This window comes from Phocoena sinus, chromosome 9 (assembly GCF_008692025.1).
Source record: "Phocoena sinus isolate mPhoSin1 chromosome 9, mPhoSin1.pri, whole genome shotgun sequence".
Lineage (NCBI taxonomy): Eukaryota > Metazoa > Chordata > Mammalia > Artiodactyla > Phocoenidae > Phocoena > Phocoena sinus.
Window position 1 is genome coordinate 4,698,044 of NC_045771.1, and position 72,089 is coordinate 4,770,132.

General features: G+C 40.7%; 1 protein-coding gene across 2 annotated transcripts; it reads left to right on the plus strand.

Annotated features, from left to right (window-relative positions):
* The first annotated feature begins 24,829 nt into the window (after nucleotides 1-24,829).
* XRCC2 (X-ray repair cross complementing 2) lies at nucleotides 24,830-48,179 on the plus strand. Of its 2 annotated transcripts, none has more exons than XM_032642169.1 (3): nucleotides 24,830-24,958; nucleotides 36,872-36,953; nucleotides 45,211-48,179. In XM_032642169.1, the coding sequence occupies exons 1-3, from the start codon at nucleotides 24,920-24,922 to the stop codon at nucleotides 45,930-45,932; spliced, it is 843 nt and encodes a 280-aa protein (XP_032498060.1). In that variant the 5' UTR covers nucleotides 24,830-24,919; the 3' UTR covers nucleotides 45,933-48,179. The 2 variants fall into 2 exon arrangements, with proteins under 2 accessions (XP_032498060.1, XP_032498059.1); XM_032642168.1 differs by having other exon boundaries at nucleotides 24,867-24,973; nucleotides 45,211-48,151.
* Nucleotides 48,180-72,089: the final 23,910 nt, after the last annotated feature.

A 72,089-nucleotide genomic window follows, 5' to 3' on the forward strand; every position in this document is an offset into this window, starting at 1 on the left:
AGATCTTCTGTGTAAGGCACTTAGTACGGTGGCTGGCATATAGTAAATGCTCACTAAATGCTGGTTATGATGTTATGATGCAGATAATGGTATTGTGAGGAAATTGCAGCTCAAATAGATAAAAAACTAACAAGAGGTAAATCTGGGATACAAACCAAAGTCTTCTAACTCAGATCCAGTGTTTTTCTTCCTTGCACACACATTTTAAGAATTTGGGAAAGTCCTAAAATATTTCCTGCAATCTTGTGTTTTGATCTTTATGTCGAAGCACAAATTCTTTCAAGCACAAATTCTCTCATAAACAGAGACCCTGTCGAAGCTCCATTTTCAAAACTCTGAGGAAGACAGCCAAATTAATTCCTACAGTTAAATGATTTCCAGTTCATAGAGATTTTATATAGCTGAGGATTTAAATTGTCTTTCAGTTGAATCCATTGATTTGCATTTCAATAAGAAAATTTGATGGTATCTATAAACATGCTATAGAACAAAATGTATTTAAATTTTTTCTGCTCTAAGAGATACACTGTACACTTTGTTTTTAAGTTATCTTGATTTTGAAAGTTTACTATTTCAGCTGCAAAAAAATCACATGAGTATTTGACTTATTTATGCAAGTGAAACTCAGGTAATTGAGATAGAGTCTTCAGAAGGTAACCATCTATAACCTAGTGCTATGATAGCATAATATATGCTATGTAATGGCATAATAAAGTTATAATGGCAAAAACAAACCTTTCACAAAAGAAATTAACTCATTTTATTTAATTCCAAGCAACCTTACTACTATGAATATTTTTCTTTGGCAAGAAATATGTACAATTATTTTAGTTCTACAATGCCACATGAGGAATAGAGACACTCAAAATATTTTGGCCAGAAATGAATCATGTGATAAAGGGGTGGGTGATGGGAGAGAGAGAGGTGTACCCAAATCTAGGTTCTGCCGCTGGCCACTCAACAGCCAATAAATTGAGGGGCAAGCTTCAGTAGAGAAGAAAGTTGCTTTATTCAGAAAAGCCGGCGATCTGGGGAGAAGGCAGACTTATGTCCAGAGACCAACTCCAAAGATTCTGCTCAGCCATGACAATTTTTTTTTTTTTTTTTGCGGTACGCGGGCCTCTCACTGTTGTGGCCTCTCCCATTGCGGAGCACAGGCTCCGGACGCGCAGGCTCAGCGGCCATGGCTCACGGGCCCAGTCGCTCCGCGGCAGGTGGGATCTTCCCGGACCGGGGCACGAACCCGCGTCCCCTGCATCGGCAGGCGGACTCTCAACCACTGCGCCACCAGGCAAGCCCAACCATGACAATTTTTAAAGGGAAAAAAATCTCAGTTAATTGTTAAGGCAGGAGGTCAGATTCTGCGTCACTTTTCCATTGCGTGCAGGACTGCTGACTTCTCCCAGTCTTCCTTGCCATGCTGTCTTGCTCACGTGGCCTGCCTGCAACTGGTTGTTCTCTTGCCCACGTAATCCGCCTGCGTCCTCAGGCTTCACCTGCAAATTTACTTAGGGGAAGCTAGGGTAGGAGAGTTAGTCATTCTTTAACTACTTAATTCTTTATTTTATTTATTTTTTTTTTGAGGCATTCGCTGCTTTAATAGATGGCTTGTTCCTCTCTTTAATTACAAAAAGAATGAGACCCAAATAAAAAGACTCCTACATTTTTAATAAATGAAAATGTACAAAACTCAATACTTATTCATATTTACTAGAGCTACAAAGTATAATCACTGTCAGAAAATTCTAAAATTAAAATTTGTATTCTCCTCTCCCCTTACTAATCTAATATTTATCAATATTCTAACTAAGCAGAGCATGTAGTCCCACATTTGTCTCAGGAGTTACTCCAAGCACTACATATGACTGGATTTTCAGATAATGAAATGTTTACACTTCATGAGGAACAAAGAAGTTCACCATGAGGCCTATCTGCCCTTCTCCTTCTAAGGACTTTCATTTCTCATGGTTGCCTCCATATTGGGTAACGGTGGCACCATGGGAGACACGACAATCCATGTATTCTTGTAATACATACAGAGTTTTATTAAGAATCCCTGGAAAGGGGGACATTATGTTATATATTGTCAGAATACTTTAAAAAAATACCCACGTCCCCTGGATCAGCAGACGGACTCTCAACTGCTGCGCCACCAGGGAAGCCCTTGCATGTGTTTTAATACAGAGTAAAATGAAATGAAAAGGAACCCCCTAACAGTTTTCCTGACATTGATGATACTTAAGCAGAGTCTTGTCAATGAGTTGATGCTTTAAAAGGAATTCCTGGGCTTCCCTGGTGGCGCAGTGCTTGAGAGTCCGCCTGCCGATGCAAGGGACACGGGTTCGTGCCCTGGTCCAGGAAGATCCCACGTGCTGCAGAGTGGCTGGGCCCGTGAGCCATGGCCGCTGAGCCTGTGCGTCCGGAGCCTGTGCCCGCAACGGGAGAGGCCACAACAGTGAGAGGCCCGCATACCGCAAAAAAAAAAAAAATTGGAAATCCTGCTTTGGGTAAGGCCCAGTTCATGACAGGGTCAATACGTGGCCTTTTCATTCAGAGATGCTACGGATGAGGTAATTGAGGCAGGGAGCCCGGGAAAGTGGGGAGCCCTTGATCTACCCCGTTTCCTTCCAGGCTCCAGGAGAGAAGGGGTGTTAGCCTCTCAGTTGCACAACCCAGACTCAGCAGTGGTTATCTGAGGCAGACAGAAGCCTGCAACCCTGTCTTGATTTTTTTTTCCTTATGCTTTTCTGCTTGAACATTTAATCCCTCTTTTAGTTTCAAATCAGCACAGTGGCAGATATTATCAACAACCATTATCCCTGTCCTGAGGTAGTTGTCAACCCGGGGAGAGAAATAGGATCAGCTCTGGGGAAATACCGCCTGGGCTTTGCTTCTGGAGGCTGTAATTGCCTCTGTCAGGAGAGGGATAAAATTCCACTTCCCTCTCTGCCCACAGAAACCAGTGTGAAATTCTCTTCCCCTGCATTCCTCTGGGCTGGTCCTATTGAGAACGAGGCTGGCTCCGGACAAGAAGGAAATTAAAGCAGACTGCCCCAGTTACAAGGTCTCACCAGATCCTTGCAGCTGCTGTGGCCTTCTCCAGGTCTGCTGACCTCCCCGCAGGCACCATGGCCTGCTGACTGCCAAGGCCATCTCACATCCTTAGCTCGTGTCCACTCTGATGGACTTGCCCTTGCCCAGGTTGACTGATGGATTTAGCACTGATCCCTGACTTGGCCATAATCTTTCTGATGAGGTCACCTTCCTGGCTTTGCACCTTCAGCCTGGTGCTACCTCCGCCTCCTGTGAGTCAAATGGTGTGCACACCCACTTGTCATCGAGGAAGCGAAAAACAAGTTCTGTCCCTCTTGATGAAATACCTGATTACTTTATGCTTTGCATAAAGAGAAATTTGCTTCAGGGAGGACATAATATATAAATGCTGGACTTCCCTGGTGGCGCAGTGGTTACGAATCTGCCTGCCAATGCAGGGCACACGGGTTGAGCCCTGGTCTGGGAAGATCCCACATGCTGTGGAGCAACTAAGCCCGTGTGCCACAACTACTGAGCCCTCACACCACAACTACTGAAGCCCACGTGCCTAGAGCCTGTGCTCTGCAACCAGAGAAGCCACCGCAATGAAGGGTAGCCCCCCACTCACCACAACTAGACAGACCTACGTGCAGCAACGAAGACCCAATGCAGCCAAAATTTAATTAATTAATTAATTAAAAAATATATATATATAGGGCTTCCCTGGTGGCGCAGTGGTTGAGAGTCCGCCTGCCGATGCAGGGGACACGGGTTCGTGCCCCGGTCTGGGAAGATCCCACATGCCGCGGAGCGGCTGGGCCCGTGAGCCATGGCCACTGAGCCTGCGCGTCCAGAGCCTGTGCTCCACAATGGGAGAGGCCACAACAGTGATAGGCCCGCGTCCAGCAAAAAAAAAAAAAAAAATATATATATATATATATATATATATATATATATATATATATATATATATAACAATGCTGAAAATGGGATCGCCTTTTAAAAGGGAGAATGTCTATTCAGCCTAATTCGGGGACTGTTCCTTTTATCCCCATTGTTCAGACTAACTCTACAGTTTGTGAATTAACCAGATATTTTCCCTTATCTTGTTTGGCCATCTGCCTTGCTTCTCAGTTATTTAGAAATTGGTTTAATAGCATCTTTACCAATAAGTAAAGAAACAGAAAATGACATTTTTTTGACAGAAGCTTTTTTTGTCTGTTTGTTCATTTGTTTTTTCCTATTAGATTATGTGGGAAGAGTAGAATTTTACTAAGGATTGAATTGGATATCTTCTGAAAACGGCAGGCTAAATCATGGGGAACAACTCTTTCACTGAGAAGATTTAGGAAAGCTGCACAAAATTTAAGAATACTTTGCTTACAGGCATCAGGGGAACTAACTGCACAGTATGGACTTACGGGGCTGAGATCTATACAACAATTGAACTGAAGGAGGAACATCCAGCTGTAGGCCTTCTGTTGTCCCAGGGCATCTGCTAATGCCTGAGAAAGTGACTGAAAGATTCAGAAGCTGAGCAGTTACTATGAAAGCCTTGTGCGGGGACCTCCCGTCTTCATACCTCTCCCTGTGCCTTCAGTGAAATCCTACATATGGCAGGCTCAGTGCAGACTTAGTGATGGGTGAGTACAGGTCACTGATATGAGCTAGTCTAGTCTCCTTTCCTCCAGCATAACTAGAAAGTAAGACTTTGCTTTAGGAATACATGGTAGGTCCTGGCTAAGCTCAAACTAGAACTCAGAGTATGGAGGATCGGCATCTGGGAATTCCTCCAGGTGCCCTATTGGCATGAATCGGTATGAACAGAGACCTTGGTCTGGGGGCTGGTGGGGGATGAAGGGTGGGATGCGTGGATGCCTGAGGAGAATGGGCAGAATGAGGATAAAGAGTGAGGATGGGTAAGCACGTGTCACCATCACTATTTTTTAAAAATTTTTATTGGAGTAGAGTTGATTTATAACGTCATTAGTTTCAGGTGTACAGCAAAGTGAGTGGGTTATACATATACGTATACACACTCTTTTTCAGATTCTTTTCCCATACAGGTCATTATAGAGTAATGAGTAGAGTTCCCTGTGCTGTACAGTAGGTCCTTACTGGTTATCTATTTTGTATATAGTAGTGTGTGTATGTCAGTCCCAGTTTATTTCGTCCCCCACCCCGGTCACTATTGACTGAGGGGGTAGGGCCCCACAGGGGAAGAGATGTGCTCTCCAAAGGCTCTGTCGCAGAGCTGGGAGCCTCTAAGGACCAGGTGACAGACTGAATCACAAAGCTGGTGGGAGGTCCATCCTCTACGGTCTGCACATTTGGTCCTCCATGGACCATTGCAGCCACCTGCAGAGGACAGCAGGATCCAGTCGAGCTGGGTACCCAAGAAGGGTGCAAGCAGCAAAGGCCAGGGCGAGATACCTCAGAAGAAAGCCGGGCAGAAGGACATAACCCAGCCCTGATGGATCCCAGAAATTCCCTGGGGAGTGAGTGGGGCTGGGGAGAATAAAAGGTGCTGAGTTGTCTCATGAGCATGTGGGAACTGAGGCTCTTCATGTTCACAGTGTTAATTCAGTTCCACCCTGAGTGGGGCCCGGGACCTTTCGCTCCGGATGAGAAATAATAATTTTGGGTGGTGGGGAAGGATAGACTGGGAGTTTGGGATTGTTCTATACACGCTGCTATATTTAAAATAGATAACCAACAAGGACCTACTGTGTAACACAGGGAACTCTGCTCAATATTCTGTAATAACCTAAATAGGAAAAGAATTTGAAAAAGAATAAATACATGTATATGTATAACTGAATCACCTTGCTGTATACTTGAAACTAACACAACATTGTTAATCAATGATACTCCAATATAAAATAAAAATTAAAAATAAATAATTTTATGAAGGAAAATTTTTCAGACAGAGATCACTCTTTCATAAATGTACAGAAATTCAAGTTTTAAAAATTATCCTTTTTTGGGGCTTCCCTGGTGGCACAGTGGTTAAGAATCCACCAGCCAGTGCAGGGGACACGGGTTTGAGCCCTGGTCTGGGAAGATCCCACATGCCACAGAGCAGTGAAGCCCGTGCACCACAACTACTGAGCCTGTGCTCTAGAGCCCACGAGCCACAACTACTGAGACCACGTGCCACAACTGCTGAAGCCCACACACCTAGAGCCCGTGCTCCTCAACAAGAGAAACCACTGCAATGAGAAGCCCGTGCACCGCAACAAAGAGTCACCCCCACTCGCCGCAACCAGAGGAGGCCCGAGTGCAGCAACGAAGACCCAACACAACCAAGATAAATAAATAAATTTTTTTAAAAATTTAAATTATTAGGTTTTTTTTGCTATTGAGTTATAGGAGTTCCTTACATATTTTGGAAATTTATCCCTTATCTGACATATGGTTTGCAAATATTTTCTCCCATTCTGTAGGTTGACACAGCATTTTATTGTTTCCTTTGCTATGAAGAAGCTTTTCAGTTTGACGCAATCCCACTTGTCTATTTTTGCTTTGTTGCCTGTGCTTTTGGTGTCACACCCAAGAGGTCATTGCCAAGACCAATGTTGTGAAGCTTTAAAAAGAATGAGCTAAAGAGTTGAGTAGACATTTTTCCAAAGAAGACATACAAATGGCCAATAAGTATACGAAAAGATGCTCAATATTGCTAATCATCAGGAAAATACAAATCAAAGCCAGAATGAGGCATTACCTCATACCTGTTAGGATGGCCATTAAAAAAAAAGTAAGTGTTGGTGAGGATGTAGAGAAAGGGAACTCTTGTACACTGCCAGTGGGAACGCAGAATAGTGCAGTCATTATGGAAGAACGGTGTGGAGGGGTTATAAAAAAATTTAAATAGAACTACCATCTGATCCAACAATTCTACTTCTGGGTATTTAGCCAAAAGAAAATCCGGATCTTGAAGAGATATCAGCACGTCAGTAACTGATTAGCACAGGAATTCTGGGAATTCAGAATTGCAGCATTGCAGCATTAGTCACAATAGCCAAGATGTGGAAACAACCTAAATGTCCAGGATGGATGAATGGATAAAGTAAATGATATAATGGAATATTATCCAACCTTTAAAAAGAAGGAAATTCGGAATGTGTGACAACATGGATGAAGCTTGAAGATATTCTGCTAAGTGAAATATGCCAGTGACAGGACAAATGCTGCATGGTTGCACTTACACCATCCAAAACAGTCAAACTCATAGCATCAGAGAGTAGAATGGTGGTTGTCAGAGGCTGCAGGAAGGGGAAAAGGGTGTATTGTGAATCAATGGGCATAAAATGTCAGTTTGCAAGATGAATAAATTCTAGAGATCTGCCTTGCAACATTGTCCCTATAATTAACAATACTGCATTGTAGGGACTTCCCTGGTGGCGCAGTAGTTAAGAATGCGCCTGCCAATGCAGGGGACAGGGGTTCGAGAAGATCCCACATACAGCAGAGCAACTAAGCCCGGGCACCACAACTACTGAGCCTGTGCTGTAGAGCCCGTGAGCCACAACTCTTGCGCCCCCGTGCTACAGAGCCCGTGCTCCACAACAAGAGAAGCCAACTGCAATGAGAAGACCGCACACCTCAACGAAGAGCAGGCCCCGCTCGCCACAACTAGAAAAAGCCCGCACGCGGCAACAAAGACCCAACGCAGCCAAAAATAAATAAATAAATTTATTTTTAAAATACTGTATTGTACACTTAAAATTTTATTGTTATTAGATCTCATTGTTAAGTGTTATCATAATAAAATTTCAAATCACACTTTTTTCTTCAGTTCATTTTCAAGTTTCTGCTCTCAACCAGATTTTGTTGAAATTGCAAAGGAAGATTCTATCCTCAAAGAGGCTATGGTCTTACCAGAGAGACATTCAAGGAATTTTTTTGAAAATAGCAAGGTACACTGACTGTTTAACTGGCAGTGAAACTGACAACTGCTATTCCTCTTGTTGCATTTCAAGTTTCATAATTCTAATACACAGTGTCACTTCACTTCCCAATTCCAACTGACATCTTTTTGATGTACATTTTGGGTTGATGCCTAAGGACATTTAGAAACAGTTTAGTGCTGAACATAAGCTGAATATATTCCCAGAATTCCCGTGCTAATCAATTATTTATCCCTTACATATGCTAAGACCAAAAATGAAAAAAAGTTCTATATTTCAGGTTGACAGGAGGTTTTGGGAGACTAGCAAGAACAAAATACTTTTGAGTTTTAAGTCTTAAAAAATGAGCTTCCCAGTTCACTTATACTTAATCTAAACAAGGCAAAGATTATTCCTTTGCCACCATAGTTAAAAATAAACATAAATTATGAGGAACTTATACTTTATATGGAGTGTTTTCGTCTTTTAACATGAGAGTTATTGGGATTTTCTCATACAACTAGTACGCATACTGTGATTCTTTGGTTTTAATTCAAAAGGTAATAAAAATGCTAAATTGCCACTTCAAGAGCGTCTTTTTATCCATGACCTTCTCATTTTTGTATACATATATTTTTTTTTGGCTGGACTGCATGGCCTGTGGGATCTTAGTTCCCTCGACCAGGGATCGAACCCAGGCCCTCAGCAATGAGAGCACAGAGTCCTAACCACTGGACCACCAGGGAATTCCCCATACATTTTTCAATAGACTTTATATTTTTAAGTAACTTTAAATTTACAGGAAAATTGAGAAGATAATATTAATGCAAAGAGTTCCCGTGTACCTGGCACCCACTTTCACCAATTATTAACATCTTAAATTGGTATGGTATACTTGTTACATTTAATAAATCAATATTAATACATTATCATTAACTAAAATATATACTTTATTTGGATTTCCTTAGTTTTTTCCCTAATGTCCTTTTTCTGTTCCAGGATCCACCCAGGAAATCGTACTGAATTTATTTTATTTTATTTTTTAAAGGAGAATGATTTATTTATTTATTTACTTTAAAATTTATTTGTTTATTGATTTGGCTGTGTCGGGTCTTAGTTGCAGCACGTGGGATGTTCATTGCGGCATGTGGGATCTTTCGTGATGGCGCATGGGCTCTCTAGTTGTGGCGTGCAGGCTCCAGAGTGCACAGGCTCAATAGTTGCAGTGCACGGGCTTAGTTGCCTCCTGGCGTGTGGGATCCTAGTTCCCCAGCCAGGGATGGAACCCACGTCCCCTGCATTGGAGGGCGGATTCTTTTTTTTTTGTGGTATGCGGGCCTCTCACTGTTGTGGCCTCTCCCGCCGCGGAGCACAGGCTCTGGACGCGCAGGCCCAGTGGCCATCGCTCACGGGCCCAGCCGCTCTGCAGCATGTGGGATTCTCCCGGACCAGGGCACGAACCCGTGTCCCCTGCACCGGCAGGCAGACTCTCAACCACTGCGCCACCAGGGAAGCCCATGGAGGGCGGATTCTTAACCACGGGACCACCAGGAAAGCCCCCTCGTGCTGAATTTAGTTGTCATCTCTCCTTAGGCTCCTCTTGGCTGTAACAGTTTACAGACTTTCTTTTCCTGGGTGACCGTAACAGTTTTGAAGAGGACTGTCTGGTATGTTGAAGGACGCCCCTCTATTGAAATGTCCTTGACGTTTTTCTCGTGGTTGGACTGAGTTTGTGGGTTTTGGGAGGAAGACCACAGAGGTAAAGTGCCCTTCTCATCACATCATATCAAGGATACATACTGTCAACATGGCTCACCACTGTTGGTGTTGACCTTGATCATCTGGCTGAGGTGGTGTTTGTCAGGTTTCTCCACTGGAAATTATTATTTTAAGATTTTAAATTTTATTTGTTTATTTTATTTTATTTATTTATTTGAAAGCCTGCGCGCAGCAACAAAGACCCAACGCAGCCCAATAATAATAATAAAAATATATAAATAAATAAAATTAAAACACAGCTGTAAAAAAAGTTTGTTCCAGTTTTGGCCATTGGGAGCTCTTTCAGTTGGCTCTTGTGCACCTTTGATACCCCTCCACCAACGTAAGAATTTTTTTTTTTTTGGCTGCACCATGCAGCATGTGGGATCTTAGTTCCCCAACCAGGGTTTGAACCAATGATGCCTGCATTGGGAGCACAGAGTCCTAACCGCTGGACCGCCAGTGAAGTCCCGTTGCAGGCTCATTTTGTATATTTCCTGCTAGAATCACAGAATCAGCCATTTCTCCAAGGAGCCCTGGTTCCTTTTATAGGAGATGTTATTCACAAACCAAGATATGTGTGATCAGTGCTACTGTATTGTCATTTCTTTCTTTCTTTCTTTCTTTTTTTTTTTTTTTGCCGTGCGGCATGTGAGCTCTTAGCTCCCCAACCAGGGATGGAACCCATGCCCCCTGCAGTGGAAGCAAGGAGTCACAACCACTGGACCGCCAGAGATTTCCCTTGTCATTTCTTTTAGACCCTCGTATTTGAGTATACTAATCTCTCTGTCTCTCTGCCTCTCTCTGTCTCTCTATATTTCATATTTCTCTATGTTACTATCTGTATCTATATTAAGCTAAACATGAGTTCTTACTAATGTCTCCAATTCTAATGCATTACCGCATCAATCATTCCAACAATAAGAAAACTAGCTACCATCATCTACCATCCATTTATTAATGCTTAATTTTTCAATTCCTGTATATACACAATACCCCAGGCCCCCAGTGGAAACAACTTTATCAACTAGACTGCAATACTTAAGTGCAGTTCCCTTTGGCTTTAGCGTTAAAGACATTTCCAAAGTTACTAAGTGCAGCACATTTCCCCTCATCCCCTTCAGTGAGGACGTCTTCTACATTTGTAATTCAGTTAGATTCTTTTGTCATAATCTGTATTCATTCCTGGGATCTTCCAACCTTGTGGGTTTTTTCTTCCCTTTTAGTATGCCTTGTACTTTTTCACTGAAAGTGAGACATGATGTATTGGGTAATAGGAATGGAGCTAATTAGGCCTTTAGTTTGAGGTTTTTACGTTAATCTGGCTAAGAATGGGCTTCGTTCAATGCTTGCTATAGTTGTACATGGCTGAGTCTTCCGTTTCCTCTAGTGTCTTTGATTTTGGGTTTCCCTGGAGACTCCTTTTTTAAAAATATTTTTAAAACATATATATGTTTAAAATACATATTTTAATATGTTTAGTTATATATATGTGTGTTTATATATATTTATATTTATATATATATATATATTTTTTTTTTTTTTTTTTTTGGCCATGCAGCATGTGGGATCTTCTCCCACCAGGGATCAAACTCCTGGCAGTGGAAGCCTGGAGACCTAACCACCAGACCTCCAGGGAACTCCCAAATATTAGTCCTTTAGTGAACCTATATTCACAAATCTTTTTTTAGCTTCCCCCCCTTCTTAGTGAGACAACTGGGAGGAACTGGGAAATACCCTTTCCCAAGGCTGGATGAGGCTCTGGTAAAGACTTTTACACTGAAGAGTAAGCCTTTGTAATGGAGAATATGTTATTTTACAAGTTTACCCCCCTGTGACCCCCAAACAAGAAGGGATCTTTCTTGGTTCTGCGCTATGAGAACCTAGTGGAATTGCTGGAGGTAAGACCCACAAAACTGTGGGAGTCCTCTAAGACTGCAGCCTCCTGGAGTTTCTAATTTTCATACTAGTCCACACTCAGCCTCCAGCAAATCATCAAAATTACCAGAGTTTATGGCTCTAGCAGCTTCTGTTCCAGTAAGCAGATCTCACTTGTGCCTCTGGTTTCACCTGTTTCTCCAGGTTTCAGAGTGATTTCCCCCTGATATTTTAGTTCTTTCATGAGTCTAGAAGTTATTGATTTTCAATTTATTCAGCTTTTTTCTTGCTGTGGGGATAGCGTGGTGACGTCCAAGAACTTTAGAAGTCGGAGAGGAAACAGGAAGTTGCACGTGCATTTTTAAAGCTGGATTACCATACATTTTCACAGAGGCTTTTTAAGCAATAAATGAAAAGCAGTGTATCATGAGTGACAAGGACAGGAGGGCGCAGACTGTCAGTTGTGCACTGGCTATGGCTTTCAAAGAAATCACTGTTCCCAAGGCCTACCATTACGTAGCTGAGCATGAAAATAAAAGACCTGAAGCCCCTGAGGACTCATGTCTGTTCTCTTCCTTCCAACCAGGTCATACTGAAACATTTCAGCCACATAAGAAAGGCGTGGTCTTGGGAGTGACATGTACACACTGCTATATATATTTTTTAATGCATCTTTATTGGAGTATAATTGCTTCACAATGCTGTGTTAGTTTCTGTTGTACAACAAAGTGAGTCAGCCATAAGCATACATATATCCCCATATCCCCTTCCTCTTGAGCCTCCCTCCCAGCCTCCCTATCCCACCCCTCTAGGTGGTCAAAAACCACCGAACTGATCTCCCTGTGCTACGTGGCTGCTTCCCACTAGCTATCTATTTTACATTTGGTAGTGTATTATGTCGCAATGCTACTCTCACTTCACCCCAATTTCCCCCTCTCACCCCACGTCCTCAAGTCCATTCTCTATGTCTATGTCTTTATTCCTGCTCTGCCACTAGGTTCATCAGTGCGGTTTTTTTTAATTCCATATACATGTGTTAGCATAAGGTATTTGTTTTTCTCTTTCTGACTTACTTCACTCTATATGACAGTCTCTGGGTCCATCCACCTCACTACAAATAACTCAACTTCGTTTCTTTTTATGGCTGAGTAATATTCCATTGTATATATGTGCCACATCTTCTTTATCCATTCATCTGTCCATGGACACTTAGCCTTCTTCCATGTCCTGGCTATTGTAAATAGAGCTGCAATGAACATTGTGGTACATGACTCTTTTTGAAGTATGGTTTTCTCAGTGTATATGCCCAGTAGTGGGACTGCTGGGTCATATGGTAGCTCTATTTTTAGCTTTTTAAGGAACCTCCATACTGTTCTCCATAGTGGTTGTATCAATTTACATTCCCACCAACAGTGCAGGACGGTTCCCTTTTCACCACACCCTTTCCAGCATTTATTGTTTCTAGATACACTGCTATATTTAAAATGGATAACCAACAAGGACCTACTGTACAGCACAGGGAACTCTACTCAATATTATGTAACAACCTAAATGGGAAAAGAATTTTAAAAAGAATAGATACATGTATCTGTGTAACTGAATCACCTTGCTGTACACCTGACACTATCACAACATTGCTAATCAACTATACTCCAATATAAAATAAAGTTAAAAATAACAGCAACAAAAAAAAGCCGTGGGCGATGCAGTGTGTGTGCGTGCATGTATGTGTGTGTGTTAAGTTTTTTTGAGGGGGATGCTTACAAGTAAAGAAAAGCAAAACTTAATTGGCTTGGTTTATGTAACAGGAGGTTGAGGTCTAGATTCAGGCGAGCTAATTGCAGTGATTCAGATGATGTCACCCAGGATCCACCTTCTTCCCATCTCTCTCTGCCTTTAGAGGGTCTGGGCTCTGCCCCAGACTCCACCTCCAGCTGCCCTCCCTGTTGCCCCTCCTAGGCCCCCCTTCGTGGTTTCAGCTGCTGTCATGTCAGAGTTCAGACCCTCTGAGCATGCCATGCTCTGCCTCTTGCTGTCCTACTGAACAATACTGTGTTCGTATCTTTTTCATATCTGTATATAGGGCTACCTTCCACTATGAGTGAATCACCATAATTTATTAAATTAACAACCTATTTACAGACATTTGTATTATTTTACTTTATTACAAGCAAAGCTCTAGTATTTATCCTTGCAAATATACCTTAGCTGGTATTTTCGTGGACAGATTCTTACAGGGGTATTAATAGGTCTAGGGGTACTGATCGTACTCCTTTCAGCCTCCCAGAGATAAAGATTTGACAAAAGCTGTTTTATCAGTCAGATTTTATTTCTCTACTTTATTCACAAACTAGTAAATGCTTGGTCTAATCAAAATGTGTTACATCGGGGCTTCCCTGGTGGCGCAGTGGTTGAGAGTCCGCCTGCCGATGCAGGGGACACGGGTTCGTGCCCCGGTCCGGGAGGATCCCACGTGCCGCGGAGCGGCTGGGCCCGTGAGCCATGGCTGCTGAGCCTGCGCGTCCGGAGCCTGTGCTCCGCAACGGGAGAGGCCACAGCAGTGAGAGTCCCGCGTACCGCAAAAAAAAAAAAAAAAGTGTTATGTCTATGACAATTCCACGACCTAAGGGACTTATTTTTGAAGACATCTTCCTTTGGTCTTATTCTCTTTTAAATTAAAATTCTCTTTTTAAACCACAGGGTTATAGCTTTTTTCCCCTCCTCTAAAATTCTACTATTCTTACGTTCAGGGCATATCTGACTGGACCCAGCGTTTCCTCTAAGACAGTGTGGTCATTTTCCACTCCATCCCTCCCACGTGGTCAGGACTAAGCTTTGTGTAGCAGTTACTCTGATCGAACGTTTAAATTTGAGCAGTTTGGGACTTTGCTGCTGGTTCAGTGGTTAGGACTTGGCGCTTTCACTGCTGGAGTCTGGGTTGGATCCCTGGTCAGAGCACGAAGCTCCTGCAGGCTGTTCAGCCTGAGCAAATTAAACAAACAAACATCAAATAAATAAATAATTTTAACAGTTTAATTTCCAACCAAGAAAGTTGAGGACATATCTGATGCTCCACTTTCAACAGAATGAGACTTTTCGTCAATGAACAGACAATGCAATCCTCTGTGTTTCTTGTGCTGGTTTTGCATCTCATTTGGGGAACACATGACTCATTTTCTCCATGTGGTCTGGTGGTCTCCCTACAACACACCTCCTGCACCCGCTTCCTCATTTCTGCTTTCCCAAATGCTTTCCACCATTTCCCTACTAGAATGTGTATTTCCCCAACAGGTGTATACGTTTTGGATAGAAAGTACCAGGTCATCTCTCTTTTAATATGTTTTTTTTTTTAGAACAAAGTGTACTCCCTTATTTTCTTATTCATATGATGAATATGATATAGCTCATTCTCAGGGACTTTATAAGACCATTTTCCATATTCATGTATTCAAAGTTCACTTTGCTTAGTACCCAGGGTCTGGAAGTGGCATATCGCGTGTTACGTTTAAACCCTGTTGTCTTGTCCCAAGAATTACCGGAACAAGGGTTTCTGCTGTTTTCTCCTTTATTACTAACATCTGAAGTAGCCTGGACTGAAATCTTCTTCTTTCCTGCTGTATTTTCAATCTGTCACACAAGGACTGAAAACCATTGGTTCTAGCCTCTGGGCTTCTACTAGAAAGCATATCCAAAGTTGAGTAGAAATGCAGTGTGCTCTACATGTGGAGTAGTTGACTGCAAACCATCAGGTCATTCCGCAGGATTTTCTTTTTCTGCTAGCCATTCCTCCTCCATGATCAAAATGGTTTCCATATTTTCACAGAGCGAAAGGAAATGTTTAGTTTTGAGGCAGAAGCTTCATTACTTAATCTTTGTACATATACCCGGGCATCTGTGCACATATTTTGAGATGTAATTATTAAACGATGATCCTATTAAAATGAAATGTGAAACCTAGTGAAGGGAGCTGCTATCAGGAATTTAGTGAGCACTAAACCCCCGGTTCCCACAGTATGAGCCCCAGGGAACCCCAAGACCTTTCAGGGGTTCACGAGATCCAAACTATTTCATAAAAGAACTAAGATGCCGTTTTCCTTTTCTGTGGTGCCGACATTTGCACTGTGCTCACATCACAAAGATTGAATTCAGAAGCAAGTATGAGATTCTGTCACAGAGAGTTTGAAAAGATGTGGACCGATGCTACTCCTCTCACTAATTTTTTATTTCAGAAAATAGTTTTTTTTTAATGAAATACATTGAGGGACTTCCCTGGTGGTCCAGTGGTGAAGAGTCTGCCTTCCAATGCAGGGGATGTGGGTTCTATCCCTGGTCGGGGAACTAAGATCCCACGTGCTGCGGGACAATTAAGCTCGAGTGCCGTAACTACTGAGCCTGCACTCTAGAGCCCACGTGCCACGACTAGAGAGAAGCCTGCAATGAAGAGCCCGTGTGCCACAACTGGGACCTGTCGCAGCCAAATAAATAAAAATAAAAACTTTACAATATAAAATAAAAAATAAAATAAAAGACATTGACATGTAATGGGTTGAATAAGTATATATTCAAAACTTTTTTCAATTTAATTTGTAATACAGTAAATATCAATAGATATAATTCACCTAAACAAGAGCTCTTCGGGGTCCTTAATTTTTAAGAGTGTAAAGGGCTCCTCAGCCCAAGATCTCTGAAAGCTGCTGCACTAAAATGATTATTCAAATTCAGTCTGGATCTTACATCTTCTTTTGAATTTTTTTTACCTCACAAAGGTGGGGAAATTCTATCTACTATTTCCATCCTCACCTATATCATAGGCTTTTATTATAACAACTCTTATTCATATATGTCTATAAATATAAATAAAAAGGAAAAAGGAAAAGGGAATTGGAAGCCCCATCCCATAGAACCCAGAAAATACATACCCGTGAGTAAAAAATCTGTCCCTGAGTAATACAAATTTCTTCTGGTATGAGCTGAAGTGTATATAATTGTGTGTCAAAGTAATTAAAATGTTACTTTAAAAAAAAAAAAAGAGGATAATGTCATCCTAGTCTATTCCCAACTCCCATTTCTGTAAAGTCACAATCTCATAGCCTTTTTTTAAACAGCCTTCCTGAAATATAATCCATATATCATATAGTGTATAATTAGATGGCTTTTAGCATATTTAAGAATTGTGCATCCATCACACAATCAATTTCTGAACATTTCCATTACCCCAGAAGGAAATCCTGTACCCATTAGCCATCGCCCCTCAACTCTCCCACACCCTCCAGCCCTTGGCAACCGCTAACCTACTTCCTGTCTCTACATTCACCTATTCTGGACACTTCTTATAAACGGAATCATGCAGTATGTCATCCTTTGTGACCGGCTTCTTTCACTTAACATCATGTTTTCAAGGTTCATACAGATGTAACATGAACCAGTATTTTATTTCGTTTTATTGCCAACTAATATTCTATTGTATGACTATACCACATGTTAGGTATTCATTCATCAGCTGGTGGGTATTTGGGTGGTTTCCACTTTATGGCTCTTATGAAAAATGCTGCTATGAACAGGAGTGGACAAGTGTTTGTGTGAGTATGGGTTTTCATTTCTCTTGGGTATAAACCTAGGAGTGGAAGTGCTGGGCCAGATGGTAACTCTATGTTTGAAATTTTGACAAACAGCCAGACTTTTCCACAGGGGCTGAGCCATTTTACATTCTAACTAACAACACACAAAGGTTCCAACTTCTCCAGACCCTCACCAACGCTTGTTATTTTCCTTTTTAAAAATTCTAGCCATTCTGGTGGGTGTGAAGAGGCATCTCATTGTGGCTTTGGTTTGTCGTGGTCTTTTCATTAGGAAATGAAGATTGGCAATTGGCAAATTCTAGCATCTCAGGTTTTAGATGCCCAAATTCCTAAAACTCTTATTCTAATGGGGATGCTAACCTCAACGGTTTCACCTCCTAAGTAATTAAATTGTTTAGTGCAATTTTATTTCTGTCGGTCATTTTGATAACCCTATTATCTGTCAGCATGATCCAGAGAATTCAGAAGCCCCACACGTAGTCACAAGCTCGCTGACATGGTTCTCTGTTCTCCCGGACGTAGAATCTATTAGGCAGCGCTGTGTGAAGTCAAGAGCACTGGCTTTGGGTCAGACCCAAGGTCAAAATAATCTCTTAACTCTTCCCAGCCATGTGAACTTCATTGTGTAATTTATTTCCTCTCTCCAGTCTCAGTTTCTTCATCTATAAAATGGGACATCACCACCTATCTAAGATCAGTATGCTGTAACAGTCAGAGTCATGAGCTCTGGAACCGATCTGCCTGGATTTGTAATCCAGCTCTGCAACTTCTCAGCTCTGTGACCTTGGGCAAGTTGCTTAACCTCTCTGATCCTTTGTTCATTCATCTGACACCTACTCACAGAAGTGAGATAAAGACCAAATGATGAAACTCTGTAAAGTGGATGGCATATAGTAAAGCACTCAACAAATGCTAGTTGTGCTGTTATCTAATAGTAGTAGTATTATGAAATTAAATAAGGCAAAAATGGGAAAGTTGGATGATGCCAAGTGTTGGGGATACGAGGAAAGAGTAACTTTTGTTGACCAACCTGGTAGAACTTAGTCAAGTTAAACATGTGTTTACTTTATGACCCAGCCATCCCATTCCAGTGTATATATTGCAGAATAATTCTCAGAAAAGATCCACGAAGGAACATATGTATGAGAATGTTCATTAAAGTGCCATGTGTGGGGGAAAGAGTTGGAGACACTTGTTACGGAGGACACAAATAAAATGTGGTGGATACACGGTAGTTCACTATTCAGCAATTAGAGAGCTACATATGCAACTAAGAACAGAGACAGACCTTAAAATATGGTGTTGCACAAAAAAAGGGGAAAACCAAATGTATTAGCTGGGGATTTAACCAGGAAAGCAGAAAACATTTTAAGCATTTTAAAACAGAGAGGGAATTTAATATGGGGAACTGGTTACACAGGTGATGAAATATTTGAGAAACCACCAAGGGACAGGTGAGGCAGCCTAGGTGTTCACAACAGCAGGAAGTCATCACCACCATCCAAGGTTGGAGGGACAAGGGGATGAAATGATGTGACCTGAGTCCAGGGGCTGAGGTCATTGGGCAGAAGCTGGACCCGTGGCAGGGGGAGCTGGAGCTATGGGGAAACACAGCTGCTGCAGGAGATCCTAAAAAAGAGAGACAGAGGAGCGTGCACCCTATTCTCCCTTCGCTCATCCTCCGAGCTCCTGCCGTGCCCCCCACCAGCTAACCTCGGCCAGAGGCTGAGCAGGGAACCTGGCAATGCTGCTTGCAGACGTCAGTCCACCCCTACCTCCCCACGTCACACCACCCTGCACTGCCCTGTGATACCAAGCAGAGCACGGAAAGAACAAGAAATGGATTTGAGAGTCAAAGACACCAGCCAGGCACATGCCGCGGAGCGGCTGGGCCTGTGAGCCATGGCCGCTGAGCCTGCGTGTCCGGAGCCTGTGCTCCTCAATGGGAGAGGCCACAGCAGTGAGAGGCCCACATACGGAAAAAAAAAAAAAAAAGACACCAGCCAGCAGGTAGTTATTTATGTAAATTACAAATACATACACATTCAAAAAAAACTTCTTATTTCACAAAGAACCTACAAAATGAGGGACACATAGAAAACACACAAGAATAATTGTCCATGCAGGGATGAACCAGGGAGTACGAAATGGGGCTAAAAGGGAATAAACAAATATATGAAACAAGAGCAGGGCTTTGCAGGAGCAGATACCTGCTCACAAACTGAAAAGTACCATTAACTAACACCAAGGAACATAAAAAAGAGGTTGAGCTGAAAATGACTATAGGGTAAGGGAATGTGATACCAGCTGTTGTTTAATTCCAATAGAAAAAGAGAATGAACATTTAGGTTATGAATTATTAGCACCTTAGCAGATATGTCAATTCTCACCTTCTTGCTTCTTAACAAAGAATCACAGAATCTAGAGTTGTAAAAGGACTTAGATCCTTTGCATCTTCTGGAAGGAACTTAATGTGTTAGGAAGACCACAGGGTTTACAGTCAGGGAGACTTGGGTTCTTACTGGCTGGAGGACTGTGTGCTTGCTAAACCTCTTGGCACCTCAAAATCCTCACCTGTAAAATCAGGGTGTAATAAATACCTTGCAGAGAAGGGTTGGAAATGATACACATACAACAGTAAGCAGAGTGTCTGGGACACAGTTGACTTTCAATAAATGGGAGCTATCATCTAGTCCAAATCCTTCACTTCACAGAGAAGGAATGGACACTACCATCTCATGGAAGTTGGAGGCGTATCCAGGATCCTATAGGAAGAGCAGAGTTGATTACGGATTTTATTTTATTTATTTATTTTTGGCTGTGCCACTCAGCTTGTGGGACCTTAGTTCCCCCATCAGGGATGGAGCCCAGGCCACGGCAGTGAGAACATGGATTCCTAACCACTGGACTGCCGGGGAATTCCCTAAATAGATTTTAAATATTGATACTTAAAATCCATCATCGGGAATTCCCCGGCGGTCCAGTGGTTAGGACTTGGTGCTGTCACTGCCATGGTACGGGTTCAATCCCTGGTCAGGGAACTAGATCCCACAAGCTGAGTGGCACGGCCAAAAAAAAAATCTTTTAAAATGGATTTCATGGGTATATACCTAGGACTGGAATTGAAGGTATGACTTTAGGATAAATTCCTAGAAGTAAGATTGCTGTGTCAAAAAGTTAATAAATGTATAGTTTTGTTAGATATTGCCAAATTCCACCCCCCAAAAGACTGCACATGTTTGCATTTCTACCAGAAATTTATGAGAGTGCCTTGAACACTTTTTTTTCATTTATTTTATTATTTTTGGCTGTGTTGGATCTTTGTTGCTACACGTGGGCTTTCTCTAGTTGCAGCGAGCAGGGGCTACTCTTCGATGCGGTGCACAGGCTTCTCACTGCGGTGGCTTCTATTGTTGCAGAGCACAGGCTCTAGGTGTGTGGGCTCAGTAGTTGCGGCACGCGGGCTCAGTAGTTGTGGCTCATGGGCTCTAGAGCGCAGGCTCAGTAGCTGTGGTGCACAGGCTTAGTTGCTCCGCGGCATGTGGGATCTTCCTGGCCCAGGGCTCGAACCCGTGTCCCCTGCATTGGCAGGCAGATTCTTAGCCACTGCGCCACCAGGGAGGCCCCAAACACTTTTTTCAAAGAGAAAACATCCTGATTTATACAGTGAGCAACTTCAGTATTACCTATAAGAAATATTTCATACATACATGATATTCCCTAGGTTTTTCAAAGAATAGATGGGTGAAAAAAATCTATCTTTTTTTAATTGAAGTATAGTTGATTTACAATGTTGTGTTGCTTTCTGCTGTACAGCAAAGTGACTCAGTTATACATATATACATACTTTTTTATATTCTTTTCCATTATGGTTTATCACAGGACATTGAATTTAGTTTCCTGTGCTATACAGTAGGCTCTTGTCCACCCAGAAAAATATATATCTTTGCATGAAGCTTTTTCATTCCACAAAACAGTTTGTCATCTTGATATTAACAGCCAATGATACTAGTTCCATATTCTTGCCTCTTAGAACTTGAAGTGGGGATTCATATTGCCAGGTCTAAATTTGTATTTCTCAAATCCTAGAAGTTAGATTCAAAACTTTATCGAGAAAGTTTAACAAGGCATGAAACATCTTTAGGTCAGAATGAAAGACATATACATCGATATTGGCTGCACTTTCCCACCATTTTGAAATAGTCTTCCTGCCATTCTCAATGACAATTATATTCCCGCTTCTTGGAGCTGCTGCTTTGCTCACTCAAAACCGTTAATTTATCCTGTTACAGATTGTTTAGTGTGGGTTGTCAAGACCTATAAAGAGCTTGGGAGTTTACTCTTCCTGCAAGCTAACAAGTCAGCCTACCACAGTTTCATGGATGCTGACAGACCACACAAAAGTCCAAGTCCGAGACGGAAGGTTTTATGACTCACAGTAACAGCAGCAGGCAGAATACCAGCATTTTCTTGCACTGCTTCCCAGAGCCCTAGTAGCCACAGGGCAATGGGAGAAGGGTGAGGTCACACCCGCACATGGAATGGGCTGCATTACAGGAGAGGAAACTTCAGCTTAGGGAGCCCAAATCTTTTAGAATGGGCGTAAACTTGACTTTGCTCTGGTCACTCTACAAATGACTTTGACATCCTGTAGAATTAAAAAAATAAACAGACTTCACTTGTCTAAGATAGGAAATCCAGGACCCCAGTACAAAAGGGGTAATAGCTCAAGTCATCACCATCATCAATACCATCCGAACTGGATTAAGATTTATGGACTTGGTTGGGGGAGCAAATAATATAATTTGGCATATTAAAAATATTTGTCTAGGGAAGTCCCTGGCGGTCCAGTGGTTAGGGGTCGGCACTTCCACGGCAGGGGTCAATCCTTGGTCAGGGAACTAAGATCTCTCAAGCCACGTGGTACGACCAAAAAAAAAGACTGTATTCAAAACAAATTTCGGTCTTTTTTAGAGATTCATAATCCTGCGTGTATGGGTGGGAGTGGATGGGGAGAAGGCAGATTTTGGTTGTCAGGGAACAAAGATCCCACAAGCCTCGTGGCATGGCCAAAAAACAAGAGTTTTTCCATATCATATTTCTGCGGCAATTTAGTGCCTAGAGAAGTTTTTGCACTCTTTATCATGTGCCACTCTGAACTACTGCCATACAGGTTCATCTCTTAATCTGGCCCTAATCACTACCATCACGGTGAACAGGAGCTGTCTACTGAGTATTTATTATATCTTTGGTGCTCTGTTAAGCGCTGATCTAAGAAAGGTAGGGAGGTAGGAAGGGAATCGATATTTTGTGTCAGGTGCTGTGCTAGTACACAGTCTCCCTTAGTCATCACAGCTCTAACTAACTAAGGCCCAGAGGGGCAAGTAACTTAAATGATGGTAATAAGTGACAGAACCGGGTTCAAAATTTTGACATCAAAATCCATGGTGAGTTCAGAAAATTCACCTTGGAATTCAAGAACATTGTAACTCAGGGAAGAGCTCTGTGCAATGAAAGAATAGTACTAATATATGTTGAATATTAAATGTGATTATAGACAATTACAGGACAATTTCCCTAGTTAGAACAATTACTGCCATAGTCTAGGGTAGTAGTTAGGTCTATCACCCACTGCTCCGTGTACTCAAGTGGACCAAGAATGGTTTTCTGAGGAAGGTTTAGCAGAGTGCGTAGGTGGGTAACATTTGTTTAGGGATTTGACTTGGGTGCTCACTTTAATTTTCACCAGAGGAATTTAAACTCAAATCTTACATTTCTACTACCTTGCTTTTTACTTCAGAGAAAAAGCATAAGTCCTCAGACTAGAACTTCCTCAACCTCTTTGAGCTCCCCATCCCAAACTATCTGGCATCTGCACCCCTTTTTTAAAAATTGAAGTATCGTTGATTTACAATGTTGTGTTAATTTCTGCCATATAGCAAAGCGATCAGTTATACACATATAGACATTCTTTTTTGTATTCTTTTCCCTTATGGTTTATCACAGGATATTGAATATGGCTCCCTGTGATATACAGTAGGACCTTGTTGTCCATCCATTCTATATATAACAGTTTGCATCTACTAACCCCAAACTCCCAATCCATCCCTCCCCCACCGCCCTCCCTCCTGGCAACCACAAGTCTGTTCTCTATATCTGTGAGTCTGTTTCTGTTTCATAAATAGGTTCATTTGTGTCATGTTTTAGATTCCACATATAAGTGATATCATGCGATATTTGTCTTTCTCTGTCTGACTTACTTCTCTTAGTGTGATAATCTCTAGGTCCATCCATGTTGCTGCAAATGGCGTTATTTCATTCTTTTTTATGGCTGAGTAATATTCCATTGTGTGTGTGTGTACCACATCTTCTTGATCCACTCACCTGTTGATGGACATTTAGGTTGCTTTCGTGTCTTGGCTACTGTGAATAGTCTGCACCCATTCTTGACTGCTTGCCCCTGCTCATGTTGAAGAGATGCCCTCCCCCATCAAGAGCTGATATCTACACCCAGCACTCTCTTTCCTCTTCCAGTCCAGCTCCATCAAGTATCCTTTCTCAGATGGTGTCTTTAACCTTTAAGTCTCTACCAGCTCTTTCCTATCAGCATTTAAACTTGAACCAGACTTTGCCTCCTTAAATGACTCTTCCTTTATCCCATATATATTTTTCTGTGTAATATGTTATTTCCTTCCTTCACAGCCAAGCTTCTGTGAAGAACTGTCTGTATTCATGGTCTTTGCTTCCTATTTCCCATTAAAATGTCGACCCACCACAATCACTACAACAAAGTAAAATGAGCCAAAATTGGTGCCTCAGTTTTCTCATCTCTAAAATAAGGATAATAACAATACCCACCTCAGGACTGTGGAGATTAAATGGATTATTATATATAAAGACCTTAGGACAGTGCCTGGCACATAATACGCTCTGGAAGTGTTACCTATCATTACTAATATTATAATCGTTTCTTAATTACACAGCTGCAAGCGTAAGGATAAGAAAAAGAGAACCCTACGCTGCCAACCTCACTGTTTTGCCCAACTAAACAACAGCTACAGCTATTGGAAAGCGAATTTTTTAAGGACACATTCCAGTAAATGGCTTAATAGGCTGTAAACCCCATTCATGCATGTCTCTTATTCTTTGTTCTGTTCCCAGAGCTCGGCACAAGGTCTGGCATAGAGCAAATACTCAACATCCATCTTTCTATCATCTGTCCATCTAATATTTATCTATCTTAATGGATAGGCACTGGATAACAAACAGTAATAGAATTATTCTACCTCCAAAAAGAACTGGATATATCTGCCGGCTCGCTTTATTCTAAAAATTCGTTTAAATTTAGTATACTTTTTTCGTTTATTCAGAATCAACCATAAACTACACCCACAGCCAGCCAGAGGCTTTTAACCCAAGAATGAACAAAAAGGCCCGTTTGCTCAGTAAGTGTTCTGTTAATACTTTAAAAAAAAAAATACATGCTGTTAGTTCTACCCAATAAAAACAAATGGAAATTTATGAGAGGGAAGAAAAGAAAATCCCCAGTTACCTCCCGGTCTCCTAGGAGACGTGGTCTGACGTCAGTGAGCGGGGCGGGGGGAGGTCGCACGCCCTGCTGCGCATGCCCGCCGGCTCCCCGGCCGAGGGCGGGCGCAGTGCGCATGCTCGCGCCCGGGTCAGCGGGTTAGCGTCTCTGACTGGCTGCGGGGCCGAGGCCGCGCAGTAAATGGCGACGCTGGCGGGAAAGTTGAGTGGCTGTTGCGCCGAGCCTCCGGGGCGATGTGTAGTGACTTCCATAGGTCTGAGTCTGGGACGGAGGTGAGAGCTGCCGAGGTGGGAGCGAGGGAGACGAGAACAGGGCCGTGGGCGGGCGAGGGAGCCCCGAGGGCGCGGGAGGCCGGGGCGCGCCGGGGAGGGGGAGGCGCGCGGGGCCCGGACGCCGGCGAGCCTAGAGCCCCACCCCCCAAACCTGTGTCCCCGGAGCCGGCCCCCGAGACCGCTACATTACGGGCCAAACCTGTCATGCGTGAACTAGTCAGACATGGTACGGTGTGCAAGAGAGGCTAGGAAAAGCAGGGGATCGCCAGGCGGAGCGCTCATAGATTTTTCTAGAACAGTGGTGTCCGAGTAGGTGGCTCCACCTGTTGCCTCTGTTCTGTACATCTTTTGCTTAGGGCCTTCAGCCTCGCTATCACAGCTTACATTTCCAGCCTAAGCATCCAGGGCCACACAAGCCATGTGGTGTCTGCAAAGATTTATTCAGGAATTCAGCCAGCAAGTATCAAGCACTTATTACGTGTTAACCGCTGATTAAGAAACGCAAGAAACAGCTTCTGCTTTTGCAGGACAAGTAAGGGAGGCTGCCCACAAATTACAGGACGGTTGGTAAATCGTGCCGTCCAGTCGAGGGGCGGGCAGCCTGGAAGACTAACTGGGAGGAGGAGGGGACAGCTGAGGTTTTTAGGGACCTTTGGATGGTCGGTGGCTTGGCAAGGAGGGGGTGGCATTCGGGGCAGGGAGTTGCAAGTATGTGGGTTCTGCCTTGAGCGAGGGCATCACTGATTTAGGGGAACTGCAAGTGGTTCTCTGTAGACGGACAAAGGTAGTGGGGAAACAGTGTTGGGAAGTAAGCCCCGAGAAATAGGCAGAGGCAGGTTATGGAGGATCTTTTATACAGAGGAGGGAGGGGAAGCGATACCTTCTTAAACGATCAACAGGCTCTTTCTGTGAAGGACTAGAGTAGATAGTCTATATTTAGGCTTTGTGGGCCATTCGGTCTGGGTCACAGCTATTCAGCTCTGCTGTTCTAATGTGGAGGCAGCCAGAGGTGTGTAAACAAACGAGCATGGCTGTGTGCCAGTAAACCTTTTATTTTTTAAACTTCAGGATTTGGCCCACCGGCCATAGTTTGCCAACCCTTGGGCCTTCAGAGTAGAGGCGCTGCTCCCCGTAAGAACTGCTACAGTTACAACCTTACTGATTGAAATGATAATTTGAAACGCAGGTTAAACTCAGATGACTTTTGCAATCAGAACAAGCCTAACATCCAAAAAATGAGAGCCCAGTGCAGTCGACGCACGGAACAAAGGATTTAGCATCATATCGTTTGCCTGCCACGGCTGTCTGGAGATCCTGAGCAAGATTACCTCACTCATGTTACTTTGGAGTACAGTGGGGTGGAGGGGAGAAGATTAGTGAGCTGGGCAGTTGGTGCTGCTTTATTCTTTTTCCTTTTTGTCATCAAAACCAACGAAGCAACCCTCTTTTCCCTTAAGTGCTGGGCTCTGTATGGCCATTGCTTAATTTCTTTGGATTCTATTGTCTTTCTTTGTACATCAGTCTACTAGATGGATCCTACCTGGAGGCATTGTGTTGAGGAAGATATCTGAGGTCACAAATTATCCCAAGAAGCTGAAATAAACTTAATTTTTTTTATTTTTAAAAAATATTTATTTATTTATTATTTTATATACTTATTTTGGCTGCGCCAGCTCTTAGTTGCGGCATGCGGGAGCTTTAGTTGTGGCGTATGGACTCAGTTGTGGCATGCATGCAGGATCTAGTTCCCTGACCAGGAATCGAACCCAGGCCCCCTGCATTGGGAGTGTGGAGTCTTACCCACTGGACCACCAGGGAAGTCCTGAAATAAACTACTTTAAATTTTTAATTCACAAGAATAACCACCTTATAAAATAGCTAACCTTTCGCACATCTTGTGAGTAGTAGGGAAGAGACATTTCATACAGGGTCTTCCAAGGAAATAGTCGCAAAGAATTATTTTCCTTTAACAGATTCTAGGGATGCAATTTAGGGTAGACCAGATAGCTGAGTAGAAAACTTATATAAGGAGCCCTTGCTTTAAAGAAGACACACATTGGGATGCAATTTACAGTAGAATAATCTGTTCTTTACCTTACTTTTGCACAGTAACAAGGGCATTCTTTACTTTTACATTCCTCTGACAGTATCAGAAAAGATTTTGGCAGTATTTTGGTATCATCCGCCAAATGGCTTCATTTGCGCATCCTTGTTAAGTAGTGGTGTCCTAAAGCGGTCCGCAGCCTTTTGGGCACCAAGGACCGGTTTCGTGGAAGACAGTTTGTCCGTGGATGGGGGTAGGGGTGTTGGTTCAGGTGGTAATGCAAGCGTTGGGAAGCAGCAGATGAAGCTCCGCTCCCCCGCCGCTCACCTGCTGCTAACAGGCCTCGGGCCCAAACCCCTCCGAGGCCCGCGGGTTGGGGACCCCTGGTGTACTTTACATTTTCTCAAAAAGGCTGAAAATGCCTTGCGTTTAAAAGTAGTCAACGGATAGATTCAAAGCGTCCGGTTTTGGTTGTCACGTACAACATACCCTCCTCTCTTTAACCTTATTATAATCATTTATATTAAAGTAGTACATGCTTACGACAGAAAATTCCAGTAGTACTGAAATGAAAAGTCGGAAACTTCTCCATCCCAATTATCATTTCTCAAGGTGGATTTTTACACATTTTCCCAGAGGTTTTCTAATGGCATCATTTTGGGGGCTGAGACAGAGAACCCTGGACCATGGCTGTAATCTTGGCTCAGCCGGGAGCAAGCTGGATGATTTTGGATAAGTTATTAAACCTTGGCTTCTACCTTTGTAAAAGGAGGGCGGTAGATGATGATTTCTCAGTTGTCTTTCAGCTGTACTCCTAGGAGGTGGGTCCCTATATTTCTATGTGTCCTTTCACCTAAGCACAGTATTCCCTGCACGGTAAACACTTGATAACTATTTATTAATAATAATGACTGGTTTTCTTTTTTTAATTTATTCTTTGGCCACACCCAGCGGCTTCTGGGATCTTAGTTCCCCGACCAGGGATTGACTCCATGCCCACGGCAGTGAAAGTGCAGAGTCCTGACCACTGGACCACCAGAGAATTACCTGGTTTTCTTTTCTTAGAAAAGGTTCAGCGTGGCCTTTTTGCCAGAGGCAAATATTAAATAAGAAAATATTTAGCATTTAATAATATTCTGGTCTCGCATGGTAGACTTAGAACAACATCTGTCCCCGTCTCTCTTTGCTTCCCTTTTTACCCAGAATAGAATCAGTGCTCCATCATTACCCGTTCCTCCATTATGAGTACTTTCAACTTCCCTGTCCCTTTCAATCCTAACCTACTTTCCTAACCGCGGTTAAACCCAGCTGTCTACTTTCACTGTCTACCCACTCAGCTGAATATTGCTGAAGAAAATCACAACCAGGCCGACTGATTTCATTTTAAATTTGTAACCATCAACTTCAAGTGGACTCCCAGTCCACTTGTGTTTTTCTAGAAAGTAATTCACTTTCTCCCTACAAAACACCTGTCATCAAATCCAACCTTACACCTGAATTCCAGACACACGTGTTCTAGTATCTTCTTGACATACCCACATGGATGTCTCATAGGCATCCCAGACTTAACACGCTCATCATGATTGACTCCTGGATGCAGAGAAAACATGAGAAAAATTTTAATATGCCCTACACTGCAGTCTTGGTTTACCACCACACGTGTACACCCAGCCCCAACCTGCTTCCTCCCAGGCCTTCCCTGTCTTGTCAAACGGTGAATTTGTTCTACCTGTCGCTCAAGCCAAAAACTAAGTCATTCTTGAATCCTCTTTTCCTCTCATATCAGCCCACATCCATTCGCACATCCTGTTTTCTCTACCTTCAATACATGTCATGGATTTGACCACGTTTCACTGCTTTTTACTGCAGCCATTCCTATCCCTAGGAACTGTCACCTGCTTGATCACAGTAACCTTCTAACTCGGCTCTGCTCCACCCTGTTCACACTTATTCTAACATATTTTCCACATAGTATCCAGGGTGATCCATCCAAAATGTAAGCAGACTCTACTGTTCAAAGTTTTCCAGAGGCTCCTGTATCATTTATAGTAATATCCAGAATCCTGTTTCCTCCACTGATGCATGATTTGCCCTTCATTCCCACCTCGGATCTCTTCTCCTGCCTTTCTGATCTCATCTTCCACTCTCCCTCTTCTTCAGACACACTGTTGTCTTTGCTATTCCTTGAATGTGCCAAGTGTGCTTCAGCCTCAGGGCCTTTGCAGTTCCTTCAGAAATTGACACGGTTTGCCTCTTCACTTGCTTCATGTTTCTTAGAGGAGAAGCTTTTCCATCCAGTATAAGGAGGTCCTTCCTACTGTTAATCTTTATTCCTTTACTCTGTTTCTTTTTCTTCTTTACACTTACCACATCTGACATCTTATATTGTTTATATGTTGTCTTCCTCCCCACCTCCCACTCCTGCCATTGAAGAGTGGTGATTGTTCTCTGTTGGGATTACTCCTTTAAGTCTCAGTGTTTAGAACAATATTTAGCCCACAGTAGGTGCTCAATAATTGTTTAATGATAAATTGCATGCCTTCCCTTCTCTTCCTTCTCCTTTCTGCCTTGCCTCATGTGTCATTGAGAAAACAAACCAAAAAAATCACAGGAACTCCCTTATTTTTTTCTGTTGTCTGTTACTGATTTCTAGTTTGTTTCCATTATAGTCAAACATACTCTGTATGACTTCAGTTCTTTTATGATTGTTGAGGTTTGTTTTATGGCCCAGGGTGTGATCTAGCTTGATGAATGTTCCATGGGCACTTGAAAAAAAATGTACACTCAGCTATTTTTGGGTCAAATGTTCTGTGTATATGAATTAGATCCTGTTGGTTGTGTTGTTCAGATCTTCTAGTAAGTCTTTTGGTTTCTGAGAAGTGGGTGTTGAAGTCCCAACTAGTGAGTTTGTCTGTTTCTCCTTTCAGCTGTATGAGTTTTGCTTCGTGTATTTTGAGATGTGTCTGATACATACACATTTAGGATCACATGTCTTCCTAGTGGATTGATCCTTTTATCGTTATGTAGTGTCCCTCTTTGTCTCTAGTAATTTTCTTTGCTCTGAAGTCTACTTTATTGGGTAGTAATATAGCAATTCCTGGTTTTTCATCAAGTCTGTATTGATAAAAAGTACATGTACTGATTTTCTCTGAATTCCTTCCTGTAAAGTAGAATATTTTTACTTCTAAGAAAGGGCAGGTTCTCCACTTGTGATATGAATTCCATCCACCCCCTCAAGGACATCACTCCTGCAGGCATCCCCACTTTTTCTGTCTTCTGCATCTGCAGTCTTCTTTCTACCAATCACTTCTGTCAGTATCCTAACATAAAGCAGTACACACAAAACAAACCAGAAGACTCCCTACACACCAGCCGCTACCAGCCCCATTCCCTTCCTCCTCTGTAGAGCGCTTCTCCCTTGTGCTCTGGCCTGAGCCTACTTTTCTCTTCACTCTTCAGCCCACTGTAATCTGGCTTCTGTCTCCATATTCCACCAAAAGTGCTCTTGTCAGGGTTACCATCGAACTTCATGTTGCCAAATGCTCATTTCTAAGCACCCCTCCTCCTACACTAGAAACAGCAGAGAATATGCACTTCCTGCAGGCAAGCTGTCAGGACCCAGGATGGGGCCAATCAATGTGTGTCTAGTTCCTGCTCTCAAATTAACCCATCAGAAAAACCTCTTCTTCCCTGGGGAAGAGAGAACAGGAGGATGGGAGCATACACCAGAGGTATTCTCCAGTAGAGGTCCTCACATACAAGGGAGGTGGGGCAGGGGTAAGTGTCCTTCCAATGTTAAGCTTCTGCAGTTTTGATTCTGTGCTTTATTATCTCTTTCTGGGATCTTGCATATAGTTGATTATTCTGTCTAAATGACATTTTGAAGCATAGTCTGATATAACTTCCTAGTGAAATCTTAACTATACATTTAATGAAATTACTAACTGGTAGGATGTCATAAATTTAAAATTTAGTCCTTATAAATTCTGCTAGAAGTGAATGCTTCTTAGGTACATATAGTAATTTTTGCTTGACTTTTTGTATATCTATTTTTCCTTCTTATAGGGTGATTGCTTTTTAAAAAATATTAGTTATAAAGGCAGCAGCTCTTTGGGGCCTATACTTAGAAACAGTGGAATTTTTATGATTTAGTATTCGAGCAACAGTTGTCTTTTCCATATAGTTTAGACAAAAGCTTTACAAGAGCCAGGCGTAGTACTCTGCCCTGAAGGGCGATTGAATTTTCTAAGTGGCGGAGGAGCCTAATTTCACGAGTGAAAAAGAATTAGTCCGTGAATTTAAGGGACTACCATGGTAAGGGCCCGATTTTGCATTGATGACATACATGTTAACATAGCTGCTGCTTTCCCTTGCCATCCTACACATTCCAACTCCTCTCTTTTACTTTCTGTATGTTATACTTAACACAGATTTGCCTGGAGTGAATTTCCTCTGTATATATGTAAAAAAACTACTAAGAATTGTATTCAGTTTGTAGTGGAAATCCAGGCCTGTTATAGGGCGGGGGTGGGAATATTTGGTTTAGAGTGTTTGCTTCTTTAGGTAGACTTTTATACTTAACTGGTTTGAAACCTTGCTGCTGGGGTCCATCTGTAAACAGATTTAATCACAAAAGGTCAGGGGAAATGAGCCTTTATCCAAATGACGATTACATACACATGTTTGCCTTAATGTCATTCATTTCTGGTTAATTTGATCTTTAAGCTCTCCTTCCTGCTCTAGTGTAAGCTTTTCCATAACCAAATGATGTTTTAAAACATCTGTATGATACGTGTTCTACTTAACAGGCATTGAAGCTATATGATTGTCTATAAAACAGACTTTCGTTAATGAGTGTTAAGAACTTTGATGATAGCTGTAAGAATACTCAAGGACTTTAGTAGAAGTTTGCATAGATTGTCCAAACATGTGAAAATCTATGTAGTTTGAGGTTCTTTTTACTCTCCATCCTCCCCCAATTCTACCTACCTGTGACCTGTTTACCTTCAACTTAATAGGTAGCTACTAAGTTTCTGCCAAATGTAAAGCATTTTGGAATTGGTGGTGAGCCAGTTCCTTTCAAGCTCTTAGATCCAGATGAGGGAGCTGGTAGGTAATGTGTTCCTAAGTATGGGAATAGCTTCATGGAAGGAGCTGGCCCTGAGGAATGTGTAGAATTTTCATTCATTCAATAGTCTAGGCCTTAGAGCATTTAATTGAGAGAATAGGGAAAGGACATTGCTCTATCAATGAATATTTTGTACGTGCCTGAAAGAACTACATGCTAAATCTCTCTTTCAGAGTTAAAGTTGCCTCTCACACAGATTACAATCGACTGTCCCTTTTTTATGCCTTCACAGAGCCCCATGTTATTTCTATTGATATTATAGCACCTACCATACTTTATCATACTTTTTAAACCTTTGACTCTCCCTCATTAAATTCTTTGAGGATAGGAACTGTGTCTGTTGTATCTATGTAAGTAAGGTGTTGTATCTATGCACCTTACTCAGTTCCTGGAATACACTTGACTTGCTTGAAATTTTTACCAAATAATATCTGTATAATTGAGTATTACCCCTTTTGCAGACCATCTACTAGCTCCAGTATTGATGTTGCTGTTGAAAACATTTGGGGCTCCTTGTGGTGTTAGAGGGAGTGCTGAGAGAGATGGTTGAGAGAGACCAGATAATTGCCTAGACAGGACCTCAGATTGATTTGATCTTCAGCTGAGTAGGTCCAAAAACTGTCATCCCTGTACTCAGATTTTTTCAGACTCAGTGATACTGATTCTGAGGCTCTGTAGCACAGGGGAAGAATTCCAGGCTTGGGGAGCCAGAGATCTCACTTAAATCCCAACTCTGGCGTCTACTAGTTTTCTCATCTGAAAAATAGAATGATAACAAATAGAGTTAATGTGATAATTAAAAGAGATAATGTATATAAGTTATGTACCACAGCAAGTACAAATAGTAGCTATTATTAGTTAGCTATTGTTATGATAATAAAACCTGGCAGATACTGATTTACAAACCAAATGCCAAATCTATTAATTTACAATATTAGTGAACTGCCAAATAGAGTAAAATTGTTGTGTCCACTGTGTATTCTTTCCCAGTTAGGAAATTTGGGCTCAGAAAGGTTGCTTAGAGAATCAAGAGAAATAGTTGAATTATCTTAATAGCTACCATCACCCTGCTTTGTTTGCCTGACGTGTTAATCTTCCCTAAAAGGATTAAACTATCACGTCAAACAGAACTTACTTTGGTTCCCTTTACCTTGGCTTAATTTACTCTTTGCCCTTCTGAAACTCTAGATTGATTCTACCTTGCTCCTTTCAGCTTATTCCTCAAATCTGGACAACATCGTTCATTTTAGTTTACATAATGGTCAGGTTAATGCCAAATTTTTAGGGTATTTTCTGCTTAGGTTTGTAAGATATCTCATCCCATCAAGTGACTTCTATAAATTGTTAATATTATCTATTTTTGTCAGAGTTAATCTATTTCCAAGTTCTGGGAGGTACTTTCACTTCCTCTGTATTCGGCATACTCTGCCTTCGGCATTGTAAAACACTGTTTTGAAATTTCTCATTGGTAGGTAGTTTTCATCCTTTGAAAATGAATTTGACTTTTTAGTAATAGTGGAAAGTCAGATGCAAATCGGCACAGTCAGCCAGTTTGATAAGAGGAGTAATACCATTTTTATCGAAGAGTCCTGTCAATAGAATTCTGATCCTTTTCTGAATTCTGTCTTACCAGGAATTCTCCAGAGGAGGATTCTAAAATACCTTGAGCGGTGACAGTAAGGGTGAACGGTTGGAGTAACTTCTCACTTTAATCATTCTGATGAGGATGTTGGTCATTTGTATACATGCTTTTAAAAACATTTTATAGTCATTTCATGTGTTCCATCTTGTCCACGAAAGTTTCTCTGTCTTCTTCTTTTGGACCCTCAACCTTCTAACCCAGTGGTTCTCATACTTTTTGGCCTGAGGACTGAGTTACAGCATAATAAATGGTTCAGTATTCGTATGTCGTACAAAATGGTCACCACACCAGTTCCGGCTAACGTCCATAACCAAAGGGTTGTTGTTTATGTGGGTTATATCTGTCAGTGAAATGGAGAAATTTAAAATACTTAGTGATTTCACCAATGCTTTAAGTATTGGGATGCTGTCAAGCTCACGGTAGTGGATAAAGGTTTTCCAAAATTCAAATTTTATCATTGGCAACAAATACTGTCAGTTTCCTTAAAGTGACCAGCTGACTTTCTTTGTTTTCAGTAAAATGTCTGCCAAATAACAAAGTCTGTGTAATCCTAATTTGTCTATCAGTCATTCTTTCAAATAAAAGGGTGTTTTATGAAAAAGTATGCAGCTCAGGTAATCACACAAGTGTTTTTCTTAGAGAAAAACCATTGTATTTCAGTTCGGAGCAAAAGTGCTTTCCTTGTCTGTGTGTGAACTTGGGGGAAGTCCCCAAGATTGCCTTCACTTCAGACACCAACTGCAGAGTTCCAGGTTCTCGTGACCTCACTCATTCTGACATTAATTGCATGTTTGGGGGTCCCCAAGACCACCTTCAGGTTTAGTGATTTGCTGGAAGGACTTACAGAATACACTGAAAACTTAGTCATGGTTATAGTTTACTACAGCAGAAGGATACAGATTAAAATCAGCCCAGGGAAGAGACATAATGGGACAAAATCCAGAATTCCAAATATGGAGCTTCCAATTGTCCTGTCCTAGTGGAGTATGGACAGTGCTAACTGTCCCCAGCAACAGTGGGGGACAGTATGCCAACCAGGGAGGCTCCCCTGAACTTTGGTGTCCAGAGTGTTTATGCGGCTTTGTCCTGTAGACACGGTCAGCCCCCCAACCAGCTGGCCTCTTTGTCCAGCCACTGTGCAGAGGTTGAGCTGACCCAAAGCCCTCACCTTTAGGTGAGGATAGTTGTGAGACTATCTGGTGTGGCTCAGGGCCCCCAGGTAAACAAAGACACTTTTATCAGCAGGATTTTCCAAGAGGCTTAGAGATTATCTCCCAGGAGCCAAGGGCAAAGGCCAGACCTCTCTTTGGTCAAGGTTAAATTCTTTCCTACTAATATGTTTCCCACGTCATCACAGGGAATATTTTCAACAGTACTCAAAGGTTATGATTTAATATGGAGTCAATACTTATTTACTGCCACATCAAAAACATTCTTATGCAAAAATAGTTTCGCTTGCTTTGTTCTTCTGTGAGTGGTGAAGAGTACCGTGTGCACTAATATGGTTGGTGCCACTGCCTTGATTGTGCTGGGTGCCAGCAGTGTTACCCACCTTTGCTGCTGCACCATCAGTGCAAGTGTCAGCATAGTGAGAAAGACAAATAATGTCTTAATATTTATGAAAATAATTGACCACAGGTTTGCCCTCAGAAGCTCTGTTCTAACTTGAGTGTAGTTAGCAGTCTTTAGCTTGTTCTGTGATAAAATCTCATCTCCTAGAGGACCTAACTGCAGGTTCTTTGAGGGTAGCTTAATTATCTTCATTTCTGTAGTCTCCATTTTACCTGCCATAGTGCTCTGTACATAGTAGACATTCAGTAAATATTTGCCAAATTAATATATTTCATTTTCATCTCACCATTTCACCTTTTCATCACTGCAGGAACTCTTTCAAAAACTTTTGCTTCTGTTTAAAAGAGAAAAAAAAAACCCACAAAGGATGACTGCTTTTCTTCGTTTGTGATATGCGTTTTTGTTGTTTAGAAGGGTTGTCAAATCCGTACTGTTTCCTTAGAACCTTGAGAATCAACTTTGATTATATTTCCCACGTTGACATTTCAGTCTGTCTTGGAATTTTGCTTCCTGTAGTTCTAGCTCCTTCTGTCTTGGTACAGGCACTTCTCCAGGTCAGTGTGATGGACTTGAGCCTTTTCTCCACATCTGGCTTTGCTCTCAAATCCATCCCCTCGGTAGCCACCAAGATGATCTGTTTGAAATGCAGATAATAATAGCTTACGCTTACTCTGTGCCAGGCACTCTCGGAACACGCTGAATCCTCAACAGTCTTGTGAGGGAAATACTGTTCGTTTTGCTCACTTTACTGATGAGAAACCTCAGGCCCAAAGACCTAGCTGTCTACTCTTAACTGTTCTAGATTGCTTCTTAAACCCCCTTGCTCTTATCTACAAGCCAAAGAGCAAACTCCTAAAGGTGACATCCAAGACCCTTTGTGATCTGACTTCTGTTCTTTTAGGACTTCATTATCTCCTGCCAGTTTCGTGCCACAAGCTCTAGCAATTCAAATCTGCTTATAGTTTACCCACACACTGTGCTACTATAACCTTGGCACCTTGGCTGATGTCCTGTCTGCCAGGTATGCCTGCTTGTGCCCTGTTCACGAATTCACAAATTCACTGGGAGCTTCTCAGGGAAGTTCTTCTCCACCTTTCTCTCTGTCTCCTCCCCGCTCCCCTCCCCTAGATAAGGAGCTGGCGATATAATGGGCAGACAGATTAAAAGCTGATACCTGATAACAAGTGTGGTGAGCAGAGTGAGAAAGATAATTATAATGAGTAAGGAAGGTAAATACTTAGCAATTAGCAGTTTGGTGCTGTGTCCCAAAGACCCTATCAGCTTCTTTGAGGGCAGGGACTCATTTTATACCAATTGTATATGGTAACATTAACAAAAAATAATTTTCTGAATAAATGAACACAACTTTTCTCCTAAACTGTATTTTCTATTTCATAATTTCCTTCAGATCCTCAAAATGATGAAAAGTCTCTTACAGACTTTTGGAAAATTGAATAAATGTCGATTTCTAGGATTTTATATTTTTAAACAATGAGTTTTCCTTCTCTTTTTTTTCCCTTTTGCAAGCTCCTTGCCCGACTGGAAGGTAGAAGTTCCTTGAAAGAAATAGAACCACATCTGTTTGCTGATGAAGACTCACCTGTGCATGGTAAAAACACAATCTCAAGCCAAAATATAGTGTCGTAAATTAAGTTTTATGAAACAAGTTTTTCCCCCACGTATGTTCATATACATACACACACTTCTAGCAACAGCCTATATAGGTTACACTGTGAGATTAAAAACTGAGAAAGATGATGATGAGACACTTTTTTTTTTTTATGAGATACTTTTAAGCCTTCATTATCTGTGTCAGATGAGATGGGGTTTGCTTTATTTGCAGTTAAGTCTTCAGTATGAAAACCTCTTTTATCCCAGCACAGTATTTAATGGGAGTTTTGTTATTTATTTTTATTCTTTACAAGTTTGAGAATCACGGGAAAGTCCTTCGGTACTTGGTAGCTCTGTTAATATTTTTGCGATAGGGAGAATAATACCCACTTGTTTCACTGGCCCCTCTACACTAGGGAGAACTAGAAAGAAGGTAGTGTGCTTAGGTGGTTTTCTTCTTTTTTAATATAACAGCCTTAAAGAGATACAGTTCACCCAGTTAAGAGTACAATTTGCACACTTAGGCATCTGTCGGCACAATCAATTCTAGAACATTTTCTTCACCCCAAAAAGAAACCGTTGCCTATTACTAGTCACTACCCATTTCCTTTCACATCCCTTAGCTCTAGGCAACCACTAATCTACTTTCTGCCTCTATAGATTTGCCTTTTCTGGACATTTCATGTAATTGGAATCATACAGTATGTGGTGTTTTGTCACTTACTTTTTCCACTTTGCTTAATATTTTCAAGATTTATCATATTGTAGCATGCATCAGTAGTTCATTCCTTTTTATTGAATAATAATATTCTGTTGTACCCATTCATCAGTTGGTGTGTACATTTGGGTTGTTTCTACTTTTTGGTTGTTATGACTAATGCTGCTATGATCATTTTGTGTACGAGTTTTTCTGTGGAGAAATGTTTTCAGTTTCCTTGGATAATACCTCTGAGAGGGACTGCTAGGTTGTATGGTAACTCTGTGTTTAACCTTTGGCAAAATTGCCAGACTGTTTTCCAAAGTAGCTGCTTGGGAATTGCCACATTTTACTTGCCACTATCAGTGAAGTGTATAATGGTTCCAATTTCCCCACTTCCTGCAAACATGTTGCTGTCTGTCTTTTTGATTGTAGCCTTCCTAGTGAGTATGAAGTGATACCTCATTGTGGTTTTGATTTACATTTTGCTGATGGCTAATGGTATTAAGCATCTTTTACCACAATAAAAAAACAAAATGTCCTTCTTTGACTCTAATAACAATTTTTGTCTTAAAGTATACTTTGTCTGATAATAGGCTAGCCACTTCAGCTCTCTTTTGGTTACTGTTTGGTTACTATCAGCCTTGTAACATGAGATGTAAAGTGTGCCCATTGTAAACAACCTATAGTTGGATCATGTTTTTTTGTTCCATTTTGTCAATCTGCCTTTTGTCTGGACAGTTTAATCCATTTATTACTATTATTAGTTAAGATAGGGTTTATGACTGCCATTTTGCTATCTGTTTTATATGTGTCTTACATCTTTCGTTTCTCTATTCATCCTTTACTGTCTTCTTTTGTGTTAAATAGATATTTTCTAGTGTAGCATTTTAATTCCTTGTCATTATTTTTACTTTTTTTTTTCTTTGAGTTATTTACCTCGTGATTGCCCTGAGGATTACAATTACCATCTTAATTTATAACAATCTGGTTTGGATTAAATACCATCTTAATTTCAATATCTTATAAAAAACTTTGCTACCGTATAGCTCCATTCCTGTCCCCTTCCTTTGTGCTGTTTTAAATTACATATTTATATACGGTATGCCCTTAAACACACTTAAAATTTTGCTTAGTTAAAATCATTAAAATTACTTAATGCAGTTGTTTCTTAAATCAGATGAAAAAATAATTAAAAAATAATTAAAAATATAAAAATAATTTAATAATTATTTAATCTTAAATCAGATGAAAAAATAATTAAAAATATAAAACACTTATACTGTCTTTTATATTTACCTATGTAGTCCTATGTTCTTTATTAACTCATTTGGATTTGTTACTGTCTACTGCTGTCCTTTCATGCAGCCTGAAGGACTCCTTTTAGTATTTCCTATAGAGCATATCTGTTAGTTAAAAAAAAATTCTAAACTATCAATAATAAATGACAAATTTTGATCAAACATGTTAGACAAAAGATTGAACTGTTTTTATTCTATCAGAAAGGATATTATTAAGTTGAACCTTACAAAACTGACATTAAAACATAGGTTCGAGGACTTCCTTGGTGGCGCAGTGGTTAAGAATCCTCCTGCCAATGCAGGGGACACGGGTTCAAACCCTGGTCCGGGAAGATCCCACATGCCATGGAGCAACTAAGCCCGTGTGCCACAACTACTGAGCCTGTGCTCTAGAGCCCGAGAGCCACAACTACTGAGCCCACGTGCCACAGCTACTGAAGCCTGTGCGCCTAGAGCCTGTGCTCCCCAACAAAGAGAAGCCACCGCAATGAGAAGCCTGCGCACCGCAATGAAGACCCAGTGCAGCCAAAAATAAATAAAATGAAAACAAAAAAAAAATAGGTTTGAAGCACAGCTTATACATTTGAATATTACATTTATAGAAACTTTAAAAACACCATTATGTTCAGTCACTAACAAAAAAGTTTACTTAAAACTATGATAGCTCTTAGAGCTATGAAACTGGTTAGATGGAAAAAAAGAAATGGTTAGATGAATATTCATTGGAGCAACAGCATACATAAGACTGGGATTATAAGAGTTATTTATCAACAACAGCAGTTTATCAGAAACTGTTATAGGGAAGCTCAAGTTGAAGCTGTAAGCGATTTAGCTGTTACAGGGGTCTCTAATGCTGTTGTAAAGCATATTTTTAATACTTTTTTTGGATAGTACTTAATTCAGTACCATATACAGACTCATTACCTCTTCAGTACTATAATGGTTGTACTCTGCAAATTCAGCGTGTTTGTTATACAATTAGTGGGTTGGTACCTAGATGGTGTATTTTTTTGGCTTTTCTTTCTTTTACTTATTTTGAAGGCTCTTTAAATTCGTAAACTTACTCTGACAATCTGTTACCCAAACCCCTTACGCATTCTATTTGTGAGAGTAACTGTCAAGGCCAAACCATCCAGATTTTCTGATTTAGTTTAATTTGTCTAATGTCAAACTGTAGAGGTGATTTTTTGGGCGGATCGTTTCCTTTAACTACCAGTTGTAATATGCAGTAGTTTGCCTGGACTAGGGTGAGATTTTTTTAACAGCTCACAGAAACTTACGAGATAGTGATTCAGATGCAGTTAAAAGGACCGTGTCTCCTCTACAGAACATAATGTTTGAATATTATTATTATTATTACTTTTTTGGCTGCATTGGGTCTTCATTGCTGTTGAGCGGGCTTTCTCTAGTTGCGGCGAGTGGGATCTACTCTTCGTTGCAGTGCACGGGCTTCTTATTGCGGTGGCTTCTCTTGTTGCGGAGCACAGGCTCTAAGTGCATGGGCTTCAGTAGTTGCAGCGCAAGGGCTCAGTAGTTGCGGCTCGAGGGCTCTAGAGCACAGGCTCAGTAGTTGTAGCTCACAGGCTTAGTTGCTCTGCGGCATGTGGGGTCTTCTGGGGCCAGGGATCAAACCCGTGTCCCCTGCATTGGCAGGCAGATTCTTAACCACTGCGCCACCAGGGAGGTCCCTGAATATTATTTTTGATCTTATGATTAGATAGTAAATGTTTATAAAAATCAGAGAAATTGATTTCAGTTCATCACTAAACATATTTGCAGGGAATCTAGTTCAAGAAGTTAATGATAGTATTCATGTGTAATTTCCAAGTTTGCAGATTTTACTTACCCAGTTGTCATAAATGACCTTTTCCCCCACTTTGCTATTAATCTGTAAAAGGATAGGAGGGTTTCTATCTACCTAATAATCTCTTAGCCAGCCTTAAACTTTGCCTCAGTTTAACTTGTGCTGAACCAAGGCTCTAAGGAGTCCATATTTACACCACACCAGCTAGTCCTTCGTTAACACATGGATTTAGAAAGCCTTGTTAAACCATGTAGGAAAGCCTTTCTCTTTTGTGTTATGATGAAAAGTGTTCACGAGCACCACCCCTCTCTCCAAGAAAATACTTGGCAAACTTTTCATTTTTTCCCCTGTTCTGAGAATCCAGAAAATACCCAGAGATATCTCACAGTTACCATCTGACCAATATCAAGTATTTCTAGCTCTCTGTGGAGTCCCTCCTCTTTTACTTCAGAATATGTTACATTTCTCTTAGCTTAATTTATCTTCATTTGACTCTCCAGCCACATGGAACTGCTACTGAATTTTTTACTTTTTAAATGAGCCTAAACCATTGTGTTCTTTTCTAGTCCCTGATGTGTCCCTACCTTCCCCCACTCTGATTTCTCTCCTTGCTCTTACTCTAGAGGCAGTGACTGCTCCCTGTGCTGCCTTTCAGCTTATTGACTTCTTTTTTTTTAATAATAGACTTTAAAAAAATATTTATTCGTTTTTGGCTGCGTTGGGTCTTAGTTTCAGGACGTGGGAGCTTTCATTGCAGTGTGCAGGCTCTTTGTTTTGGCGTGCAGGCTTCTCTCTAGTGGCACACGGGCTCTAGAGGACGTGGGCTTAGTTGCCCCGTGGCATGTGGGGTCTTAGTTCCCCAACCAGGGATCGAACCCGTGTCCCCTTCATTGGAAGGTGGATTCTTAACCACTGGACCGCCAGGGAAGTCCCTCAGCCTATCTTCTGAGTATCTCAGTTTTTAAAGTTTGGTTCATAAAATGTTTACATTAAATGTGCTTTTGCAGGCTACACATTTACTGCTATAAGGTTACTATCCAGGACCAGTTTAGTGATCTGTTTCCTACCCTCTCCTGCCATTTTTTTATTTTTAGAACTTTTCTGCTGCATTTAGTATTATTTAGTACTATTTCTATTAAATTTCTGTTTTATCTGTGTTTATGCTGACTTCTCTAACTGTGGATCTATCCAAAGAATTGAGTTTTGGCCCCCTATCTTAGTTTTAGGTTCACTCCCACCCCCCAAAGAGTTTTCTGTTCTCTATTTCTGTGTAACTTATTCCTAGATCGCTATATTCAGCCTCTTATTACTGTTGTGAATCTTAAATCATAGTGGCTGTAGGATATATTTATTTGTGACACCTAGAGATACATCTTAACTTACCATTTTGAAAGCTAAATTTTTTTTTTGAAAGCTAAGTTCTTGTTAGGATATTTACATGATTATGTGAATTAAAAATCTCTGCTGGGCTTCCCTGGTGGCGCAGTGGTTGAGAGTCCGCCTGCTGATGCAGGGGACACGGGTTCGTGCCCCGGTCCGGGAAGATCCCACATGCCGCGGAGCGGCTGGGCCCATGGGCCATGGCCGCTGAGCCTGCGTGTCCGGAGCCTGTGCTCCGCAACAGGAGAGGCCACAACAGTGAGAGGCCCGCGTACCGCAAAAAAAGAAAAAAAAAAAAAATCTCTGCTCTGCTTATGTGTTTTTTTTTACACAGCACTTCCAAGCCTATCTCTGAGAACTTTTAAATCACTACCTTAGGTTTAACCCTTACCTTCTAAATGAAGGAGGCTGAAGACTTGATAGAAATGTAGTGTCAGCACACTCGGGCCCAGGGGCAGCTGGCCTTCACACCTGGCGACTCTGCTAACCAAAGCCCACATCCCCACCTGTAACTCCCTACCACAGCTGCTCCCTTTCAAAATGCCATGTTCCAAAATTGACTTTCTTCACCAAAAGAGAACTTACGTTTTCATTATTTAGATTTCTTCTAAGACATTCTTAAGAAGAAAGTAACCTGATGAAATGCATTCAAAAGATACCGTACTTTGTGCTGGGGATAGTGTATTCAAGTCCCCACCTTAAAGTAGTGAACGAGAAATAGAATCAGTCAAGCAAATCATCAAAAATGATGTAGCACGTTAAGTGTGATGACAGAAGAGAACACAGCTTGCTCTTCCCACCTCAGAGTGTTGTTACTAGGATCCAGCGAGATACGCAGCCGTCCCTCTTCATTTGGAAAGCGCTATAAAAAGGTTGGTTACTGCTTCTCAGCCTCTTAGGCTGCCTTTCCTGGGGAAAGGAGAGAAGGTGCTTGCGTGTGGCCTGCTTGTTGGTCTCCGCGTCGTGTTTCTGCGTGGTCCTCTGTGTCCTCCAAACCACTTTCAGGTTAATCTTGCTAAGCTGTGTTTTCAGCTTTCCTTCACTATCATTAATATTGGTTCGGTGTTAATGTTTCTTCATCTAGTGAGTATAGCTTATTCTCTTTCTATAATAGAGGGCGGTAAAAGATTTTTATTTGGGGGCAGGGAGGATTTCCACTTAGCTCATCAGTTATATAGTAGGAGAGAGTAACCGGAACATCTGGATTGAATATAGTTTTAGTCACTGTGTTAACTTTTAATAAGAGCATCCATGAGCAATTGTTAATATGAAAATAGTTTTACTCCTTGAGGCTGGGATCTTGGGGGCAGGGGTTTGGGGGAGTCTTTAATTAAAATTTTGAATTGCAAATTGTATATAAGATTATAGTGGAAATTGGCTGAAGTTTTATACTACCTTAAATATGGTATGGTGACAGATTGCTAGGTTTCTTACACATTATTTGTGAATGTTCCAACATACAGTGGTTTGTTAGGAATAACAGGAAATAAAGTAACTGGATTCTCAGATGGACTTGTAGTTTGTTTAGGGCCTAATAATCTGCATTTTTAACATAGTGTTTCCAATTATGTAGTTCAGCCATAAATTAAGTGGCAAACAGGGACCTCCCTGGTGGTCCAGTGGTAAAGAATCCGCCTTCCAATGCAGGGGACGCGGGTTTGATCCCTGGTCGGGGAACTAAGATCCCACATGCCGCAGGACAGCTAAGCCCGCGTGCCCTGGAGCCTGTGCGCCACAACGAAGAGCCCGCATGCCACAACTAACACCCCATGCAACCTAAAATAAATAAATAAATAAATCTTTAAAAAACTAATTAAATGTCAAGCAAACAAGAATTGGAAGGCCACTGTTTAGAGTGGATTTTGAAAAGCGCTGGAGGCTGGACAGTTTCCCCAGGTGTTTTATTTTATCTGTGCTGTCGTCAATGAAAGAGAGTTATTGGAAACTATATAGAAAGAGATTTGGGGTCTTCAAAGTTTAGAGTAGTTGACTTTGATTTATAATGCTAGGAAAATAATTCACAGTGCAGATGTCATTTCAGCAAGACAGTATCAAGCGATACTCATATAGCAAAGGGTAACTGAAGGCAGTTTGGAAATGTGCAGGGGTGTTTTCACCTGAGGGGTGCAGTTGGCGCTTAGGGCCTGAAAGCTGTGGGTCCTTACTGCCTTGTATGTGTGAAACTGTACCATCAAGAACTGTTCCACCCATAATGCCAGCAATTTTGAGAAGCCCTAGTTAGGGACTGTTTCACTTGCACGTAGCAGAAGTCCAGCCAAGTGGCTTATTTTTCTCGCACAGGTATGGAGGCAGGCTGGTGTGCGAGGTTCATCCACGTCCTGGGTGCGTCCTGTCTTCCTGCCCCACCCTCCTTAGGGTCTGCCCTCCTCAGTGTATACCTGTCATCTTCGCTGTCATCTCAGAGGAGGGAGCGGCAGAGCAGACAGAAGTGGCGCCTGTGTGAGGACAGCACAACTTGGAAACCCCAACAGACATCCACCTGTGTCTCATTGGCTACAGCTGTGCTGCCTGCTGGCCTCTCGTTGCAAGGAAAACTGAGAAGAATCGTTTTTAAGCTGGGCACATTGCTTTCCCCCCAAACTGGGGTTTTATACTTAAGGAAAAATGAGAACCTGGATATGGGATAATTAACTACCAGAAATGGTGTGTACCAGTAGTCAGTAGCTTTTAAAAGACCCTAGATCTGTGGCACTTCATTCTTAGTGCTATAATGTCACCAATTTAAGTGTGAGTGTATGTGGACCCCTCACCAGGAGATTCCCTTAGGCCCGTTTCAACCATGTCATTTTGTTTTTCAAATTTTCTTTGTGCTAATTAATAGCCAACACCTTTCTCGGAGGTGAAATTTAGTGATTTACTTTTTATTTCCTTATTTATTTGTATTTGCTTATACAAATCCGTTTTGGCAAATGGATTTAGATCTTCTTTCAAAAGGAAAAAATTTCAGTAAATGTCTTTTTAAACATTTTTGCACATTTTTCCTTTTGTAGGCTGTCGTTGTAGGCTATCAAATGCTGCTGCATTTTGACTGACATTTTTAAATTTTACACAGGTGATATTCTTGAATTTCATGGCCCAGAAGGAACAGGAAAAACAGAAATGCTTTATCATTTAACAGCACGATGTATACTTCCAAAATCGGAAGGCGGACTGGAAGTAGAAGTCTTGTTTATTGACACAGATTACCACTTTGATATACTTCGGCTTGTTACGATTCTTGAGCACAGACTATCCGAAAGTTCTGAAGAAATAATCAAATACTGCCTTGGGAGGTTGTTCTTGGTGTACTGCAGTAGTAGCACCCAGTTACTTCTCACACTGTACTCACTAGAAACTATGTTCTGTAGTCACCCCTCCCTCTGCCTTTTGATTTTGGACAGCCTGTCAGCTTTTTATTGGATAGACCGTGTCAATGGAGGAGAAAGTGTTCACTTACAGGAGTCCACGCTGAAGAAATGTTCCCAACTCTTAGAGAAGCTGGTAAATGAGTATCGATTGGCTCTTTTTGCAACAACACAAAGTATAATGCAGAAAACCTCAAGCTCAACAGAAGGGCCTTCTTGTGCCTTTAATCGCCAGAGTGATGCGGATGTAGACTATAGACCCTATCTGTGTAAGGCGTGGCAACAAGTGGTGAAGCATAGAATATTTTTCTCCAAACAAGAGGATTTCAAAACGAGCAACCAGTTTTCTTTAGTTTCACGTCATTTAAAAAGTAACAACTTAAAAAAACATTTTTTTATTATTGGAGAGAGTGGTGTTGAGTTTTGTTGATATGTATCATAAGATAGTCTTTTTGTAGGATATTATGCAAATTTTAAAACGTCTTTAATAGGCCAAAAGGGTTTGATTCTAAAGTTCTTAAACTCTAAGGGAATTTAACATAACCGTGTTTCTATATAGAATGGATTTCTTAAACTAGTACAGTAGAACCTTAGACTCTTCTTCCTTAGGTTGTTGAAGATTATTCAAAGTGATAATAACAATTAAGCTATATTAAGTTGTTTTAAGACTAAGTAAATAAGATATACATTTCAGTCCAAATAAAGTGGAATATTCTAACTTTGTGTCACATTTCTGGAATTCAGTTAAATACTTGTTTAGGAAAGTTGAAATGCATTTCTGATTTTTCATATGTAACTCCTTTAAGAAGCTGTAAATTTGGAAAATGTTTCTGTAGAGCTGTTATTTCTGTAAAGAGGATGAAAACAAGGAGCCTACCCAATCTGCCTTTCACACCAAAGACGATGGAAAGTCAGAGCACTTTGATCTGTTTTACTGAATTCAAAGATGGAGCTGCATTATGCTTGAGTTTCTGTATAATTTCTAAAACACAGGGAAATAAGATACCCATTCAAGGAGTTCTGTGAATATTGAAATTTTCATCTTTCTTGTTAAGTGATAGATAAATGCTAAAACTATATAGTAACTGTATGTTACTTGTGTTTTCTTACCCATTTAGAATACTTCAGACATACTCTGAAATGAATTGAAATGTTTCCAGCTGAGAGCTGGACAAGGCTGTATATACTTTGGCCCAGTAATGACCAGAAAGGGGAGCATGCACCTCCAGGGGCACACAAGGTAGTGTATTGTGGAAGAGGAAGAAAATTTTAGAACTTTGATTTATGTATTTTAATCTAAGAAAAGATTAAATTATATCAATATTTGATATTCAGATTGACCCTGGCACTCACTCAACCTATATATCAGATTGCCTTATGTCACATGTATATTTGAGGTATCCTGTGGGAAAAGTGGAAAGAATTGACAGTGGTGTTCTCACAGGTATGTTCATTTATATGTAACCTATTTAGTTAAAATTAACTGTACGTTCACTTATCTAACGAAGATTCTTTATAAGGGCTTAAAGGATCATCTTCATAATGCAGGCATAGCAGATGTAGCATGTGCTGTCCATACCTGGAGCTCCTGGAGCTTACCTGCAGTTCCCCAAACCCAAAGACTTTTGAAGGTGTCTCTGGACGCCAGAGCCTGCTGCATGGGGCCCAAACCTGGCAGTCCTTAAGCAGTGAGGGTCAGGATTTGGTAGATGAATGCACCTGCTTCCTCACCCCTCAGTGAGGACAACGACGCATTTCTCAGGGTGGCCCTGGTAGGACTGATTCCCAGTCACTTACAGCAATAATCTATCATTAACTCACCATTTATTGCCTCCCATCCTTCCCTCTCACTTCCCCACTCTCATGGGGCTCCTGGGATTGTCTCCCTAATGAGCAAATCCTTGTCTAGGAACTACTTTTGTTGTGGGTTGAGGGGGAACCAAACTGTCGGCAGGCGTCAGACTAACAGCCCCTCTAGGCTCAGTATTTGCTCTTTAGCCACATTATGGAATTTAAAATGATGGCATTCTAATTGGCTGTCAAGTTAAATTACATTGGATCACATTACTGTCATTCATACCCGCTTACCTGTGTGCCATCAATAAATGTTCTCTTGCCATTAATATACTTTTAAATATTTACATATTTTATCCATAGTTCATCCTTTTTCAGCTTATATTTTTCTGTATGTTATTACATGCAATACATGTTACACATAAGTAATTTATAACTATTTGTATGTTGAGGGAATATGCTTATTTTTCCCCCATAAGAGTGTGTGATCAGTAAGAGTGACAATCTCTTGCTGTAATTAAGAGGACTTCTCCTTTTAGCTGTTGAGATGTGAAAATTCTGTTACCTTCCCTGTCAAGCTCTGGGTGTGTGTTACACGTGTTTATGAAAAACTTAGCGACTCTTAGCAGAATTCTGGCCTTGGCTATGATAGGAGTTTCCATTTCTCCTCTGTATAAATGAAGTGCTAATTTAATGGGCTTTTATTCACAGATTTATAACTTATTCTTCAGGAACATGATTAAAAAATAATGAACTTTTATATTAACTTAAATGATCAATTATGTATTAATGTGTCAGACCAAAGACTTAGTTATCTTAAAAAGATTTGTTATCTAACATGTTAGAAGGAATTAATCCTGGCTAATAAAAAAGTCTTTTAAACTAAAAGTTATACCAATGGGATTTCTTGAACACTGTAGAAAAATTAATACTTGTAAAAAGAACCAACCTTAAAGGGGTAGAAGCGGCACATCCTGAGCCACAGGTGGCGGATAATGGGGATGCTGGATGGGACCAGAGGAATAACAGGAGTGAGGGTTACAGATCCTAGGGTAGTCATCCCATTTACTTGTTTAAAAGGGGGGGACCATAAAATACATTTCTTACAGGTGAACTTCTCAGGGAGGCCATTTAAAACATGCGTAGGAAAGATATTTCCGATACTCATCTGATAAACGCTATAGAAAGTCAAGACAGTGCTCACCTTATCACTTCCACTGTATAAAGTTGTCAGCTTTCAGCTCGCAAATGCTGGATTAATATCATTCCAGAAAACTTTGATGCAGACTGCTCTTCTGTATGGATTATCTAAGAATGAGGATGAAACAGACATTTTCAGATGAACAGAGACTGAGAATTTACCACCAAAATTGCCTCACCAAAGGGACTTCTGAAAGATGGACTTGAAGGAGGAAGAATATGATCCCAAAGCCTGAAATGTAAGAAGTAATAGTGAGTAGAGAAAATAGTAAGCACATGAAGAAATCTAAAGAAATATTGATGGTGTAAAACCACATCCAATTTATGGGAGGAAGAAACGATATAAAGTAGCAATTCTAGGCATCCCATTGCCTATAAGCCTAGTACATAGAAGGTAGGTAATCGAAATTATATCAATCGAAATAGCTTGTATTATTCTGAAGGAGAGTAAAGATATGGACCAAGTTTAGACTTAAGTATTAACTTGACAATTTGAAGAGCTGCTTCTAAAAGAAACAAATTAATATATGCTCCAGTAGTATATGTTGAGGCAAAAGGGAAAAGAGAAAAACAAAAAATGAGCAAACACAGAAAAAGTGGATAGGACAAATGAGCACTAAATAATGCGGTAGAGATAAATCCAGTTATAAATGTGTTGAACTCTTCTGTGAAAAATCTTGGGTAATTAGGCTAGAGTTTTAACAGTCTGCTATATGCTTTTTAAGGAAATACATCTAAAACCAAGATACAGAAATGTTGAGAGCCTAAAGATGAAAAAGACCAGAAAAGTATCAAAGGAAGCTCCTGGAGCTGTATAAGGAGACTTTAACTGTGGTAATATTTTCTGTCTTAACTGGTTAATGATAGAAGGTTTAGTTTATATGTCCTTTGTAAGATAACTTCAAAAATATAAAGCAGGCTTCCCTGGTGGCGCAGTGGTTGGGAGTCTGCCTGCTAATGCAGGGGACACGGATTCGAGCCCTGGTCTGGGAGGATCCTACATGCCACAGAGCAGCTAGGCCCGTGGGCCACAACTACTGAGCCTGTGCATCTGGAGCCTGTGCTCCGCAACAAGAGAGGCCGCGATAGTGAGAGGCCCGCGCACCGCGATGAAGAGTGGCCCCGCTTGCCACAACTAGAGAAAGCCCTCGCACAGAAACGAAGACCCAACACAGCCATAAACAAATAAATAAATTTTTAAAAAATAGCAAAAATTTAGAGACTACAAGGAGAAATTGACAGTCAACATCATGGTAGACATTTTAATATACCTGGGAGACCAAGCAGTTAAAAAATCAGTTAAAGAGAGAGAATCTAAGCACAAGCTCAAACTTGATCTAATAAACGTATGTAGAGCTCTGCAGACAAAATGAGAATGCGTATCTTGAACACAAAAGGAAAATTTATGAAAACTGATCATGTGCTATGAGAAGACATCAAATTTCAGAGAGTCAGTATCATGGAGATCATTTTTCTTCATTATAATGCACTTGTCAGAAGTCAACAACAAAAAGGATAACTAGAAAGTTTCCAAATTTAGAAAAAAGTTAAAATTTCTAAATAATCAATAGGTCACATAAGAAATCATATTCACAATTAGAAAATACTAACATACAAATTGTTAGAAAAAGAATAAACACAAAGGACACAGGAGAAAAACTGAGTAGAAATTACTGAAATAGAAGACACAAGAGAAGCAACAAAGTCAAATGACTGCCAAGAGCAAGGGCTCAAACGGTTTTCAGAGCGAACAGGAAGGCATGACTGTAAATAGAGCGGAGACTTTATATCAGTAACAACCGGTATCAGTAAATCTGAAAACTGAGGCAGTGGACACATGAAAACAATCTCAAAAAAAATCCCTGCAAAATACTGTAATCATTACAAGACTTGAATCAGTCATTTGAACTCTCCCCACAGTCATTTAGGGGGACTTCCAGTCATAGCAGGATATGTCGCTACCAAAACAGATCCTCTCTGGAGGATGACAGTATCATTCATAGGCCTCAAGTTATTTTTAAAAGTGAATTCTTAAATGCAGTGTCCAAAATACAATCTAAGGTATTACGGTACACAAAAAGACAGGTCTCTATGGGTGAGAAACTGCAGAAAGACAGGACCACCCCCCCCAGACATGAATGTATGTATCAACACATCCACGACTCATGCAGACTAAGAATACCACATCCACGACTCATGCAGACTAAGAATACATGGGAGGAACGCCAGGAGTCAGGAGTCGGCTAAATGGAGTGGGTGTTCTAAGGTCCTTACATTGTCTGGGAGAAGGAAAGGTATCAACGTTAGACACTGATAAAGAGATTGCGTCTTATGATCTCTAGAATAACCACTCAAGAATAGGAAAAAAAGGTTTTAACTTTTCACATTAAAGGAATGGACAAAGGTCCTCCATTAAATGCGACCTAAGAGGAGGCTGGTATATGTACAGTAATACCAGACAAAAGATACTAAGTTAAGGATAGAAGGTATCTTTACTAGAGGTAAAGAAAAAGTGAAGTTGATAAAACTTTCAATTCACCAGGATGATATAAAGTTTACAGACATACAAGGGGAGTAGAGACATTGAGAATTACGTTTGGAGATTTTAACACCCGAGTAATTGGTAAACTGTAAACAAAACAAAATCAGTAAGGATACTAAAAATAGAACAGGGTGATCCACAAACACCACACCGCTCATCAAGTGCAGAATACATTATTTTTCAGCATGCTTATAACATATTTCAGGGACCATATAGTGGGCCATAAAGCTGTGTCAACAAAATTCAAAGGATTGAAATCACAGAGTAAGTTCTCCAGTGCTGATACAATTACACCAGAAATCAGTAATGAAAAGATAATAGAAAATCTGCATATATTTCAAAAGTAAGGAATAAACTTCAAAATAAAATAGATTGGAGATATCACAATAGAAAATAGAAAATATTTAATTCACTAATGAAATTTATATCAAATATGAGGAGTATTGTTAAAACAATACTTAGGGGGAAATTTATAGCCTTAAACCCTTTTGTTAGATCAGATGGAAGGCTAAAAAAGGAGCTAAATAAGCATTTCCTTAAAGAAGAAAATGAATAGTAAATTAAATCCCCTTCCCCAAATAAAAGAAATGTAATAACAAAAGCAGAGATAAATAAAATGGGAAAAATGTAATAAGGGATCGATAAAGCCAATACAGAGGAGGCAAGAATATACAATGGGGAAAAGACAGCCTCTTCAATAAATGGTATTGGGAAAACTGGATAGCTATATGCTAAAGAATTCAAACTGGACTACTTTCTCTTCACCATGCACAAAGGTAAATTCAAAATGGATTAAAGACTTAAATGTAAGACTCCTAAAACTTCTAGGAGAAAACAGGCAGGATGCTCTTTCACAGTGGCCTAGTAATATTTTTTTTGGTTATATCATCTCAGGCAAGGGAAACAAAAGCAAGAATAAACATATGGTACTACATCAAATTAAAAAGCTTTTGCACAGTGAAGGAAACTATCAACAAAACAGAAAGGCCGGGCTTCCCTGGTGGCGCAGTGGTTGAGAGTCCACCTGCCGATGCAGGGGACACGGGATCGTGCCCCGGTCCGGGAGGATCCCACATGCCGCGGAGCGGCTGGGCCCGTGAGCCATGGCCGCTGAGCCTGCGCGTCCGGAGCCTGTGCTCCGCAACGGGAGAGGCCACAACAGTGAGAGGCCCACGTACCGCAAAAAAAAAAAAAAAAAAAAATAAATTAAAAAACAGAAAGGCCACCTACTGAATGGAAGAAGATATTTGCAAATGATATATCTGATGAGGGGTTAATATCCAAAATATACAAAGATCTCATACAACATCAAAAAACCAACCCAATTAAAAAATGGACAGAGGATCTAAATAGACATTCATCCAAAGAAGACATACAAATGGCCAACAGGAAAAGATGTTCAACATCACTAATTATCAGGGAAATCCAAATCAAAACCACAATGAGATGCCACCTCACACCTGTCAAAATGGCTGTTATAAAAAGACATCAAATAACAAGTGTTGGTGAGGGTGTGGAGAAAAGGGAACCCTAGTGCACTGCTGGTGGGAATGTAAATTGGTGCAGCCACTATGGAGAACAGTATGGAGATTCCTCAAAAAATTAAAAATAGAGCTACCATATGATCCAGCATTTCCACTTCTGAGTATTTATCTGAAGAAAATGAAAACACTAGTTAGAAATGATAGATGCACCCCATGTTCATTGCTGCATTATTTACAATAGCCAAGATACGGAAGCAACCTTAAGTGCCCATCAGTAGATGAATGGATAAAGAAGATGTGGAATGTATACACACACACACACACACAAAATGGAATATTACTCATAAAACAAATGAAATCTTGGATTTCCCTGGTGGCACAGTGGTTAAGAATCTGCCTCCCAATGCACGGGACACAGGTTTGAGCCCTGGTCTGGGAAGATCCCACATGCTGCAGAGCAACTAAGCCCGTGCACCACAACTACTGAGCCTGCACTCTAGAGCCTGCGAGCCACAACTACTGAGCCCGTGTGCCACAACTACTGAAGCCCACGCACCTAGAGCCTGTGCTCCGCAACAAGAGAAGCCAGCGCAGTGAGAAGCCTGAGCACCGCAACGAATAGTAGCCCCCACTCGCTGCAACTAGAGAAAAGCCCATGCGCAGCAACAAAGACCCAATGCAGCCAAAATTAAATAACTTTATTTTTTTTAAAAAAACTGAAATCTTGCCATTTGTAACAACATGAATGGACCTAGAGGTTATTATGCTAAGTAAAATAAGTGGGACAAAGACAAATACTGTATCATTTCACTCATATCTGGAATCTAAAAAAACAAATGAACAAACATAAAACAGAAACAGTCATAGATACAGGGAACAAACAGGTGGTCACCAGAGGGGAGAGGGTTAGGGGGATGAGAGAAATAGGTGAGGGAGGTTAAGAGGTATAAACTTACAGTTGCAAAATAAATGAGTCACAGGGATGAAATGTGCAGTGTGGGGAATACAGTCAATAATTATGTCATATCTTTGGTGACGGGTGATAACTAAACCTATCATGGTGATCATTTTGAAATGTATAGAAATATCAAATTACTATGTTGTGTAACAGGAACTAGCATATTGTGGTAGGCCAATTATACTTCAAAAACAAACTCATAGAAAAAGAGGTCATACTTGTGTTTACTAGAGGTAGTGGGTAGGCATGGGGGGAACTGGATGAAGGCCGTCAAAGGAACAAACTTCCAGGTATAAGTACCAGGGGTGTAATATACAACATGACTAATTAACACTGCTGGATGTTGTGTAGGAAAGTTGTCAAGAGAGTGAATGGTAAGAGTTCTCATCACAAGGATAAAATATTTTTTCTGTGTCTTTAATTTTGTATCTATATGAGATGATGGATGTTCACTACACTTACTGAGGTAATCATTTCATGATGTATGTAAGTCAAATCATTATGTTGTACACCTTAAACTTACACAGTGCTGTATGTCAAATATATCTCAACAAAACTGGAAGAAAAAAGACATATATATATAAAGAACACGAAAAGACAGTCAACAAACAATTCAGTGAAATGTAAATAGCATCATGACCAAGTTGGGTTTATCCCAGAACTCAAGGTGGGCCTAGCATTTGAAAATCGGTAAAGTTTGCCACATAAACTAGATTAAAGGGGGAAAAGTTAAGATACCAAACAATGCAGAAAAAGTGTTTGATAAAATTCAGTTATTTCATGATAAGTCACTGTAAGTTTCTCACGAAGAGATTACAGTAAAATTAATGTGAGTACATCAGTAGATACAGAGAAGCCTTTAATAAAATTCAACATCTTTTCACAATATTAAGTCTTCCTGTAGAACAGAAGAGAATTTCCTGGAACTGATAAAAGGTATCTACAAAAACCCCACAGTAAACATTACTAAATAGTGAAACAGTAGAAGCATTACCTTTAAAGTGAAGAACAAGACAAAACGTCTGCCGTCACTTTTGACATTGTACTGAAAGGGTCCACACAGTAAGGCACGGAAAATGAATAAAAGGCGTCAGGAAGAAACAAAGTTGTCATTATTGTAAGATTGTACGGTTGTGTACATGGAAACCCAAAAGCCATCTGTAAATAGATATTAGAATTAAGAGTTTAGCAAATGTGTTAGTTAAAAGATCAACATTTAAATATTTCTAAATACCAGCAACAGGATTAGAAAAATGGAATTTTAAAAGTACACAATTTCAATCATAACTAAAAATATAAGATACCTGGAAATCTCACAAAAATATGCAAGACCTTTTGGAGAAAATCACAAGGCTATATTGAAAGAAACTAAAGAAAACCTAAACAAATGGAGAGAGGTAGCATGTTCATAGACTGAGAGACTCAGTATTATAAAGACATCAATTCTGCCACTGATTAATTGATCCAGTGCAATTCCTGTCAAAATCCTAACAAAGTATTTTTGTTTTCTTTCATTTTGGAACTTAAATGATTCTTAAATTTAGCAGAGCAAGGAGCCAAGGACAGCCAAGACCCTTGTATCAGTTCAGGTCTTCTAGGAGACAGATGCAAAAATGTGTCTAGAAGTGTGAGATGTAAAGGATAAAGAGAAGAAGCAGGAATGGGCAGGGAGAGCCTTCAGAGTGTGCTGCAGGTCTGACACCTGTGGGTGGAGGAAGGAAGGAAGGACTGGCAGGAAGAGCTTCAGACTGGCTGCAGAGCTCAGAAAGTCTTGGCCTGACCACAGGGAACGCCGGTGCGAAGACTGTAGAGGGTCATACATTGGGCCAGTCCTTAGTACTCTTGCCTTGCTTGGGCATTGGTTAGCTGCCTGGGAAGGACATGACCTCAGCTCAATTGCTGCAGCAGATCCAGAAGATGCTTTAGGGGGAGGCTGTTAACGAACCCCACCCATTGCGGCAGATTCACTCTCAAAGGAAATCTGAGTGGTGCACTTCTTTTTTTTTTTTTTAAATTATTTATTATCATTTATTTTTGGTTGCATTAGGCCTTCGTTGCTGTCCATGGGCTTTCTCTAGTTACGGTGAGCGGGGGCTACTCTTTGTTGGGGTGCGTGGGCTTCTCTTTTTGTGGAGCATGGGCTCTAGGCATGCAGGCTTCAGTAGTTGTGGTGTGCGGGCTCAGTAGTTGTGGCGTGCGGGCTTAGTTACTCTGCGGCATGTGGGATCTTCCCGGACCAGGGCTTGAACCCGTGTCCCCCTGCATTGGCAGGCAGATTCTTAACCACTGCGCCACCAGGGAAGCCCCGAGTGGTGCACTTCTAATGCTGCTCTGTGTTCTGAAAGAAGACTGAGGTAGGGAGCCTTACCCTATTATGTGGAAAGATATTATATAGCTAAAGTAATTAAGATTGTGTCTTATTGGTACAAGGATAAGCAAGTAGAACAGCATAGAGCAGCAGAACAAACCCACCCAAGTATGGAGCTTAATACATGTCAGAAGTAGCAAATCACTGTGGGAAGGATGGACTGTTCACATTGTAGCAAGGATGGATGACGTGGAAAAAAATGAAACTGGACCTTTATATATATATAGTTGAAAAATCCATTTCAATGGTTAAAGACATAAATGTAAAAGCAAAACATTAAAAACTACAGAAGACTATACATGAGAATATATTTGTGATCTTGGAGTAGGGAAGTACTTCTTCAAACAGACACAAAAAGCAATCAATAGCCATAATAGAAAAGAAAAATTTTGACAACATTAAAACTTTGAACTTCTATTCATCAAAAGATAGTGAAAAGCTTGGGCTTCCCTGGTGGTGCAGTGGTTGAGCGTCCACCTGCTGATGCAGGGGACACGGGTTCGTGCGCCGGTCTGGGAAGATCCCACATGCCGCGGAGCGGCTGGGCCTGTGAGTCATGGCCACTGAGCCTGCGCATCCGGAGCCTGTGCTCCGCAACGGGAGAGGCCATGGCGGTGAGAGGTCCGCGTACTGCAAAAAAAAAAAAAAAAAAAAAATAGTGAAAAGCTACAAACTGAAAGTATGAAAGTATATTTGCAACCCATGTGAACGACATGTTTAATATCCAAACCAAATTAAATATATACACAGATGAATATACACATTGTAATTTTTTCTGTTCATTAGCTTTTCTAATTCGTTATAATTGTGTATACATATGGTGTACACACAAATCAATAAGGAAGAATTAATGCATAGGGAAGTGGGCAAAACATTTAGAGGCATTTCACAGAAGGAGAAACAGGAATAGTCAAGAAACATGAAATGAGGTTCAATCTCATTGGTAATTGGAAATACAGGTTAAGATCTTAAGATGTCATTTCATACACACCTGGTTGACAGAAACTGGAAGGCTGGCAGTACTAAGTGCTGAAGAAGGTAGGCAACAAAGGGAAGCCCAGTTGAGTGCTGGTGGGAATGCAAGCCAGCTGTGTGTGGAACAGCACGTAACACACATACCCCTTTCGTCTGGTATATACCCTTGAGAAGTTCTTGCTCCTATGCAGCAGGAGAGTTGCATGAATGTATTAGCATTGTACCAGCAAAAGCCGGAATCGACTAAAACATCCACTCACCAGAGAATGGAGAAAGAAATGGTAGTTTATCCCTCCTGTTAAGCCCTGAACAGCATTAAAAATGAATGCACTACTGCAAGATACATAAGCATTAGATAAATCGTAGAAACATAATGTTGAATTTTCTTAAAAGATTGCAGAAGGACTTCCCTAGCAGTCCGGTGGTTAAGACTCCGTGCTCCCAATGCAGGGGGAACAGGTTCCATCCCTGGCTGGGGAACTGAGATCCCACATGCCACACATGGCATGGACAATTAAAAAAAATAATTGCAGAGGAATACTTTCAGCATAACACCTTTTTGATAGCTTTATTAAGATATAAATCACATACCATAAACTTCACCCATTTAAAGTATACCCTTGTGGGTTTTAGTTTATTTAGAGTTGTACAACTATTTTAATTTTAGAAAATTTTCATCATCCCCAAAAGAAACTCCATATCCACTATCAGTCATTCTCCCCAGCCCTTGGCAACCACTAATCTACTTTCTGACTCTATAGATTTGCCTATTCTGGACATTTCCTATAAATGAAATCACACAATAGGTGGCCTTTTGTGAGGCATCTGTCACTTAGGATAATGTTTTCAAGATTCTTCCCTGTTGCAGCAAGTGTCGGTACTTCATTCCTTTTTATTGCCATGTAATATTCTATTATGGAAATATATACCACTTTTTTAAAATTCCATCCATTGAAAGACATTTGGGTTGCTTCCAATTTGGGGCTATTATGAATAGTGCTGCCGTGAACACTCATACATTTTTAATGTGGAGATTCTTTAAAAAATAAGGTTCAGAGAGGGAATTTCCTGGCAGCCCAGTGGATGGGATGCCAGCACTTCCACTGCGGGGTGGGGGGCGGCGCAGGTTCCATCCCTGGTTGGGGAGCTAAGATCCCACATGCTGCGTGGGCACAGCCAAAAAATAAAAAATAAACCAAGTATTTAAAAAAATAAAGGGTTCAAAGACAAGCGAAACTATTGTATGCTAAAGTTAGAAGAAGAAGGGGACAGCAGAATGAGATTTGAGGCAGTTCACTAAGGTTCATTTTTAATGCGTCTCATAACATTATCATAGGTTACCGTAATTATCACATATACGCACGAACACATAGTAGGGCGCTCTGGCCTCAACCTTTTGTAAAAGTTCAATGGTTGGGTGTGGGGGAGGCACTAGCCTCTAAAACCCCCAGTAGGTCTTGATTTCTGGGAGAGACCTGGGTTCTTTTCATTTCTCATATAAATTCCTCCATGGTGCTCCCACTTTCCAAATGTGTTCATTTCTTGAGTATTTTTTGAGTTCTGCTGGGTAAATCAGCCTGCTTCTGGGCTCTGCTGAGCCGTCCACGTCCTGTCTTACCGGGTCCACAGACCCATCCCCATCCACCAGCTTTCTGGCTTCAAAAATTGTGTTGCTATTGTCTCTTCCCCCCTCTTTGTCTTTTTGAGTTTTTACTTTTTCCCCTTTTCTGTCATTGCAGTTTGGTTTCAGGAGGAATTAGAAGTAAATGGGTATGTTCGACTGCTGTGGTTACCCAGAAGTTTTATAATGTACGTTGAGTCAGGGTTTTTTCTATTACTTGCCCCTAAGAGCATCCTGATCTGACATGGTATCAATAGTATTTTCACATAGAAATATTCTACAACATGATATTTAGTATTCCCTCTTATAGATATGTAATTATTTAATCATTCTTCAATATGTGAGTGGTTTCCAATTTCCTGAATATTTAAAAAATAGAATACAGAAATAGATTTGCTGCAACGTTTTCACGATGTCACATATCTCAAGGTTTTTTCCAATTCATACTCCTGCTCTCAGTGGAGAAGAATAACAGTGTCTTTGCACCAATAACAGAGTATTTACTTTATTTACACCTTATATTTATTTTCTAATTATATTCATTTGAAAAAACTCAGAAAAATAATATCAAGAAATAGAGTAGTCATAATCCCACCACCCAGAGATCTCTACTATTAATATTTGGAGTATATCATTCTAGACTTTTCTCTATACATGTATACACATTGTTTGTGAGATAGTGTTTGGCTTTTTGTTTCGATTTGTTCTGGGTTTTTCCTTACTGTACATGCTGTTTTATACTGTTTACTTGACAATGTGCTATGGACACCTTTCCACATCAATATTGATCTAATCATTGTCAAAGCTCTGTATACCATAGTTTGCTTAACCTACCCTATTAATGGGTGTTTAGATTGTCTACATTTTTTTCTAAATCCTTATACATATAGCTTTGTAGTAGTCCAATTTTTTCCTTTAGATAAATAAAGAGATATTGCTTGGTTAACAGATGGTTACTTTTCTGAGTTCTCAGTACGTTACTGTGTACTGCTGAAGGCTGTAGAAAAAGCAGAGCCAGGAGGGCTCTGACAGTATAGTTTGATCTTCTACATAATTCAGTTCCTGGACTTTTAACTGTGTGAACTAATGAATTTACATTTTGCCTACTCTGGCAAAATGTGTAATCTGTAATTTCAAACTCCTGCTAAGCTAAAGAGAGGCGCTTGACCCCGCCTATATTCGTATTTACGTAACATAAAGTTCAGATTTCAACCATGATGGGAACTGCAAAATGCTATAATTCATGTGAGTGCTATCTGAAACACAAATTATTTAATAACAGATTATTCAAAATTTAGGAAGTTTGCATCTTTTATATAGTAATGTCTAAATTAAGAATATGGGTTAATATTTAGAGTATTCTTAGTCTGATGTATTATATTACATTGCATATGAAGCCTTGACATGAGTTAACCTATATATCTTTAAATATTTGCAAAATTATATTTTATATGAGCCTGTAATAAATGACCATATTACAATTCAGAAGCTGAAAAGTGTAGTGAGAGTTGCCATGGGAACCTTAATGTGATATCCCCTTGCTTTCATTTAAATTTCATTTTTAATATTGCATTAACATTTTTGCATTTAATGGATAGATATTTGAATTAATATTGAAGTGCTCTCTCTAATATAAATAAAATATAAGAAATGAAAATGTGATTTTTCTTCCAATGAACAAATGAACATATAATCCGAGATCTCATAGAAATAACAGCACTTGAGTTTTAAATTATTGGATTTCATTCATTTATTTTGAAATTTCTTAAAGGATCCCTTTTAAAAGATTAAGAAATATTTATGGATAGTCACATAACTCATGTCTTTAACATTTCACATATGTTTCAGAATTTCCTGAAGGGTATTTGTGGGCAATTTACTTCACTGTGCCTTAATCTAGTCTGTATTTTTCAGATTAGATGACCTCTGAGGCCTATCCTACCTCTCTAAGTCCATATTAATGTACTGATCATTTATAGGTTGATACAGTTACTTAAAACAGAATACCATATTACCAAATACAGATTCGTCTATTTAAGTTTATTATATAAAAATCTAACTTATGCTAGAGATATAAGGTATTTTTTTATTACAAAGGATTCTTGACTATACTAAGAATTCACACAGATTATATGTGAATAGTGTGGTTAAAATTGAAATAAATATATAAAATATATGGACAACAATCTGTGGTGCAATGGGGCTCTTAGGTATCAGGAGTCTTAGGTTCTCTCATGAATTACAGTCAACTAGGTCTTGACTATATGCAAATCATTTAATCTCTTGTGTATAAAACAAAAAGAGTAGGGAATTCCCTGGCCGTCTAGTGGTTAGGACTTGGTGCTTTCACTGCAGTGGCCCAGGTTCAATCCCTGATGGGGGATCTAAGATCCCGCAAGCCACGGACCGCGGCCAAAAAAACAAACAAACAAACAGAGTAAATTGGGATCACTGGGCTTCTTTTCTACTCACATACTCCCTAAATGAAATTTGGAAAATTAAGTATCACCTTACACCTTTTGAATTGACCTTCAGAACTTTAATTCATAAGTTTAGATAGTGGCAAAAAGTTTGATTTCTGACATATTAACACTTTAAAATAAAATATTTATTAAATATATCCAATGAAATCTACATATCATAGCAATTTTATACCTACCACCCTTTTTTTAAATACAAAAGTACAGTTTGTGTTAATGCTGTGTGATTCCACTTATGTGGGTTTTGTAGAGTGATCAAATACATAGAAAGTAGAAGGGTGGTTGTCGGGGCTGGGGGGAGGGGGAGATGAGGAATTGTTTAATGGTTATAGAGTTTCAGTTTTGCAAGATAAAGAGTTCTAGAGATTGTGTGAATGTGCTTAACACTACTGCACTGCACACTTAACAACAGTTAAGATGGTAAATTTATGTTATGTGTATTTTAACACCTTTATTAAAAATAAATTTATTTATTTATCTTATTTTTGGCTGAATAGGGTCTTTGTTGCTGCACACAGGCTTTCTCTAGTTGCGGTGAGCAGGGCTACTCTTCGTTGCGGTGCACGGGCTCCTCATTGCGGTGGCTTCTCTTGTCACAGAGCATGGGCTCTAGGCACGCAAGCTTCAGTAGTTGCAGCACGCAGGCTCAGTAGTTGTGGCTCGCAGGTTCTAGAGCGCAGGCTCAGTAGTTGTGTCACGTGGGCTTAGTTGCTCCGCAGCATGTGGGATCTTCCCAGACCAGGGCTCACACCTGTGTCCCCTGCATTGGCAGGCGGATTCTCAACCACTGCTCCACCAGGGAAGCCCTACCGCCGGTTTTTAAATTAAAAATAGATTTAAAAGTAAAGCTTGTATTTAATAGTCAAAATTTTTACATCATTACTAGTTTCCTGAATTCCTTCCCCCTACAGAAGTTTGATCTAACATATTTTTTATATTTAAAAGTCCATTACTGACTGTTGACCTGATCACATGTGTCTGCAACAAAAATATGTATATAAATTTAAATTAGAAGCAATTTTCTCCTGTGATCTTAAGGTTCCAAGTGTTAAATAACTGAATAATTACTACAGCTCTTAGTAGAATACAGTTGGTTGAAACAACCTATGTATTTCAAATATTGATAAATAATGGGTAACACAAAGTAAATGTGCTGGAAATGTATTTCTTCATAAGCTGTGTAAGTTGAATCTGCATTTTATAAGTACATAGTAGTTCTGAATAAATGAACAGAATTAGTTGATGGGTAGCATCAGGAAGGAGACTTGCCCCAATTTAAAAAATAAGTAATCTAAAAGTTAGTGAAATTAGAACATTAATATGAAAGTTTAGCTTAGCTTGAATATATGTTTCTTTCATTGGAAGTTCATCTGTCAGAAGTAACCATGGAAATATTCATCCCTCTTCTTTGAAAGAGACAACTGAGACAAGCACATGGCCGAAGTTCCTTCCCCTTGTCAAGAATTCAGAAAATGCAGAGAAAGTGCATTTTGTAACAGATTGGGATTTCCCAAGATGATGTTTATAAATCTTGACTATTTGAATTATTAGATGGATAGATAGGTAGGTAGGTAGGTAGGCAGGTAGGTAGGTAGTAGGTAGAGGACATAAATCCTTGCCATTTGATTGCCTGGATGAAGTGAGCATCCTCTGCCTTCAGCATTTTGTGTACATGCCTCTTTGCTCACAGGGTATTCTCCTTCAGAAGTGATGCCTTCCTCTAAATAATCAGAGATGTTAGTTAGGTCATTAAAAGAATCGTGTTTTCTCCACTGACGCACTCTGTAAGCTATCCCACCACTAATGAATAAGAGAGGGGAAAGCATGAAAACCTGCTGTGGGTTTATGGTTCTTTGATTAAAGGAACCCTCAGAGACACCAGTATTTCAGACTGATCCCCCACCACCACCCGCTGACTTGCCTTTTTTTGGGGGGGAGGTGCCTCAGCAGGGTACCATAGTAAGATTTGGTATGGGTGATAGGTATGCCTTTCTTGTGTAAAATGAGTAGGTACGCTTTATTCTATAAAATGAGAGTATCTTGTGATGTTTCCATGCCACCAATAACTGTAAATGAGCAATTGAAGCATCCATGACCCAACAAGGACAAGACAATGAAGGGCTCAAACTATGTCCAGCAGGCAACTCAGAGCAGCCAAAATGCTTGGCTGAAAGGGAGGGCAGTCTGGAATAGGTGGCAGGAAATGACACCAATACTAGTTACAAATTTGGGGCCAGCTACAGCGGCAGTGTGGGTCTTGGTGTGCTTCAAGGAGATGAGTGGCTATTACCATTAAGATGACTCTTTCCTTTCTTCTGGAGAGGAAGTGAGGGCATTGTGCTCTCGTATGAGATCTGGATATCATAAGAGGACATGAGTAGATCCAAGTGGTGCAAGGGGTTGACTATATCTTACTCTGTGGTGTGCCAACCAAAATCTGCACAGCCATGCCTATTTCACTCCACTACCCCCTACCCCTTTACACACACACACACACACACACACACACACACACACACACACACAGCAACACTAGCAGTGGCTCGTAGTTCTCCGTGGTTGTGGACCCAGTAACAGCTGCTGCCACCATAGCCCTGCAAATCAAGGAGCTCCGTCCACCAACTTGACAATGAAGACCACCTGCTGTGCCTGCCCACTGGCCTCCCCAGTAACTGCCTGGAGAGGCCAGGTAGCACAACCTGGAAATTGAGGGGCCTTAATGTCCTCTGAGGTTGACTGACAAATGAGAGTTCAGGAAAGGAAGGGAACTGTTATATGAGTTATTTTCCCTTCCTCCCCCTGAATGGACTGCTCCTAGACACAGCACTTTATATCACTGAAGACACCCTTTGAGACCAAGCTGACTGTTAGGGTGCCATGGCAAGCTTGCCGTGTGCCCGTGGATATGCTCTTCTGACTCCCCTTCCCCTCACTAATAAATTATTAGTATGTACGCTTTGCCTCATGTTCTTTTTCTGGGGAACACAGGCTAAGACGGTGCTGTACAAACATTCTTCTGTATATCTATGATTAATTCTTTTTTTTTTTTTTTGCGGTACGTGGGCCTCTCACTGCTGCGGCCTCTCCCGTTGTGGAGCACAGGCTCCGGACGCGCAGGCTCAGCGGCCATGGCTCACGGGCCCAGCTGCTCCGCGGCATGTGGGATCTTCCCGGACCGGGGCACGAACCCGTGTCCCCTGCATCAGCAGGCGGACTCTCAACCACTGCGCCACCAGGGAAGCCCTATGATTAATTCTTTACACTAAATTCCTAGAAGTGTTAACGCTATTTAAAATAAGGCCATGGGAATTCCCTGGAGGTCCAGTGGTTAGGACTCAGTGCTTTCACTGCTGAGGGCGCGGGTTCGATCCCTGGTCGGGGAACTAAGATCCCATGCCAAAAATAAAATAAGGCCATTTTTTTCAACTTGTAAATAATTGTATGTTTGCTATTCTGATTTTAAAGTAATATATGTTATCACAGACATTTTACAGAATAAGAAAATTAAAAGTTATATTAACTTTATTGGTGTATATACTCTCTCAGATTTTCTTAAGCATTATAATAGTTAAGAAACATTATTTCACTAGTTGATTACGGAGTTTCTTATAAGGAAAAAAAATGTATCAGCTTAGAATTAGATCATTGTTAAATGTGGGAGATGAGACCTAAAGGCATAATCTGGAAACAAACAGGAAAACAAAGATCCTTTTTTTCTTGTGTTTTAAAAATCAAAACTGGGACCATATTGACTGACAGAGTTTTATAACATGCTTGTTTTTCTCACTTAATATTTTGTAATTTTTTCCACATCATTAAATTTTATGTGATTACAGTTTTTAATGCCACATGATATAACATGGATCCATAACTGATTAACCAATTCTCAACTGTTGGATATTTCTTTCTTTGCTTTTTCCTTTTAAAAATTGTTATGGGGCTTCCCTGGTGGCGCAGTGGTTGAGAGTCCGCCTGCCGATGCAGGGGACACGGGTTCGTGCCCCGGTCCGGGAGGATCCCACATGCCACGGAGCGGCTGGGCCCCTGAGCCATGGCCGCTGAGCCTGCGCGTCCGGAGCCTGTGCTCCGCAATGGGAGAGGCCACAACAGTGAAAGAGGCCCACGTACCGCAAAAAAAAAAAAAAAAATGTTATGTGTTTTGGTGACATTCATATGGATATAATCTTTGTACTACTGGGTAATTATTTTCATAGGATAAATCCTTTATCTAAAGGAAAGGTTATACCAGTTTAAATTCTTAATAACTGTACACGAGGGCACTAGATTCTTTACACACTTACCAACCACAAGTACTATCTCTCGCTTTAATCTTTGTCATGCTGCTCTCTGCAAAAGTGTATCTGATTTTACTTTGCATTTCTTTGGTTATTAGCAAGATCAAATACAATTTTGGATGTTCATGGCCATTACTGTTTCTTTTGTGAATTGTCCACAATACGGGTCTGTCTTTTGTGATGTTTTCATCTCAGTTTATCACTTGTCTTTGTTTACAGTATCACGTGTATTTTTCTACATAATTGGAGTCATTTTGAGAAAAAATATAGCAACACTTCATTTATTCACAGTGATTCCTTTTAGAGAATTTTCCAGTCAAATGAGTATTAAATCTTTCAAGTCCCAACCTAAATGTCCCTTTCTCCACAGTCTTCCATGACTTCCTCTAATTTAGGTCTGAGTCACTCTTTCTTTCCTGTGTTTCGACACGTGCACTAACACTTCATTCAGACTTTCTTGTATTAAATATGTTTGCAAAGATATCTCGCTGTCGTAAACTTTTAGAAAGCAGGAACGATATCTTATTCCTTTTAGTACAACTCAGGGCCCAATAAGGTATCCTGCACATGATATATATTCAATACTGGGGGTTGAATTGATTTGTTAACTCTATAAATACCAACCCTTTTACATTTTAAAACATTTCTTATAGAAGTAGTTTTGAATTCTATATTTGCACATTTTCTTCAGCAGAGCTTATTAAAAAACAATTTAGGGTTTTTGATAACTGACCCTTATATGAAGATGATTTATAGGACTTTAGTATATAAGGCCCTGATGCCTTCAGAGGTTTATAGTGCTACAGCCTATAACTAAGTGACCCTAGGTGCTTTTTCTCTAAAGGCACCTCTCTGCTGAATTATGACTGTGTCCAGTATTCTCCAGATAAGCAAGACTGTTAGAATTAAATCTAAAATTGGACTTAAATACCCTTTAAATTTATATCTAGGTTGGTTCCCAACTAGGTTCCAGATCACGGAGGTTGCCATTGTATATGAACTCTGTGGTCATTAATATTCACCGGAACATTTTTTTTGTGCCCTACTTCTCTGAGTCTTGTCATTACATAAATCAAATCATGTTACCTCAAACTGTACAGAATGAATACCTGCCCTAACAGTGTTCTTTTATAATTCGTACAATGTCATGTGCATTATAAAGATCTGCATACTATTCTAGCGTGACGTTGGACCTTTGCCATTGCCTTTTGAGAGCCTCTTCTGAGTGTCAGAACAATTATTCAAAACTCGAAATGTGTCGACACAAGCGATGAGATTACTGGGTGTTCTTCCAATGCCCTTCCGGGCTTGCACCTTTGACTGTTTAATTTATATATTTTATTTATTTTTGGCTGCGTTGGGTCTTCGTTGCGTGCGGGTTTTCTTCTAGTTGCGGCAAGCGGGGCCTGCTCTTCGTTGTGGTGCGCAGGCTTCTCATTGCAGTGGCTTCTCTTGTTGCGGAGCATGGGCTCTAGGCGCGCGGGCTTCAGTAGTTGTGGCTCGCGGGTTCTAGAGCGCAGGCTCAGTAGTTGTGGCGCACGGGCTTAGTTGCTCCGCGGCATGCGGGATCTTCCTGGGCCGGGGCTCGAACCCGTGTTCCCTGCATTGGCAGGCGGATTCTTAATCACTGTGCCACCAGCGAAGCCCCCTTTGACTGTTGACTAGGTTATTTGACATCTCTTAGGAGCAGAGGTTAACTTGTAGATTTTTGTCTGGTTAGAGATACAAATAATTTCTGTCCAGTGGGAAAGATAATCCTAGAGGTTGTAGGTTGTGGCCCTGTGGGACATTAACTAGTTTTGTACCTAACCTAGTAATCTTATCATAACATTCCTTTTTAAATTTATTAATACTTAGCTGCTCCAATTCTCATTAGAACCCAGTCTTTTACCGTTTCCCTCATTAACTAATGAGTTGAATAGAATCATTCACCATGCGTTTATTTTATATGTGAGAGATCGTGTTTTTAGCCTTTTGAAAATTATCCTTTGGCATAATGTTAAGACCCTCACTTTTACTTTAGCTTCCAAGTAGTTTAGGTTGTTTGGTAAATAAAAAAATATACTATTACTGACAGAAACCAGTCAGCTGGTATCCAATCCCAGCCAGCCTTTTTTTTTTCCTTCTTCTTTCACTGTTGAGTGCTTTTTCTGCTGTAACCTAGGAAAGATGGACTAGAGAGCTGCACCAGGATCGTTCTTTTTGTTAATCCATCTGCCAACAACATTTATTAAGCCCCGTGTGTGAAGAGCATGGCCCTGGAGGACACAGTGAACATGCAGTCAAAGGGGGGATGTTGCTGCATAGTTTCATGTTGCTGTTTTCAACTAGAATCCTGCTCGGCCAAAGCATGAGGGAAAAAAATCCACCAGGACGGTGAGAGGAGGCTAATACATTAACATTTTGCCAGATAAACAAAGTTCCATGTAGCATTAGCTAAGTTATCATTCAAAAATGGTCATTTTGTTGTTGGGTTTTTTTTTTGCGGTACGTGGGACTCTCACTGTTGTGGCCTCTCCCGTTGCGGAGCACAGGCTCCGGACACGCAGGCTCAGCGGCCATGGCTCAGGGGCCCAGCCGCTCTGCGGCATGTGGGATCCTCCCGGACCGGGGCACGAACCCGTGTCCCCTGCATTGGCAGGCGGACCCTCAACCACTGCGCCACCAGAGAAGCCCTGTTGTTGGTTTTTTTTTAACTGAATGGATAGTAACATAGTAAGACTAACACATTTGGACCTTAGACTCAGACCTCTGATATGAGAGAGTCGCAAGAAAATGTTTCTTTTAAGAAAAGCACTATGAGAACTATGGCTGACGGAGAATGTTTTACTCCAGACAAATATCAATTCTATCATTTTATTCAGCTTAGATTGAGCTTCAATGCCCAGCTCAAAACCTGTGTGCTCTGTGATGCTTCAGAGGTCATCCAAGACAGAGTTAACTTCTGCACACTTGTTTGTATCCCCCATTTGAGACTTATATACTGTCTTGACCATTATTTTTATGTGCATCTAGTTTTTCTCTCAGTCTAGACTATAAATTCCTGGGGAACAAGTTTTGTTTCCTATACTTTTATGTCTTTCACAATGTTGGTTATATAGAGCCGCTCAATAATCAGTAGCTGTTGGTTGGTTCATAGGAGAGTAGATTACTCTTGACCAATGTTGGTAGAAAAAGTGCTATAGCCTGACTTTTTTTTTTTTAAGATAACCAAATTCATTGGCAAATGATACATTTATTTCTCTGAATGATCTTGAAGTAATGCATGCAGTCTCCTGTACAGCGTTTTTTAACTATCCACAGCCATTACTGCTGTTTTCTTTATCCTGCACTATGCTTAAAATTGGAGCTGTATTTATTTAGCAGAGAGCTTATGAAACTACTCTTGAATTTGCAATGTAGTATTTAAATTTGATTCATCTAATGAAGAGCAGGATGTGCACAGGGAGAACAAATCTAATTCCATATAATAACATGCATTTTACATTTGGTTGAATGAAACATTTATTAAAGCCACATGCCTTGTTTCTCATGGCAGCTGGTTAGAATCTTAAAAGTCTAATACATTAGAGAATTAGAGTAGACCCTAACAGGATATGTGGATTATTTCCTATTTTAAGGATAGCCTGTCTCCCTGTCATGAAAATTAAGGTTTTGTAAAGAGTATATATCCTCCATAACACATATCTTAGTACTTTGCTCATAGGAGTTTATTAAAAATTCCTTAACTGAGTCATTAGGGTAAGCTGTGAGCTAACACATGGACAGCATAAGGGACCACTTTATCCTTTGTGATCGTGAACCCTCTTCCAGGTCCAAGTACATTTTAGGGTGACTCTATTATAAAAGTCCTAAATAAGGCAAGAATATTATGGCATAAAAGGATAAAACTCTTGGTGTTTTTCAACCAGTGATTCTCAAACGTTATATACAAATTACCAGAGGATTTTGTTAAAATGCAGATTTTGATTCTGTGGGTCTGGGGTGAGGCCTGAGATTCTTTATGTCTAATAAGTTCCCAGGTGATGCTACTGGTGTTGGTCTGGGATTGCACTGTGATAATTATTGCCTTAGAGAATCTGGGACTTTCAGACCCCTCAGTGCTGCTGCCCTAGAATCTACCCTCTTCCTGAAACTCTTTTCTTTTTCTCTTCTTCATGTTCTAGCCGATAGGGCCATTATAACTTCCCCCTACCAGTGATCCCTGTTATTTCACCAACACGAAATAGAACTCAGCCCCCTTCCTTTTTAAAAAAAAAAATTTATTTATTTATTTAGTTTTGGCTGCGTTGGGTCTTTATTGTGGTGCACGGGCTTCTCGTTGCAGTGGCTTCTGTTGTTGCAGAGCACGGACTCCAGGTGCGTGGGCTTCAGTAGTTGTGGCACACGGGTTTAGTTGCTCCGCGGCATGTGGGGTCTTCCCGGACCAGGGCTCGAATCCATGTCCCCTGCATTGGCAGGCGGATTCTTAACCACTGTGCCACCGGGGAAGCCCAGCCCCCTTCCTTTTCAATAATGAGCTTTTTGTGATGGAAAAAATGGAGCAGGATTAGGAAGTGAAGTATCAGATGCTCCCCAGACATGAATTCACTGCATTTGAGATTATTCAAAAAAACAGTTGGATCTTTTACATCATAGACAAGGATTTACCTATAACCCATAGTAGAATTTAATTGCAGTTACTGGGATGAAACATCAAGCTGAAATTTTGTCCAACAATATGGCTTTTTTCATATGGAAAATTGGAATCCTTGTAGGATAGTAACCAGAGGACTATTTATCTGCTGGTTTTCATTTGGAAAATAACTCTGACCATACTACAATAACATACAAATGGAAAGCCTCCTTGATGCCCTTTAAAATTCTGCCTCCAAATATAAATCTCAAATATGTTTTAATGTGAGATAGTGAAGAAAAACCAAAAGAGTGAAGGAACAGCACTAAACAGTCTTCAGCTAAATAAATACTTTCTTGCATGGATACAAGTTTAATTTTAAGCCTCCCTATGAGCTACCCCGGTTACCTAGGACCTAGAAAACTTTGTGAGTAGTTTCCACTGTGATCCTTCTTTTGTTTTTACTAAGGAAAGAAATTGAAAGCTAAGGGTGCTCTTGCACTGACATAAGGAAACACCTGAATAAGAACTGGGACTCTCCTCTAGAAAACTCCCCTCACCTGGCCTCGTACTTCTTTGGTTTCCACTGGTACTCTAGAACTACTTGGGGGCATATTGCCATATTGAATAGAGTACCCAGAAGATATTAGTTAGTAAAATGAAATCCTTCTACTTTGCCATTTCCAAACACAGGACTTGCACCTGGCACAAAATAGGCTTGATACGCATTTGCCACAGGTGGAGACACATCATATACAAGTTCAAGATCTTTCTACTTGCAGGCCTGTACAGGGCCAGGACTGAGCATGACTGTGCCTGTGGCACTGGTACATGCTGCACTTCCTCCTCTAACCTCTTCCTCTCACCTCCTCCTGCTCATGCAGCCACTCACATCCTTTCCCCCTTCAGATAGCCATCGTCCAAGCTAAAAGTAACCTAGTTGCGGTGAGCGGGGGCTGCTCTTCGTTGCGGTGCGCGGGCTTCTCATTGCGGTGGCTTCTCTTGTTGCGGAGCACAGGCTCTAGGCGTGCAGGCTTCCGTAGTTGCGGCACGTGGGCTCAGTAGTTGTGGCTCACGGGCTCTAGAGCACAGGCTCAGTAGTTGCGGCGCACGGGCTTAGTTGCTTCGCGGCATGTGGGATCTTCCCGGACCAGGGATGGAAACCGCGTCCCCTGCATTGGCAGGCGGATTCTTAACCACTGTGCCACCAGGGAAGTCCTAACAATACCCTCTTTTAATAGTTGGCAGTCTTAGGTTCAGAAATTAAATTATTTATCCAAGAACAGCAACTAATAAATTGAGTTAAAATCAAATATAAATTCATTTAAATCTAAGCCCTACCAGAAGAACTTGGCAGTCCACTTCTGGTGGGATACAAACCCCAGGGCTAGACATTAGCACTTTTGCCCAACATGGTGCCTGTGTTAGCTCTCCGCAAGATGCTGGTCTGGGTTCTGTTACTGAGACAGTTTTCAGGAGCACACACCCAAAGAGGTCACATTCACATTTCTGCTGGTGTCAGTGCAAGGTGGACACTGCTCTCGTGGGTGGCATCTCTCAGACTCACCTCACACCATTTCTCAAGTAAGGGAGAGGCACATTTCATTTCCCCAGAGGTTTTTGAAGGAATTGAGTTTGTTGGAGAGCCGAGTTTCCCAAGTTCCAGCTTTGAATATTATGTTCACTGTCTCTCCTATTCTGGCCTCTGCAGTTTGAGCAAATGTATTTTTGAAAGGTATTAATCTAATTATCTGTCCATGTATATTGATCTCTTTATCCATCTGTTTACTTCCTATACCCCTGTACTGAAAATAATAGTCTCATACACAGAATTATTTGGGTCACATTTAGGTTTTTGCATTTAATTTAGACCAATTTTAAAAGAGACATTTTAAAAAAACGGCCATGATGTTTAGACTTTCAGAAATTTCCTCATTTAAAGAAACATTGGTGGGACTTCCCTGGTGGTGCAGTGGTTAGGAATCCGCCTGCCAGTGCAGGGGACACGGGTTCGGTCCCTGGTCCAGGAAGATCCCACATGCCGCAGAGCCACTAAGCCCGTGCACCACAACTACTGAGGCTGCACTCTAGAGCCCGCGAGCCACAACTACTGAGCCCGTGTGCCACAACTAGAGAAAGACTGCGCGCAGCAACGAAGACCCAACACAGCCAAAAATAAATAAATAAAATAAATAAATTTATTAAAAAAAAAGACTCCATGCTCCCAATGCAGGGGAGCTGGGTTCGATCCCTGG

Coding starts and splice junctions, on each gene's coding strand:
- XRCC2 (XM_032642168.1), top strand. CDS start 24,920: ATGTGTAGTGACTTCCATAGGTCTGAGTCTGGGACGGAGGTGAGAGCT. Junction 24,974..36,871: donor CGGAGGTGAGAGCTGCCGAG/GTGGGAGCGAGG, acceptor CCCTTTTGCAAG/CTCCTTGCCCGACTGGAAGG. Junction 36,954..45,210: donor TGAAGACTCACCTGTGCATG/GTAAAAACACAA, acceptor AATTTTACACAG/GTGATATTCTTGAATTTCAT.